Below are 65,063 nucleotides of genomic sequence, written 5' to 3'. Positions count from 1 at the left end.
AGGTATTGGCTGATTGATCCATCATCCGCGAGTCTTCCCTATTCTATATGAATATGCTGATCGAATAAGTTATAATCCGGACAATCAAAAAACCTAAACAGTTATGGAATATGTGACCGTATACAGAAAACATTTGAAAAAAAAAAAAAAAATAAAATTCTCCACGCTGTCCTCCCTAAAGTAGTTCTACCCAGTAAAAAAAAACCCAATCGTCGGTCTTTGACTATACAAATCGAGAGCTGACTACCACTTGTAACATTGGCAGGACTTTTCAACCATATTGACTTCTCTAGAGTGGTAAAAAAAAAAACACTATGATAACAACAATTAAACACCATGGAAAATGGTGCTGCTAAATGCTTTAAACTTTATACCTACATTTATAAAAAGGTTTATACTTACATCAAAATGATCTTCACAGCAATAATAGCTACCTTTTAGGGATATTTTGGTTCTTCTTACAATAGCAGACCATTTATTTCTCACTTTTCCTGATTGCACAGAGAAGAAGAGTTTCTCAGGATTTCTCTTTTTAGTGCTTGGACATTTGGGTACAATACAATATGCCAATGATGTGGTGGTCATTTTTAGAGTTATTTAATTAATTTCAATCTCTATCACTTTGGAAAATGTACTATTTAAAAAACTCTCTTTCAAAGCTACTGATAAGCCCTACGTTGAAGCAGGCATGGTTTACGACCTCGCATGAACTGACGTCATCACGAGAAAATGGCTGCCCGCGAAAATTTTGTGCGTTTCAAAATTCGGAAATTTCAAACGAAGATTTCTCCTCTTAGGAAGCCTCAAATGAATTTTTAAGCATTTCTATTGAAATCAGCGTGTTTCGAACTTCCTTTATCAGCGAAGAAAAAAAAATCTGGTTGTGCCCCATTAGCTATCCAGTAATTTAATTTTTAAGTTAAGTGTAAACTTTAGGAGTTTCCTACACTCAGGGGAAAGTCATTTTCAGTTTCTCTCACGATCACCGATTCTGTGAAAACTTCACAACTGGGGGAAAACTCCTTGGTAAGTATAGGAACATACATTTCTTGAAGGTTGTTTGCTCTGTGTGCGTTTCTTCACATGATTATCAGTATAATGAAATGCACAAGTAGGTATCTACTTGCTGTGATAACAAAAGAAAACTTCAGTACCTTATCAGATGTGGAAAAACACCCCATGAAAGTAATCCATTAATAAGACTGTAACAATAAGAAAGTGTGTTGTACCTATCCCATGAACCCCTGTAGATATGAGATATTTAATAATCTACAAAAGTATAAATAACTAGGTATTATTTTATAATTGAAGGCAATAAAAGTGGACAACAACTCTTCAAACAAAGCCCATCATTCATGTTGATGTATAGATGGGTAGGTGTATATTTTCTTTCTCAAAACTGAGTCATAATTTTTGGCAAGCTTCAAATTCAGGTAGGTGTACCCTTTTATGTTTTTGAAAAGATCAAAGTCCTGTTTGTCGAGTTAATTGTGATAACTTTGTTGTTGGGTAGGTACCCATTTAAAGTCTCCCAATTTTGGGTACTGTATTCAATACATAGTACCTTACTCAATGTAGTTTATTTTTAATTAACAAGCTTTTGTGTCCAATTTGTGAACTTGGATCAAAATTACTTACAACTAACAACCCCTATATTTATTTGCTCTTATGGATTGTTTCAGATTTTGTCAGTGTGTCAATGAAATTTATCTAAACTCTGTGTCAACTACTTAGGTACCTATTCTCTTAATCAAAATGATATTATGCTTATCAGATAATTGAGGTCAAATAATTTCTGAGGTAAGTATTGCGTTTATCAGTTATAGAAGTAATAATTATTCTTGTGTGAGATGTAGCTTGCTTGAAATGCCATTCAACATTCAACCTGTTCACTTGGCATTGGCTTGTGAGGTAGATTATGTATTTTTGCTTCTTTGCCTTAAAATATCATCAGAAAATAATTAAAATTAAATGAAATTTAAGTAATTGTGTGTTTTGAGTCTGTCATTGTACTGATAAAGAAGATTTCAGGAGTTAAAAGTACTGTACATTTGTGTTATTTTGTCCATTTAGTCTCAAAACATCACTGATTGTGATAAAGTAATCTCAAGTTATGTTTTGAGAGGGCTCCATTATATCACAATCATTTTATTGAATCTCATTTTACTAATTTATTGTGTTTTATTCCAGACAGTTGTGATGGAATAGGTGGTGGTGATACATTATATTTACAACAGTGCCATTCCATAGCTCCATGAAAATGACAGGAACATTTGACCCTCATGATAGGAACAGTTGGTACTTTGGTATGATGACTAGACAGGAAGCTCAGGCTATTCTACTTAGTGAAAAAGACAATGGTGCCTTCCTTGTACGAGACAGCAACACAATATTGGGAAACTATGTTCTCTGTGTAAAGGAAAATAATAAAGTAAGTCATTATATCATTAACAAGATCACAAATACTGAACAACAAACATGCTACAAGATAGGAGATAAAACTTTCTCAGATTTGCCCAGTCTTCTGGCATTCTACAAGGTTCACTATCTGGACACCTCACCTCTCATTAAACCTGCCACTAAAACCATAGAGAAAGTTATAGCCAAGTATGATTTTGATGGGAATGATCCTGATGACTTACCATTCAAGAAGAATGATATTCTCATTGTTGTGTCCAAAGATGAAGAACATTGGTGGACAGCTCAGAACATCTCAGGTGAAGTAGGATCTATTCCTGTCCCCTATGTACAGAAATACTCAGAAGGAATGAGTATACTTAGTCTGAGGAATTTACACCTTGATTCCTCGAGCCATCATGTACCTCAACAGCAAACCACACCTGTTCGGAAAACTCATCTTGAAGTCAAACTACCTGCCTTTGCCCGTGTCAAGCAAGTACGTGTACCCAATGCCTATGACAAGACAGCTTTAAAATTAGAAATAGGAGATATAATCAAAGTCACCAAAACTAATATTAATGGCCAGTGGGAGGGAGAATTGAATGGGAAGACTGGACACTTCCCATTCACCCATGTTGAGTTTATCCCTACCAATGAAACCAGTGTGGAAACAAATGGCAATGGAGACATTCATAACAGCACACCCAAGACAGAGACTCCTACATGAAATACTCTGGACTCTGTTCCTGACCAGGTTGTATAAATAATGAGAAAAATCCTATTAGTAGATCCCACATACCCATTCTTTTTAAAAGGGTGTTTTTAAAGTGTGAAAAATGGGAATAGATGGACTCTGTTCCTGACCAGGTTGTATAAATAATGAGAAAAATCCTATTAGTAGATCCCACATACCCATTCTTTTTAAAAGGGTGTTTCTAAAGTGTGAAAAATGGGAATAGTTAAAATACCTACTTTTGTCCCTTGACTTATGTACTTACCTACATATATGACATCAAGGCCAAGATATTATCTCACATCCATCTCAGTAATGCTGTAACTGCCTGAACATATCGATTTTCATTTCTAACAGTGTCAACTTAACAGTCCTGTTAAGCCTATATAATTCAAATGGAACCAAACAGGCTGTTAGCTTAACAGACCTTCTAGGGACTGAAAAAATATTGGTGATGTCCACTGCAGTTTTTCTTTATCCATACCTCATACCTAAATGTTCTGGATTTTACTGATAGGAAACTGTACAATTTTCATTTTGATTTCATTGTCCATGAAATATAATAATTGTACCTCAAACAGTTTTTACTTACTTACCTACGGATATGTAGGTAGACCCCCATTTTCAAACTTTTTTAATTCCTTAGGATGGCAGCATATACCTAACATTTTTAGTTTACGAGAACAGGTTCTTTTCAGGAGTAGGTCCCAGGTTTTGACTCGCTTAATGATTATGTGTATATTTATTGTCATATTCAAAATAAATTTAAGATGTATTGTTCGTTTTGTTGTAAGACTGAAATGTTATTTTTGTGCGCGGAAAAAAAGAAAGCAAAATGTTCTAATTTTTTTACTATATTTTACTGATGCATTAAATATTTTCTACTTTCTATTACATTTTTTCTATAGCTAATTATCTAATGGCTCATTTTATTTTACTCTGAACTTAAATCACTGATTTCTCCTGATTAAAGTATCTACATATTTATGTCATACGCTCATACCTAAGTATTTGGCCCTTTTACTTTTGATTTTTCATTTTTAAAATTATCTCTGGTCTTTTATGCTTTCATCATAGGAATAAATACTATGTTTGTATTTTGTCAATCTTGGGTGTGGTTGTTCACTTCGAGGTGTCAAGTTTTGTGTGAAACATCTGTAAATAATGGGGAATTTTCGTACCGCAATTTCGTAACCTCTATGATATTGGTGTACGAAATCTTCCTAATAACTATTTTTTGTGATCTAATCTTTTGTTGTGTAATGTCTAATAATTTTGTTCATATCCGATTATATTTATTCTAAGTATATATTTTTTGTCTTTCCTTATTATAATGTTTTGCATATTTATATTTATTTATTCGCATTTTCATCAGAATTGTTGATTTTTCCCCTAATCGATCTTCTTGTAAACTCGCCATCTCTAAATTCTGTACCCCTCTGTCTTTTATGCTAATGGTTGTCACATTGTAATCTGGGGTTTTGGGTAATGTGCTTGCACCTTTAGAAGGAGAGAGATGAAAGAGAAGAGAGTTTTGAGGATAGGTAACTCATAAACGCTACTGCTTGATTCCTCAATTTTATTATGCCTCTCTTCTAATCCAAATCATCTTTAGCCTTTAGACAAACTAAAATGGGAAAATGACAACAGTTTTGATTATATTGACAAATAACAAATAGTACTCTTTTTATTCGTTTTAATTTGTCTCTTTTTTTATAAATTCAGAAACACAATCCAGTTTTATTTCTTCTTAGTTTTCATCATAAAATATAAAATAAATTTATCACATTTTAAAATTAATTTATGAAAAAAAGGGAAAAAATAAATAAAAAAAATAAAGAAGAAAGGAAAATATGTACAAGGTTATTTTATTTACAGGGAGAGAAAAAAAATGTAATCAATTTTTTATTTCTTTCTCAAAACTGAGTCATAATTTTTGGCAAGCTTCAAATTCAGGTAGGTGTACCCTTTTATGTTTTTGAAAAGATCAAAGTCCTGTTTGTCGAGTTAATTGTGATAACTTTGTTGTTGGGTAGGTACCCATTTAAAGTCTCCCAATTTTGGGTACTGTATTCAATACATAGTACCTTACTCAATGTAGTTTATTTTTAATTAACAAGCTTTTGTGTCCAATTTGTGAACTTGGATCAAAATTACTTACAACTAACAACCCCTATATTTATTTGCTCTTATGGATTGTTTCAGATTTTGTCAGTGTGTCAATGAAATTTATCTAAACTCTGTGTCAACTACTTAGGTACCTATTCTCTTAATCAAAATGATATTATGCTTATCAGATAATTGAGGTCAAATAATTTCTGAGGTAAGTATTGCGTTTATCAGTTATAGAAGTAATAATTATTCTTGTGTGAGATGTAGCTTGCTTGAAATGCCATTCAACATTCAACCTGTTCACTTGGCATTGGCTTGTGAGGTAGATTATGTATTTTTGCTTCTTTGCCTTAAAATATCATCAGAAAATAATTAAAATTAAATGAAATTTAAGTAATTGTGTGTTTTGAGTCTGTCATTGTACTGATAAAGAAGATTTCAGGAGTTAAAAGTACTGTACATTTGTGTTATTTTGTCCATTTAGTCTCAAAACATCACTGATTGTGATAAAGTAATCTCAAGTTATGTTTTGAGAGGGCTCCATTATATCACAATCATTTTATTGAATCTCATTTTACTAATTTATTGTGTTTTATTCCAGACAGTTGTGATGGAATAGGTGGTGGTGATACATTATATTTACAACAGTGCCATTCCATAGCTCCATGAAAATGACAGGAACATTTGACCCTCATGATAGGAACAGTTGGTACTTTGGTATGATGACTAGACAGGAAGCTCAGGCTATTCTACTTAGTGAAAAAGACAATGGTGCCTTCCTTGTACGAGACAGCAACACAATATTGGGAAACTATGTTCTCTGTGTAAAGGAAAATAATAAAGTAAGTCATTATATCATTAACAAGATCACAAATACTGAACAACAAACATGCTACAAGATAGGAGATAAAACTTTCTCAGATTTGCCCAGTCTTCTGGCATTCTACAAGGTTCACTATCTGGACACCTCACCTCTCATTAAACCTGCCACTAAAACCATAGAGAAAGTTATAGCCAAGTATGATTTTGATGGGAATGATCCTGATGACTTACCATTCAAGAAGAATGATATTCTCATTGTTGTGTCCAAAGATGAAGAACATTGGTGGACAGCTCAGAACATCTCAGGTGAAGTAGGATCTATTCCTGTCCCCTATGTACAGAAATACTCAGAAGGAATGAGTATACTTAGTCTGAGGAATTTACACCTTGATTCCTCGAGCCATCATGTACCTCAACAGCAAACCACACCTGTTCGGAAAACTCATCTTGAAGTCAAACTACCTGCCTTTGCCCGTGTCAAGCAAGTACGTGTACCCAATGCCTATGACAAGACAGCTTTAAAATTAGAAATAGGAGATATAATCAAAGTCACCAAAACTAATATTAATGGCCAGTGGGAGGGAGAATTGAATGGGAAGACTGGACACTTCCCATTCACCCATGTTGAGTTTATCCCTACCAATGAAACCAGTGTGGAAACAAATGGCAATGGAGACATTCATAACAGCACACCCAAGACAGAGACTCCTACATGAAATACTCTGGACTCTGTGACACGTCCTGATGTGTTCTTGTTTTTATTGCAAAAGAAAAAGCCACCATTATTTTTATTTGAAGCACAATCCATGTTCGACGAAGCAATAACCATTAATGGACTTGCCGTGTCGGTAAAAAGTTTAATGGGAATTGCTGAATAGAATGTGCGAAAAAAAAGGGGGGAAAAAAAATCACGTAGCCAGAGAAAATGGCTTTGTACCTTTTATACCTACGTAAGGTAGGAACATTATGTTAGTCCATAATCCATATTATTAGGATTGTGAAGAGTTTAATTCCATGGCATAATATTCATCCCAACGCGGGATCTATTCCAAGAAGGATTGGTGTTGTACTTTACAAGCGACATTTTCAAGAGTTCAATTCAATCCTTGTTTAAACTGCGAAAATATTTTAAGGCGGTCTCTTCCTGATCCCTTATGTGCCGCGTCCATTTTAGTTTAGGACTATTGCACTGAACTGCGGAAGTAAAGGGACTTTTCAATTTTCATTCCTATACTAGCGGTATAAACAAGGTACCTATATTACCACCTATATTTATTTTCATTCTTATTAATTCCATTTGCAGCTTGTAAAGCCCTACTACTTGTAAGTTCCAGCCACGTGAATTCCAGTAAATCGAAGTACAGCTTCTAAATACAACACCATCCCTTCCCACTTCCCAGGGGTGGCCAGCTTCTGATATTCGCTCAAAGTCCGGTGTAGGGGGTTTAATATCCGGCATATCTAAACCTGTTAGTGACAGGGTAGTACGCAGCGTTTCCGGGCCTGGCATTCCCCTGTGTGAAGCTATTATACACGTACTTGCTCTTCTCTACGTCTCCCAGGGCTGGAATCGGCTTGGCACGCATCGAATAGTATTCCTCCACGTCTTCGTCTTTGGGCAGAGGTTTGTTGATGTCTTCGGGTACTGGACTGCCGTCTGGGAGAAGTCTGACTACCATGGGGCCACCCTGGATGTAGTTGCTGGGAGAGGCGAGTTCTTCGATGTTGGATGAGGCTGAGCCCAGGTGGTTTTCATTGGTGTAGGAGTCTGTGAAGGAAAAAGAAAGATAGGTATGGATTTATTATTTACCACGGAACGTAAGTACCTACCTACCTACCTACCTACCTAGAAAATAATAATTCTAAAATTAAATATTTTTAGAACAAAGCAAGACTACCTAACTGTTCATTAGGTATATTTAGGTACCTAGTTCGAAAATGTAATGATACGAGGTACGAACGAATTTCGTGAAGACGTGAAAGATATAAAGCGCCTGACAATTTATTCCACCAGAACAGGCTATGCAATTTCAACTCTCACTTGACCTTTCCCCTTCCATAACTCCGTGCAGCAACCAACCAGCCAATCATCTGATTTCTAAACTCAGCTGGACACGAATCAAAACAAAAACAAGAAATTCAAAACATTTTTTGAACACATTTAAACGAGTGCTGATCAATTTTCGTAATAATTTTATTAAAATTTCCTATTTAAATTAATTATTAAAGAATAAATCCTGTGAGTGTTTTCAAACAATCCACCTTGTGTTTTACTACTCGAAAAATACACCACCGACAGTGTTTTCCGTCTGAGAAATAAGTAACATCAAAATCGAGTTCAGTACCTACTTGAGGCGCCCCATACTATCACTTGCCGTCCAAAGGAATTTCGAGAATTTCTTGAGAGTTCCCAGAGTTTAGTCAACCAAAATGTCAAAGATGGTTTTGAAGAATGTAGAATTCAAAGAATCAGACCTCAAGCGTGATGACATATCACTGGAAGATTTACCGCTGACAATACCACCTCACCATCACAAACTTCAGTATCAATATTGGTTCTGGTATAGTCGAAGAACTCCAGGCAAAGTGACGTCAGTTCAATCTTATGATGACAATTTGAAACTTATACAGAAGTTTGGCTCTGTTGAACAGTTCTGGGAAATCTATACACATCTAGTACGGCCAAATGAATTTCAGAGCTTTATTGATTTACATTTGTTTAAAGTAGGTAAGTAAAACTGAAGACACATTAGAAATAACTTCATTGATTCTTGATACCTAGTATGTGATTTCTCCTGGATTATATTTCACAATCAGTTCTGTACAGAATGAAGGATTTAGCTACATACCTAAATCAAATAATTCCTTCAGAAAAGAGGCATGTATCAGACCATGGACATAGGATCAAACTAAACCATAGGGAATAAAAAAATCTAATTCTTTATTCTTTCTTTTATTTTCAGGTGTCAAACCAATGTGGGAAGATGAAGCCAATAGAAATGGAGGAAAATGGTTGATAAGGTTAAGGAAAGGTATTGCCTCCCGCTGTTGGGAGAACCTCATTCTAGCCATGCTTGGAGAGCAGTTCATGGTAGGAGATGAAATATGTGGAGCTGTCATTAGTGTAAGATTTCAAGAAGATCACATATCAGTATGGAATAAGACTTCCTCACTGTCATTAGTGTAAGATTTCAAGAAGATCACATATCAGTATGGAATAAGACTTCCTCGGACACTTACACTACAAATAGAATACGTGACACACTTAGAAGGGTACTGAATCTTCCACCCAACACAGTACTTGAGTATAAGACACACAATGAGAGTCTCAAAAATTCAAACACATTTAGAAATACTGACCTGTTCAAAACGTGAAAATTTTTATGCAACTATCAACCATTGTATACCCAATAAAAAGTAAAACTTACCATCATAGTTTGTATTTTTGTATACAAAATAATTTGTGTTTTCAATTATTCTTGACAAACACATTTAGAAATACTGACCTGTTCAAAACGTGAAAATTTGTATGCAACTATCAACCATTGTATACCCAATAAAAAGTAAAACTTATCATCATAGTTTGTATTTTTGTATACAAAATAATTTGTGTTTTCAATTATTCTTGACGAAAAAATATTGGTAGTTAAGGAATCAAAGTAAACTCACCATATGGGTCCAGATAATCTTGAGTCTCGGTTGATTTCTTGGTTGTGGGTTTTTCCATGGGAGTATCTTTCATCATGTGTTCCCAGACTGAAAGAAAATAGATGCCCATAAAATTAATTTGCCCAAATTAAGATCAGTGCAAACAGAATGAAAGAAGCCCTAAACAATTAACAAAGAAAAATATTTTGTCCAACCAAAAGAAAAAAAATTGATTACATTTTGTTTCTAATAAATTTCGGCAAGAAATTACCAACTTAATAAAATGATGAAAAATAATTTACATACAAATAAATAACCTGTAAGTAGAGATGTTTTTCCTTATCCTTAGTATCTAATAAGTATTGCTTACATATGTTGAATTTTTGGTGAATATGTTTTGCATTTTTCATTGTTCAAGCTATGTTCTTTATTTTGTAATTTTTAATAAGAAAAAGAATCGTCCTAAAGTAAACTTTAAAACCCCTTTGAGAAAAATTTCAATTTCATTGTTGCAAAAAAGGTTATTTTTAAGGTGATATTTATGCCTCTTATGAACTTTAATGATTTAATGTTAATTTTACAGTGAGATCGATCATCAACCTATTGTAATTTTTCTGTTCTAATCTGTTTATTTATGTAGAAAAAATGTATCTATTTTTAAACATTTGATCAAAATTAAAAAGGTAAAAATTGATTCTACCATATCACTTAATTGATAAAATGTTTTGTTTTATTATTACAGAAATAAGGAAAGTAAAAAAGTGAAGAGATCCATCGAGGCTTAAAAACGATTTCAATTTTCACAATCAAAATAAGGTCATACTTTTTACCTCATTCATCCACTCTTCATTTTCAAACTTTAAAACTACCTACTTTTCTGAAATTCTATTTTTCCATGGATAATTTGAGATTATACCATAGTCATACCTAATTTAAACTCTTAGAGCCTTAAAAAATAAATAGTTTCAAGACTTACTGCTAGAACTTAAAACTAAAACGTACAAACAAATATTATAAATATTAGAAAAAATTCAATCAAAAATGATTTACAAAAATACAATTTTTAAACAGAATGACGAAAAAAATTGTATCACAATTTGATTGATGCATAAAATTTTTGAGATAATCTTTTTTTATGGGGAAGAATATCAAAGTCACCTTTCGGTGATTTATCCTATCGAGCTTGTTCTCGATCAAAAAATCGGATACTAAAATATCCTAACTAATGGATTTTGTCATTGCAGCTACTTTATCTCATTAGTATCAGATCTAACCTTTTGTTCGTGCTACGTATAATTTAAAAGCTGGCAAACTACAGACAAATAAAATTCCTACTTTTTTATGTGGCCATGTTTTATTCATAAGTGAAGAAGATCCAAGAACAACGAGAGAATCGGTTTCACATAAAAATCAGAAAAAATGACTAAAAAAAAAAACTGTCTGGTGTTTATGCCTTAAAGTTCAAGGACACGTCCTGATGTGTTCTTGTTTTTATTGCAAAAGAAAAAGCCACCATTATTTTTATTTGAAGCACAATCCATGTTCGACGAAGCAGTAACCATTAATGGACTTGCCGTGTCAGTAAAAAGTTTAATGGGAATTGCTGAATAGAATGTGCGAAAAAAAAATCACGTAGTCAGAGAAAATGGCTTTGTAGCTTTTATACCTACGTAAGGTAGGAACATTATGTTAGTCCATAATCCATATTATTAGGATTGTGAAGAGTTTAATTCATCCCAACCCGGGATCTATTCCAAGAAGGGAGACCTCCTGGATTTTTTTTTTTTTTTTTTTTTAAGCATATCCCTCTTTAGTTAGTATCCAGGACTTTCCCGAGCAAGTATGTACATTTTAGATAATGTTAGCTAAAGTTCCATTTGGTACTTACTAATTTGAGAAGCTCCTCTCTGGTATGGGTCCATGACATCCAACTTTTGGTCGTCCATCTTGGCCAAGTTGGTCAGTCCATACACTAGCATAGTTTTAGTGCAGTCTGAAACGGTAATGAAAAAAATTATAAAATATGAAACACATAAAAAAAATAACATAAGATGGTAGGTCTTAAAAAAGAATATTAGTCAGCAATCCATTCGGATTGATTTTAAAAATATAGCCTAAAATGTGGCCTGGGCACAAGTTACCTTGGTAGCTATCTACCTGGTCCATGATTCTTTATAGGTGCATACCTACATTTTACATTATATTGAAATGTGGGTCTTTTCTGACGAAATTCCTGTGTGCGGAGGCCAGTATGTTTTTTCACTGCCAATGGCCAATTTATTACATATTACTTGTGTCCATGAATTTTCTAATAGGTAACTAATCAATGTTGATCCTTGATATTTTACCCCCATACCGAGACACTCTTGATTACCTATATGTCCTATATAATTTTTATGTTACTAGGTACTATCATATTTATAGGGTCTCTATCAGGCAGACTTCACGTCTTAACAATGTCCTTGTCCATTATCTCTTGTGATACCTTGACCTAACCCGATAATGTCCTGAGGACCAGGTACTCAGGTAGCATCTCTAGTGCCTAATTCTAAGTTCAGTACCTACCTACAGGCAGCATCTCTCACTAAACCTAGGTTGATTATCCCGCAGTTTTTACCAATTAATGTATTTTATTATTATTTCGATATTTCATCTTACTCCTAATTGACTTGGTGCGCTCCGGCCGCCCAGCCGGACAGCCGGAGAGCATTTAATTATTTTCATTCATTTGGGGATTGGAGGATATTTTTAATAAATCAAGTGGGTACCTAATACTAGGTACATTTATATTAAGGGCCTGTAATTGCCCGGTGCCCCGCAGGGGTGGTACCCATAGGCCAGTATTCGGGGGGTCATGCATTAAAAATTAAACTTTGTAAAGAAAAGACTAACTCATCAATGTTTTTCAGGAATTGGGTAGGTATAGGTATATACATACTACCTATTTACCCTTTGAATGGCTGGAAATCTATCCTCAGAACCTTCACCATAAGTTATAGGTATTCGGACCTTAGTCTTCCTTGTCAAGGGTTAAGGACGAGGTATTTAGATGATGGTGCATGAACATGTTGAATTATCGGTTTGAAAAAAAAAAATAATACTATTGTGACCTCTATTGAGAAGCTATTTGTTATTAAAGACGCTATTTTTCACATTTTTTATTAGCTCTAATATTAAATATGATACCTTGTAGGAACCTACTACCTATATAGGTCCTTAAGTGTTTATGATGCCTTGCCTATAAATTGTAGGTAGGTACTTCATCTATGAAATTAAGCTCTACGTATAGGTATTTTACCAGTGTGCTATTTTTACGAATTGGTAATAGGTGGCTAACAAGTACCCAAGTTATAATAAGGTATTATAAGTAGGTATACCTAATTATTATACCAATACCTGACCTACCAGAAGTGATGGGTTTATGTATGTTTGATTAGTTTGCTGAGTTGTAGATTAATGATAAATAATAATGAAATAGGACATACTCTTAGGTACCAATCTCAATAGGCAGATACCTACGTACCTTAGTGGTTTTTTACACAGATGGGTAAAATTGGGTGAGCCAGAAAACTTGCAAGGTTTCAAATATCCGTTCATGCTGCCTACTCCTGTACATACACCTACATAGGTGTTAATTAATACCTACCTACCCATTTTATGTGTAGGTAGCATCGATCATTGTGCCAAATACAACCTTTTAGCTTACACTTAGGTAGGTACCTATATGAGTCATTGACTACTAATTAGTTGATGGTTAGCCGTCACCATGAAATAGTTAAATACCTTCCTAATACATATACCTATTCGTAAGTACCATCAATATTATGAGTTTGCTCTCTGATCAGCTATATTAATGAGAGTTAGTATTGAGGCCATACGAAACACATACGCTGAGACATGGCACGAGGTACAGTTAACTTAACCTAAACTGAGAAATACTAGCTGTGTCCACACATAGTCGATCGATGGTCGTCCGACGAGGTGAATCTATGTTGTCGAGGGAGAGTACTTTCAGTCGACGTCGATCAACGAGGTCGAATCAAATGGTGTACATATCAGGCTGGCTACCCTAACCTATAATACATACATATTTGAATTTAACTCATGATTAATGACCTTAGCAGTTACAGTTCCCTCTGTCAAACTTATTAAGAAGAAGAAGAAGAAGAAGAAGAAGAAGAAGAAGAAGAAGAAGAAGAAGAAGAAGAAGAAAAAACTGGTGTGAACATCACACGACTTTCCTTATCCTATTGAATGATGCTTATTTGAGTGTTCTTTTACCGTAACTTTTACAATATCTCTAACTGTTTTGTCGCTATAGCTGAAAACCGACAAAAAACGGTCGAGGAGATTCCAGTTTTTTTTTTTTTTTTTTTTTTTTTTTTTTTTGCCGAATGCAACTAATTTATAGGTAGGTATCTGTTATACGTGCTTGCAAAAGCTAGACGACATAACAGTAGTAACTACTAGGTATGCCACATTTCTAAGTGCATAATGGATAATTTATGTAGACTCTTTATCTGCAGATACCGTTTTGCTGACAGTACCTATGTTGGCATTGGCACTTGTATCATTTTGCTCATTTTAGGCTAGGTACACTGTCCGATTCACATCCAAAATGGGATAGCATTGGCCGTAGTTATTAAACCAATATGGGACGAAGCGTTTGAGAGACATCCCAATATAAACAAACAAATTAACAAAATGCAAAATTGCCGAATTTAAACCTAAACTTCTCTTCCTGTCAACTTACTGCACTAAGCACTGTAAGCAGTACCTAAGGAGTCCTATTTAGCTTACGTAAGCCGAAACAGCGGACTGAAAGAAATTTCTCTTATTCAATTTAAACTTGTTTGATTGTTTTTCAACATCCCATCCGTAATATATTATGACAAAAAACATATTAATAAGATAGTCATACATTTCCATTGTTCATTTCCGTTATGTCTCCATGTAATAGGCCATAAAATAGGTACATACATTACGAAAGGAAATACCTACATAGGTCTATAATTCTGGTTGTTTATTTACAGTGATGTTTCTCGTATATGTAGGTACAACGAGATAATATGTACCTACCTACTGGTACCACATACTTATCTTGTAGGCACCTACCTACATAATGTCTTGCCTTAATGTCACAGCAAAATATGTAGGTACGAGATATTGTTAAATTACACCGAAAACCGCCAAAAAGCGGTAAAATGCCGCCAACCGTTGCACCGGTCTTAACCAAAAGTTTCGTATTGCATCCTTGTCACTTTTGACATCTACATACCAAATTTCAAGACTCTATCTCTTACCGTTCTCAAGATATTTTGTTTACAGACGGACACACGGACACACAGACACACACACGGACCAATGGCTGAAACTTTGGATTTAGGCTCTAGGGACCTCAAAAAGTGTTTTGGCACTAAAAACTGACCATCGAAATTTTGACCCGATTACATTACTTTCCTTCCTATAGGATAAGGAAAGTAAAAAGGAAAATAAAATACGAGTACCTATCTGCTATCTCTAATTTATCTAAAACTACCTAGTACCTTTTTTTACGAGGGGCTTATTATTGGAGCCCCGAGGTTCGGTTAGGCTGTGAAAGACCCTGTTAGTCGGTGATTTTGAAATGTGGTTTGTAGGTAATAACCAGTTGATTCTCATTTGTAATTTGTAGCCTGCTGGCTACCAGATTTCATCTTAAAAGCAGAGAAGATATAGGAAAAACCACTGTGATTCCGCAGTTAATTCGAAGGGGGTCCATTGTAAAAATCTGTTGATGGTTTTCTTTATAGGAAATTCTCGGTTTTATGACTTGTACCTAATGGTCTTCCTTTGTTACGTAACAGAAGGCTCATAGCACGTGTAAACTTGAATGGAAATTGTAGGAACTACCAACAGAACAGGGAGTTTCCGAGTTTCCCATCAGACTAGGAAGATTCTCACTAGAGTCATTAGTTAATTATCTCTAGTCTTTCCTCCTAACTGGCATAGACAAAGGAAAATATTTTTAAAAGGGAAATTTAGTAGGGTAAACTTACCTACTTTTGAGCATTTCCCTGGGTAAATACTTCATACCTATTTATCTTAAATCAGGGATATTTTGTTTAAAAGTGACTGACTTTTCGTTTCGTTGGCATTTTGACAGTATTAAGCAGAAAAGAGCCATCCGTAAGGCAATTCTCCTTATGGATGTATGTAGGTATACCTATCTCATCAGCATGAAGACGTATTTGTTGTTGACATACTAAACTATTAGGTGGTTATCATTGTGATGGACCTCATTGTTAAATTAATGTGATGGGTCATATTATAATACTTGTAGATTCCTTCCTGTCCTCTCTCGCACCTGTGATAGGTATTACCTATGACAAATTGATGATGCTACAATAAACCATGGATGTTCTTGATTAAATAAATATATACCTTGTCCTACCTCTTTCCTAGGTATCTATACTGAATTTCGTTAAAGTAGAACTATAGGATACAGTGTTAATGAATTATCTACCGTCTAAAGGCCCGGCCCGTTCCCACCTGTCGCTTGGAAAAAAATCGTGTCGTGCGTAAGTGGGAACACTCTCATTTCAATTTCAATTACATTACAGGACATTCGGAAAAAATCGGATGACACTCACGAAAAGTGGGTATGTACCTTAAAAGACTGACAGACTGAAAGAAAAGGTACCTAGGTAAGTACTTACCACTAACGTTTAGGGCTAACCGGACTAACACCATCAGTTCTCATACATCACACTGTTTTCATTACAGAAATTTCACACAGTTCCGTCCACACGTGCGATTTTCATAGCGTGTGTATCAAGCTTTAATCTCCTCATTCATGTCTGTCTCATCTTCAATGTTAATGCCAGCCTCAAAATCTCACCTAGGCCTAGGTAAGTATAGCTACCTACCTACAAGGTAGACAAGCTTATCAAAAGGTACCTAAACACTTTGAACTTTAAATCTGCCAACTCTCAAGACCAAGACATCTTCTTATTTCCCCTATTCAACTGTTCATTCATTCAAATTGGTTACATTTTTGTTTACATTTCTGGGTTGTTCCTAGGCCTAGGTAAGTATAGCTACCTACCTACAAGGTAGACAAGCTTATCAAAAGGTACCTAAACACTTTGAACTTTAAATCTGCCAGCTCTCAAGACCAAGACATCTTCTTAGTTCCCCTATTCAACTGTTCATTCATTCAAATTGGTTACATTTTTGTTTACATTTCTGGGTTGTTTAATACTTGTTTTAGTTCGTGCACACCTGGGTTTAGATTTACAATCATGTAAATAATTTTGGAAACGTAAATTGAGACCTAGAATGGATTGTAAACAAGGTGATAATTATCTGGAACCTATTTTGTTTACAAAAATTTTCCTCTAGTAATCCGACAGAGTTTTCGAGATATAATTTTTAAGAAAAACCTAAAATGGCAAATACCTACCTACCTTGGTGTTTTTTTTTTTTTTTAATCCAGAATATTCTTAATTCTGTTTTGAGTTTTGATATGTGTATGTCTAATACCTAATACCTATGCAGGTATGTTCATGATATGACAACTAGTCATATTATAAAGTTAGCCAATTTGGTGCTAGCTTAAAGGTGATCTCTGGGTTATTAGATTAAACATTTTATTAATTCAGTCACGTACTTATCTTGCATTTAACTCCTCAATTAATTAAAATTATAACTTCAACATTGAACCCAGTAACCTAGCCTAAGATACCAACCCTTAAGTTTTTGTGGTAACTAGTCGAATCTATTTCGCCATTTTGACTAAAGTTGTTCTTAAAAGGGTTGTAAGCACTGAGCTATGTAGGTTGTTGAATACTCGTATGAGTAAAGAAAAAGTGTTATTTTCCTTTTCGGGATTTCCAGCGCCCGCACTAAACCATAGGAAATTCAAGATTGTGCACCATCGGAATCTGTTCCGTTTACTAAATGATACCTAGATAGCTTTTGTATGTATACGTAAATATGTATGTTACCTACATGGGTACTTAGTAAGAAGTAGATAGTGGACATGGATAGAACCATGTACCTCGTATGAGTAAAGAAAAAGTGTTATTTTCCTTTTCGGGATTTCCCCTCATCTGAAGCTCGTTTCCCCTTTTTTGGGGTGATAGCGCTCGCACTAAACCATAGGAAATTCAAGATTGTGCACCATCGGAATCTGTTCCGTTTACTAAATGATGATACCTAGATAGCTTTTGTATGTATACGTAAATATGTACGTTACCTACATGGGTACTTAGTAAGAAGTAGATAGTGGACATGGATAGAACCATGTATCTCGTATGAGTAAAGAAAAAGTGTTATTTTCCTTTTCGGGATTTCCCCTCATCTGAAGCTCGTTTCCCCTTTTTTGGGGTGATAGCGCCCGCACTAAACCATAGGAAATTCAAGATTGTGCACCATCGGAATCTGTTCCGTTTATCAAAATTTTTTTTTTTTTTTTTTTTTTTTTTTTTTTTTTTTGTACTGTATAGGTATTTCTTTTCTAAAACAAAATGGTCTGTTTCCTGTACAACATTTTCACGTTAACCTTTCACGATGAAGAATTCCTTGTCTTAGAGCCACTCCAAAAAATACCTTTTCAATTTTACCTCATGATTACAGAGTTCAAACTCATCTGGTATTTCTGAGGGAAAGGGAACCCGAGACTTAATAAGTTTTTTTTACCCTCCAAGTCCCATCAAATTTTAACTTGGTAATTTAAAGAGGTATACATTTTAAAATAATCATTTTAAATTTTAAAATGCTTAATGTGTAGGTGCTGTTATGATGTAACTATTTTTGCTAGTTTGGCGAAGTTGTGTGGGAACAAAATTTAACTACCCATTTAATACCTTCCTTAATAACTTTTAATCTTTATTCTGATTGGATCAGAGGTGCGTATTAAGGATAATAGAGTTGTTACTTGGAAAGGAAAAAACTTACTGAACTTTGAAATAACTTTCTCCTAGAGAAATCACCTGTACTGGTACTAAATGCTTGTATCTTAAATATGCAGAATGATGAGTTAATAATAAATGGTGCTAGTTATTATTATTAGGTAGGTAGTGATTAACTCGTATTGGTAGATATCTGTTAGTAGGTAATTATTATAGTGAACACCCACACAACATTATTTTAAAAAGAATTTGATACCTACATATGTATGTACATAGGTAGGTACATTGGAATTTTTCTTGCTTCACCTTTCTGTTTTATTATTTATTTATTTATTTTTACTTTCTATTACTACAGTTTTAGCGAAGCTATACTAAACCATGTACATCCGTACCTAATAGGTAGGTAATTCCGATAAGAAGTTCAAAGTTCACCACAGCAATGTGACCTTAACACATCTTCAGCATACATTTTTTTTTGTCGTGCGCCAAATTTCTGCGCTCAAGTTCAGACGTAAACTTAACCTTTCTGAGAAGCAGGTGTCAAACTCAGCAAGACGTCCGTACATAAACCCCGCCAATCTAACCTTTTTACGACTGAACTGACGATGGGCTCTAGTGCCACTAATTGCTTTTCTCACAGGGCAGGGCCGTTCAGACGGAGGGGTTGAGACTGACTCATTTTGAGGGCCATTCAGACTGCCTCATTTTTAGAGCCCCCCTTGAGCCCGGAATCAGTCCTGTCTCCCCTCCAAAAAATCTGGTGTGAACATCACACGACTTTCCTTATCCTATTGAATGGTGCTTATTAGGGTGTTCTGTTGTAACATTTACAATATCTCTAACCCTTTAGTCGATATAGCTGAAAACCGCCAAAAAGCGGTCGGTATGTAGTTCACAAATGTGACAAGGATGCAACACAAAACGCTTGGTTGAGATGATTGCTGCGCTTGGCGGCATTTTGACCGCTACCAAATTTGAAGTCTTTAGCTTATACCGTTCCCGAGATATTGTTAAATTACACCGAAAACCGCCAAAAAGCAGTAAAATGCCGCCAGCTGTTGCACCGGTCTTAACCAAAAGTTTCGTGTCGCATCTTTGTCACATTTGACAGCTACATACAAATTTTCAAGTCTCTAGGTCTTACCGTTCTCGAGATAGGTATTTTGAATTTTTGATCACAGAGAGGGAGCAGAGAATGAGAGAACCTTCCAATCTGAAAGCAGAAGAGAGAGGTTTCGTGTCGCATCTTTGTCACATTTGACAGCTACATACAAATTTTCAAGTCTCTAGGTCTTACCGTTCTCGAGATAGGTATTTTGAATTTTTGATCACAGAGAGGGAGCAGAGAATGAGAGAACCTTCCAATCTGAAAGCAGAAGAGAGAGTGAGCTCTGACAAAAATCTAGGTCCGAAGAAAACTCCCCTTGACCCCCTACTACCAAAACTAGAGTAGGGGATCAGGGGAAATGTAGGGGGTTCAGGTTAGGTTTCTCCTACATCTTAAACATGGGTTTGGAGATTCTTCTGTGGTTATTAAGATAGAAATTACATTGATACCTTGTCTTTTACAGTTGTTTCGATTTGTTTGCGGATATTGTAAAAGTTAGGGTAAAGGAACACTCAAATAAGCATCATTCAATAGGATAAGGAAAGTCGTGTGATGTTCACACCAGATTTTTGGTTAATGCTGTCCATTTATTAAACAAACTCTTCAATTTGTTCTCACAACGTTTGATTACACCCCTAGTAATTAATTAACATCCATCAGACGGTATCCTAGTATTATCCACTTCTGTAGATTTATCAGTAAAACGTACCTCCTGCCTGTCTAATTGTCTATAACCTACCAGAGAACACTCTCTCTTACTACAAATAGCTTACACACACACTAATCTTGAAGCTTTCTCCTACTTGGAACCTGTAGGGCTGGGAATGTTAGTAAATTAGTAAAGTAGGTATGGTAATATTAGTCGTAGGATTGCCTTGGGTGCAAGTCTGTAGGATGAAGCCGAACAATAATCATGCATAACTTGGAGTGCACAGCATGTTTGCTATGAATAGATCTCAAATAACAGTGGAAAAAATTATGTTCTTAACAAAACACAATCAACTAGTTTGTGTTGTTTTGGCGACCTAAACTTTGGGCACTTCGTCAGTAAACTTTATTTTTTTCACTAGGTACTTTTTGAATTTTCTTTGCTTTAAAAGGTGAACAATATTATTCATTCATGCTAAAGTTTATCCATGCTGGAAATCCCCAGATTATTGCAAACTTTAAAAAAAATCTCACATTAGTGAAACAAGAATCACGCTTAGGTAGTACCTATTATCTGCTGAACAAATTTGAGCAAATCATGAAATGAGCAAATTATTCAGAATGGGTTTCCCACAACCATGATATTGTATGAATTTTTCAACTCTTGGTAGTTTCTTAGGTAGACTAGCTTTAATTAAAAATGAAAATTCTAATAGTAGCCTGAGAAGAGTCTCTAGGTAGATTGTTCAGCCTCATCATAAGGTAAGGACTAATCGCTAATCCTTACCATAGACCATGATCCTGGTAGATTGACACTGACCTAAGTCCATTTTCGTCCAATACCTACCTAGGTATCTACCTACCATTAAGTATTATTGATAGGTACCTCTTGTTAATACGAGTAGGTAGACGAATTAGATTTACAAAAATAACAGACTCTGGTCTTTTTCCAATTATAAATCCATTATGCTCAAGTCAAGATTGCCAAATTAGGTGAGCTTTGGATGAGATTATAATACCACAGTATCTACCTATTAGAATACCCAGAATTCTGAATACCTTCAATCACTTCAATGTTACGTAGGTATGTACTATGTACCTACCTCCCTAGTAGGTAGTTAGTATAGGGGAGCACCCAATATGAGGTAGTTAGGCTGCGGTAATCACCATATGATTGAAGTTCTAACGAGATAAGGTTAGAACAAAATCATTCTTAGGTAAAACTCTGAATAAGTATGATTAAAAGCTGGAAAATGTTTGGTGGAAAACCTATTTTGTTTTTATTACCTGCCAGCAATGTCCCTCATCTTAATGGATGTCACTCTCTTAATGCCCCTTATTGGAATCCACTCTTTCCTAACTATGGTGCATTTGGCACATCCACTGAAATGGTAATGGATCTGCCACTCTTTCTCCAATTCTCATTCTATCTCCATTGCATTTTCCCTTTGGTAAAAGTAGGGCCATCGGCTTTAATTAACGCCCTTTGTCACTGCGACCTGGTTAGATCTTTTCCCTTTGGAATTTCCCGTCATCTGAAGATTGCTCCCCCTCTTTTGGCGTGGTAGCGCCTGTACTAAACCATAGGAAATTCAAGATCCGTTTCCGAAAGGAGAATACAATTCTTCTTTAAGCTAAATTTTCTTTTTGACTAATTTGACGCATCTAGATTTTCCGCCACCCTGTACCTGTTGGATGTTCAGATGAACTTTTCAACTCTCTCCTCAGTCGGGGTGCCAAGTTAGTATGACGGCCAAGGTACCAAATTATCAGGACGGCCTTGCAAGGTCTCACCAAACCTTGACCCTCTCGAAGACGATGCCAGCTTCTCAACAATAAAGATTAGTGTGTCCCATAATTCAAAACTCTTGGACAACCCGGATCTCAAAGATTAAAGTCGATAAACTTGGAGCTTTGAAGAAGCATGGGTATAGGGTAGGTAGGTTGGTATGTTTATATTAGGTACATACCTAGATATGTATAGACTTAGGGAGACTCTGTAAATAGGTACCTACATATGTAAATACCATCAACTTCTAAGAGTAAGTCAAGGACGAAGATAGATAGGAAGTAAAATATGTGAGAGGACTGTAATATACCTAGATATGGATTTATAGATAATTTATTATTAATTGAATGATACCTACCTAGTAGATAGGTACATGAGATAATTTTCAAGAGGTAGGCACCAATAATAATAAGTACCTACCTATGAAAATCAAATGACACAAAAGTGAGGTACCTAATTAAAAATGTTATTTTAAAAGGTCCCTAACATTTTTTCTCTCTTCATATTAGGTATCCATAGTTATATAGATTATAGACAGAGCTTGAGTACACTCAACTTAACGCAGTAGTAGGTGTAATCTTCTCTTTCTCAGTTTGTTGTTCGTTTCGAAAGACAATTTATCTGCGAGTCCATCCAACAATCCAACATCCATGAGTCCAACCAACTCCACCTACGGATTCAGTGCATGTCAGTTGATTTTTCTAATTGCAGGCTGGGTGGGCGTAATACTGCCGCGACAGGAAAATTGTTGCAGGTTTCTGTCTAATGACATACCATAAAACTTTGATGGGAAGATTTTTCATGATGAAATACGACTTCCGCAAACGCGATTGATGATTATGATGGTTAGGTTGATGTGTCCAAGGCTAGAGGATCAAAAGTGAACTCAAAATGCGCGGGAGTGTTGTGGTGTGGTCGGATGACTGTTTCTTGTTCTCCCCACTGTGGGAGCTTTGAGTTTTTTTTTATAAAAAAATAGTTTGGAAATACCTAACGTTGCATCATATTTACTTGCAAATGTCAGGATTTATCCATCAAAATATTTTCCTAAAATGTTATCGTTTGGAAATGTTAAAAAAGTTAAAGTGAAGGCCTGATGAAACATTTTGAACGTGACATTCAACTCAGTAAATTGCAGCAAAAGATCTCAAATCGATCTCACCAGACAGCTTACAAAGGTTCTTATTGTCTCACTCGCAAGGTTAGAAACAATCTCTTCTCCAGGCAGAAGGTCTTGACATTTCAAAATGACGTTTATGGAGGTAGAGTGGACTTTTGTTCGAAGTAATCTTCAGTATGCATAAATTATAGCTTCAGAGGTCTGTAGTGTCTATGTTTGAAGACTCTGAAGTGGGCAGTTGCTAGTTGACTGCAATTCGAAAGAATAATTGTGTTTTTCCCCTTTATCTGTTCATAGGTATAGGTACCTACTGGGATGGACATATTGGACATGCTACGACACAGACCCATCAAGTCCAATGTGAAACACTAATCTTTCTTTATTCCCCATTATAAGTAGGTACCTATCTACAAACCTAAGAATAATTATGACTTTTTCGCTCATCTTTTCACATTGGAATGGACATTCTACGACACAGACCCTTAAAGTCCAAAGTGAAACACCAATCTTTCTAAGAACAAGCATTGGGCATTAGCTGATAATCCTCAGACGGTGGTCATGACCATAATCATAATATAAAACAGGTATTAATAAGAGTTAAAGATCTTTAATTAGTACTGTCTGATGCTGGATAATAGGAACATAATATTACATATTATAATATGATATTATAAGTTATAAGCTGAGGTAGGTATACGTAGTAATATGGTAACCCTAGACTCACTGGACAGATCAAGTTTGTGTACTTATAGGCACCTAAGTACTCGTATATGCACCTTACACAACTTTCTTTTACTGGTTATCAATGCTGCGGAGTTGTATAAGATCAATGACCCATGACCGCTTTGAAATTTCAAGAGAAATTCGAGACAGATTTGGAGAAAACAGTAGGTAAGGAGCTAGAGGAAGTATTTCACCATGTGAAGGAACGTCGATGATAGAGACATTTAATCATTATTTCATCATGAGAGATTGATAGATATTTAATTTTAGTCACTTTTAGCGCTAAAGAGGGAGAAAAAATATCGGGGCGAAGACAGAACTCGGGTCTTTAGATTGTCAGGCCTCGGTGGCGTAGTGGTCAGAACGCTCACCTGGTAATCGGGAGGTTATGGGTTCAATACTGCCCGAGATATGGAATTTCATCCTCAACATTGTTTGAAAATTTGACCAAAATAAATCCTTCTGCTGGGGTAAAGGAACTCTTTAGTCCTATTCGAGCAGCATAAGTAAGGAGCATTGTTATTATTAGTTAGTTAGATGCCACTTCTGTAGACTGGTTTACCATAGCAATAAGCCCTATACCTAGTTATTTATAGCTAAGAAGAAGATTGCTATCAATAGACAAGGTAGGTACATACATATTATACTCATTTGCGTGGATTGCAAATGACTGCATGGTAGACAGAATTATTTAGGTTTAATATCGTATTGATCAAATTGAATACTTGATTGGCATTAAAATCAATTCCGGTTAGTATTTTTTTTACTTTTTTCCTCCATATAATGAAATGAAAATAATGATGGCAGATTAAGTATAGGTATATAAATTGGTTCTTTCGTACCTGGAAATTTCCTGATTCAAAATATTGATTTCCGTTTGTAAACAAGTCAAATTTAATTGTGTACAACTACCTATCAATTTATCTACAGTCGTGCTCAGTTTATAGTATATAATAATATGTAGTTAGGTACCTACTTATACGAGTAGTTATGTAACGCGAAAAAACATTTTCGCACTTTTGGGCATTTATAGGGAAACTTCAGTAGGTATCTCATTATCTACATATTTATCTAGGTATGCCTTTACAATGTCCTTTAATAATAATACCTTGAATGTGTGTAAAATATGAAGAGTGCCAACAGAGGATAGCAATAGGACATTATTTTGTTGCATTATTGCACAAATGGGATCAAAAAATTGACTTTACAATGTTGACCCAGTAAAAAAGTGAAACTGGCATCTCCACCAATTTTGAATACTGCGCTACATTTCAATTTCAATATGACCCCTATCACTTACATGTTATTTATTATTCAAATTGAACAATATTATTTAGTCATCATCTTTTACTGAAAACACTAAACTGAACTGAAATTTGAACCAATTTCTTACCTTTTCTCCTCGGCTCAAGAATTCCCACATGGGTATAGCTGAGCAATCCACGTTGGGCAGAATGAGTGCCAAAATAGGCAGGAGAACAAATTGTAAACAGTTCATTTTGAAGTTGAGTTAGATTATAAAGTTAATAGAAAGTACAACTTTGGATAAAAACTTGAGATTAGAAAATTACGAAAAACGATATTGTTCAAAGACAATAGTTTAGAAATTAGGAGTTATTTTAGAAAATTAAAAAGTAATAGAAAAATAATATTTAGTAGAAAATAATAAAAAGTTAAAATTATTAAAAAAGTAACTTTTATATTTTTAGAGAGCGATTTCTTGAACGCGATGTGTACAGTGTGAGCACTTGATTCAATCTGATAGGTAGGTATATCGCCGGTGAGCTGATAATACTTGGAGTTTGTGACGTCATGAGCAAATTCTGAACTGGTTCTTGATTCCGAAGAAAAGTTGTTCATAAATAACAACAAAGTATTTCTGTAGGAATCGAGCGTGGCTATTTTTAATGCGTAAAATCGGGGTGCTTAGAACTTTTAGGCCGGGCACTCACGGTCCGACCGACAGACCTAGGTCTGTCAGACTGCCAGAACGTGTGTGGCGGAAAAAGCTTCCGGATTTCAAGTCTATCAGACAAGATGCTAGACGGTCTAAACTTCTAAAGACTAAAATCGGTAGCTTTTTCTGCCACACACATTCCGGCTGTCTGACAGAACTAGATCTTTATGACAGTCAGTTCGTGAGGGGCCAGCCTTAGATATATAATCTTTGGTATTTGGTGATGGTGGACAGAGGAAACAAAACCAAATGGCATATTCGGGGCGCCAGGATAAACGCCGACCCCGTCTGAGCACGGGAAAAGGCTAGGAAGAAGAATCATAAGCTGTCAATTTTTCTTGACTTGGCGGGCTCCACTTTGATGAACCGCTAAAAAAAATAGAGCTATGAACATTAACTTTACCAAGATCTATAAAGAATTTGGATTTTGGCAATGACCTACCTAACTACACATACGAGTATCTCGGTAGTTATATCCTTTATTGGTTGATGAAGTCATGGCTACCATTATAGGGCTAAGGAAGACACCTTGATGAATCATAGAGAGAAATTTTAATGAGTCATAATCCCATCTTACCCACTTAACACAAGTATTATGTACCACAGCATCAGTATCTACAATCAGCAATGACATAATATTGATGACGTTCATATGGATTTCATGCTGGGTTCAAGAAAGTGGTGATATTTTGTAGGTACATGGTATTTATCACAGGAACCTATACATAATGACTTCGGAATTTTCAGCAATATGTTTAGGTTCGCCTTTATGTAGGTACCACAGCATCAGTATCTACAATCAGCAATGACATAATATTGATGACGTTCATATGGATTTCATGCTGGGTTCAAGAAACTGGTGATATTTTGTAGGTACATGGTATTTACCACAGGAACCTATACATAATGACTTTGGAATTTTCAGCAATATGTTTAGGTTCGTCTTAAGTAGGCTATGCCAATCTGAAGTGAAAGTTTTCGTGAACAAACTTTTTTTTCTGTTGAAATGTTGATACTTTTCCCCCTTCTAGGAAGAAAGTGTTACTGATCTGAGACTTCCTTTCCACGTTTTCCACCACGTGCCACGTGGTACTATACACGACTACAGATAATACAGGTGGTAAGAGGCATTGAAAAAGCTGAGAACCCCTGATACAGATATTTAGGAGAAAATATTTGAAATAGCTCTCTGATAGAAAAAAAAAACATGCAGGAATGAGACCAAAAATTCTGAACCATTAAAAATAGGGGCGCCAGTATTTACGTCATACCTACCCACGCTAGGATACCATGTGGGCAGAAGATCTTGTTTTGTGATGCTCATCTCAAAATGTTTTGCTGGTATTTCAGTAGATATAATTACCTATCACTGAAGACTTTTTTTATATCCAAGTAATAAACTCAAGTAGGTACCTACCTACTTATCTAATTTACATTTTATCCAAATACAGTAAAAGTGCCCCCATGCTTTTTTCAAAGCTCTTGTTGAAATATCATTAATTTGAGCTTTTAAACTCACTTGGGAAGGCTTTCATTAACCCCTATTGATGTGTGTGCCCAATACCTACTCGTATTTTTCATACTTACAGGAGTTATAGGTATCTACACACCCATTCATTCAATTCAATAAATTACCAGCTGTAGGTACTTCACGTACAATATTAGAGGGAAAAGAAAGGAAGGGCCCATGTTCGAATACCCGATGTTATGGTCCTCGATATTTTGACTTGGTGGAGCGGCGGTTCAGAGCGGAGCGCTACCGTGCTACAGACCACGTCGTGTGGCGGTAAAAGCTCGAGACCTAGGTCTCGTGCTTTCTCCGCCACACGCCATGTGAAACTTTTAAGCTATAGACCTAGGTTGGTAATATCTATCAGTGTATCATTATACCTCGTTGTTTATTAACAAGTACTTATTAAGGTACTTGTTACCTGTATGTTTGTTTACAAACAAAAGTACCCGAGAATCGAGAGATGTAGTAATTAAGTATTCTTACATTATTTTCGTTCAAATTTACATCTGCATTTTTTGATCTCCAAATGTACATAATATACTTGTGTACATACATGTACTTGGTACTTGGTTCTTGTTCATGAAAGTTTCAAAATGTTAATTTCAGAGTTCAGAGAATCATTATTCTGAAACAATCAGATGGTTTGATCTCACGTGCTTAATATTTTGTTCTTGACGTTGTTGTTGTTGTTGTTGTTGTTGTTGTTGTTGTTGTTGTTGTTGTGTCTCAAGTTTAAATTCTTGTGTACATACATGTACTTGGTACTTGGTTCTTGTTCATGAAAGTTTCAAAATGTTAATTTCAGAGTTCAGAGAATCATTATTCTGTATTCTGAAACAATCAGATGGTTTGATCTCACGTGCTTAATATTTTGTTCTTGACGTTGTTGTTGTTGTTGTGTCTCAAGTTTAAATTTAAACACCGCAACCGCAAGACCGTCTTGAATCCTTTCATTTCGATATCAGCCCTTCACGGAGCTCAGTTGCATTGATGGGTCACAACTCAAAATTTTCTAAGGGACTTACCACTTCTGTATAAACATAAAGGCTATAACAACAAAATAGCAATCTAAAACAAAATTGTGGAAGATAAATAGTGTTAGAATTAGAACGCCTTACCCGAAAAAAGGCCGCAAGTCTGTCTTGAATCCTTTCATTTCGATATCAGCCCTTCACGGAGCTCAGTTGCATTGATGGGTCACAACTCAAAATTTTATAAGGGACTTACCACTTCTGTGTAAACATAAGGGCTATAACAACAAAATAGCAATCTAAAACAAAATTGTGGAAGATAAATAGTGTTGGAATTAGAACGCCTTACCCGAAAAAAGGAAGAAGAAAGAAGAAGAGATTATATATTTACTATTAAAAAAGTTATTGCTTATTGTGTAGGTATGGTGGATGTGCCAAATGTACCAATTTTTCAAATGTAACTTTTAGCATTTAAAATACAAATAAATAGGTAGGTACCTAAATGAATGAATGAAAACGTTGTAATATATGTAGAAGAGCTTTTGTTACTGATTTGTTGGAGTTGCCATGTTGCTTATTGTGTAGGTATGGTGGATGTGCCAAATGTACCAATTTTTCAAATGTAACTTTTAGCATTTAAAATACAAATAAATAGGTACCTAAATGAATGAATGAAAACGTTGTAATATGGAAGAGCTTTTGTTACTGATTTGTTGGAGGTGCCATGGGTGGTGAAACTTCTGAATTAGTTCCCCAACAAAGGGTTAACTCGATTTCAACAAAAGCAACGAAACCAATTTAAGCTCATTCTTCATTCATCAAAACAAAATCAGAAATTTGATCTATTACTCTCATTATAACCGTCTGGCAACAGTAACAAGCCTTCATATTTCTAAATCCAGAATGAAGTCCACGCAATTTATTGCTTCAACGGAGCTTTGTCAGAAATCATGGGAATTGGGGGTTGTATCAAACCATCAGTAAACTCTTTATACTATACATAGATATAGGATGGATACCTTCTAAATAGCATAGGTATGTGTATCAAGACCAACCAATCTGTATTCTATTGAAAGCATTCCTCCATCACAGGTCAAGGATAGAGCGAATTTGTTTCACATTACCAGCTAAGGATTAAATGAAAATTCCATACCTCGGCTGGGATCGAACCCACGCCCTCCTGATTACCAGGCGAGCGTCTTGACCACTACGCCACCGAGGCAGGTATATGTGTATCAAGACCAACCAATCTGTATTCTATTGGAAGCATTCCTCCATCACAGGTCAAGGATAGGGCGAATTTGTTTCACATTACCAGCTAAGGATTAAATGGTGTAGTGTACCTTCGTTTGTATGGAACAAGTTAGCAAATGTTTGTACACCATTGTATTAGCATTACCGAGTGAAAGGTGTTTCAAAGATACAGATTATGCTTTTTCGTGATGTGTCTTCATGATTTCAAGTAACATTGAACATGGGTTCAACTAGAAATGACTTTAGATCAGCAAACTTGTGGTCTTTTACCCCTAAAGGCTTAGGTACTGATATCTACATAATTATGACTGTAGAAGAAAAACTGTTGCAGTTACTAAACAGGGGACTTTCACATGGATCCATGGTGTTTTCTAGTTACCTTACCTGCCTTATGTTCCCAATACCTTGATTACGTAGTATAGTCAAATAGTCATTAGTCAAAGGTTTTCAATTTTTCACTGAAACTTCTTCCAATAGGCTAAAAGTAACTAGCCGGCAACTACCTATTGTAGTGATTTATGCTATGTACCTAAGTACTTGTCTACAAAGAAAACGAAACCAATAGCAAATACTTAAGAAATAACAACAAGTAATGTCTTGACAGATCTCAGTAGGTACCTACCAATGGGAATGCTCATCATTGGTTTGTAAGACATAATGAAATAACGTGCGACTACGGACTAGTGAGTCTAGTGACTATGGTGTACGGGCTACTCTTCTGTTTTGATTCAATCGAACCTTCTGAATGTTGTTGTTGTTGTTGTCGTCTAATGCTTGAGATTGACTATTATGTCATTTTTCTCCTTGCGTCCCAATATTTGGATACCTTCTGAATGTTAATTTTATTTAATTGCGCTCTTTTGTTTATCAATTAGACAAAAAACTGGTTTTCTCAATTTAGATGCCTAGGTAGGTACATGTAAGTTTAAACAACTAATGAAATAATCAATTTGTGTCCAGGAGGGCAGATGATTTTTTTTTCTTTTTTTTTATGTGATCACTATGACATTTGAAATTTAAAATCAAAGCGTAGTTATTGTTGACGTTATGATTTTAACGCGAAGCATATAGGTTCCTAATCAAATTAATGGACTACTGAAGTGTTAGTAGATACCTACCTACTACTACTACACACAAAGTTTTAATGAAAATATTCGATATTTATTTTGACTATTCACATCTAAGGCCAGCCACTCACTATATCAGGCATCAGGTAGACCTGAAGGGCGGACCTGACCAGGTGTTGCCCAATTTAGGGGTACTTCCTCTAATTTAATTAATACCTATCAATTAGGTATCACTTTAATCTAACAAGAAGGAAAAAAGTGCATCTTCCAGATGTTGATTTTTTTTCCTCATTTGAAATAAAATTAGTTAGTTGAGAGTCAGCTCTTAATTATTTATTTAGCTCCTCCAAGTCCAAAACACATTATTGTTGCCACATCACGTTGTTAGCTTTATTGATCCTGAGTATAGGTAACCCAAAAGGATTATTTCGAGAGTTCCAATTTCCAAGGCCGACAAATGTCCACTCTTACTGAAGTTTCACACGAACTCTTACCCTAGCAAGTGTGGACTTAATAGAATTTACAGTAATAGACTAATGGGCGTAGACCTGTTATTGCTGGAGCAGTCAGTGTGGATGTGGATGTTGACATGCACTTGCTATGTCATGTATCACAATTACAGGATGACATGAATGAGAGCATGTTGTACATCCCGTGGCCTTGTGTCCACCACGCTACATACAGGGTGTCCTTTAGTGACCAGTCAACCAACCTCAGTGGTGTAGTGGTTAGCGCAGTGAACTTCGGATCTGGAGGTTGGTGGTTCAAGTCCAAGTCAAGTCATAAAATTTAGCGTAGTGTATTAAGCAGGGAATTACATTTTTGACAAGCATTTATGCTCAACACAATTAAAATTCCTTTCCTATAGTGACCAGTGAAGGAAGTGTGAGAAGTCAATAAAATCAAAAAAGACCCCCAAGTCCATTTTTGGTGGAATTCACCTCATAATCAGGTTTCGAAAAGGAGAGAAAACTCATTCCATGCATGTAATAATAATTAGAAATCGTATACGTACCTACACATAATAGAGGTATATGTAAGTACTTTTCTGGTTGTTGAAGAGTACTCTTGACAGTCTTGAAGTCTGGCTGGGAGACTTTAAACAGAGAGAAATTTCCCTGGCTAAAGAAATAGCAAAGGTTGAGTGCGAAGGGCGTTCACTCGTAAAAAAATTGTAGGTACCCAAAAACAAATGTCAGCCCAAAGCAATCACCCTAGCTATTGCTGATTGAGTGGCTGACGATAAACGCTGACCCCGTCTGAGCACGGGAAAAGGCTAGGAAGAAGAATCATAAATTTTCTTGACTTGGCGGGCTCCACTATGATGAACCGCTAAAAAAATAGAGCTATGAACATTAACTTTGCCAAGATCTATAAAGAATTTGGATTTTGGCAATGACCTACCTAACTACACATACGAGTATCTCGGTAGTTATATCCTTTATTGGTTGATGAAGTCATGGCTACCATTATAGGGCTCAGGAAGACACCTTGATGAATCATAGAGAGAAATTATGAGTCATAATCCCATCTTACCCACTTAACACAAGTATTATGTAGAGTGGTATTTTTAGGAAAACCCTCGAACGTAGCGAGCTATTTTTAGAATTTGCTACAGAGATCTGTGAGCTTTTAAAGATTTTTTTTTTTTGCAGATTTTTTTTCGGGGGATTAGTGCTATTCCTGAGCAAAACACCACTTTGTTTAATGAAGTTGTACTGGTTATTGCTATTGCGATACCTTTGTCGACGAATTGGCCACCTCATAATCAGGTTTCGAAAAGGAGAGAAAACTCATTCCATGCATGTAATAATAATTAGAAATCGTATACGTAGATCTGAATTGGCCACCTCATAATCAGGTTTCGAAAAGGAGAGAAAACTCATTCCATGCATGTAATAATAATTAGAAATCGTATACGTACACATAATAGAGGTATAAGTACTTTTCTGGTTGTTGAAGAGTACTCTTGACAGTCTTGAAGTCTGGCTGGGAGACTTTAAACAGAGAGAAATTTCCCTGGCTAAAGAAATAGCAAAGGTTGAGTGCGAAGGGCGTTCACTCGTAAAAAAATTGTAGGTACCCAAAAACAAATGTCAGCCCAAAGCAATCACCCTAGCTATTGCTGATTGAGTGGCTGACGATAAACGCTGACCCCGTCTGAGCACGGGAAAAGGCTAGGAAGAAGAATCATAAATTTTCTTGACTTGGCGGGCTCCACTATGATGAACCGCTAAAAAAATAGAGCTATGAACATTAACTTTGCCAAGATCTATAAAGAATTTGGATTTTGGCAATGACCTACCTAACTACACATACGAGTATCTCGGTAGTTATATCCTTTATTGGTTGATGAAGTCATGGCTACCATTATAGGGCTCAGGAAGACACCTTGATGAATCATAGAGAGAAATTATGAGTCATAATCCCATCTTACCCACTTAACACAAGTATTATGTAGGTACCACAGCATCAGTATCTACAATCAGCAATGACATAATATTGATGACGTTCATATGGATTTCATGCTGGGTTCAAGAAACTGGTGATATTTTGTAGGTACATGGTATTTACCACAGGAACCTATACATAATGACTTTGGAATTTTCAGCAATATGTTTAGGTTCGTCTTAAGTAGGCTATGCCAATCTGAAGTGAAAGTTTTCGTGAACAAACTTTTTTTTCTGTTGAAATGTTGATACTTTTCCCCCTTCTAGGAAGAAAGTGTTACTGATCTGAGACTTCCTTTCCACGTTTTCCACCACGTGCCACGTGGTACTATACACGACTACAGATAATACAGGTGGTAAGAGGCATTGAAAAAGCTGAGAACCCCTGATACAGATATTTAGGAGAAAATATTTGAAATAGCTCTCTGATAGAAAAAAAAAACATGCAGGAATGAGACCAAAAATTCTGAACCATTAAAAATAGGTACCTAATTTTGACACGAAAATAAATGAAAGAGCAGAATCAAATCTTCAATCTGATCTCAGACGTAACACGAATGACGCCAATGCTGGCTTCTTAAACATTTTAATTCCGATGAATTCCACGAAGGAGAGAGAAAAAATTGAAAGAATTTATGCAAATCGTTCATAAATTGTATTTTAAAAATATTAATCTTCCTACGGAAGAACCTGAAGAATGAGAAGTTGAGTGGTATTTTTAGGAAAACCCTCGAACGTAGCGAGCTATTTTTAGAATTTGCTACAGAGATCTGTGAGCTTTTAAAGATTTTTTTTTTTTGCAGATTTTTTTTCGTTTGTGTCGTATCTTGGGATTAGTCAAGGCAGAATGAACTGGGTTCATGTTTATAACTTCTGAAAGTTATTTAAATCTCTGGTTATGAGGATTTCGCGTGCTTGTAATCAGGCGCCAGACCATTTGGTCTGCACAGCATGGTTCCTCTGATTATAATGATAAGGATGATACTAGTTCTGATGATATTGATTCTCTTGATAGTAATGATGTTTTTTTAGTTTCTTATCAATTATTTTGATTAATTATAGTCTTAAAACCCCACCATTCAACATTTTTTATTGTTATTATTAATATATGACTGCGTAGTGCGTACCACCTAAAATGTATCCGCGTACCACCAGTGGTACGCGTACCACCGGTTGAGAACCTCTGGACTAGTGAGTCTAGTGACTATGGTGTACCAGCTACTCTTCTGTTTTGATTCAAAACCTTCTGAATGTTAATTTTATTTAATTGCGCTCTTTTGTTTATCAATTAGACAAAAAACTGGTTTTCTCAATATAGATGCCTATAGGTGGGTACATGTAAGTTACAACTAATGAAATAATCAATTTGTGTCCAGGAAGGCAGATGATTTTTTTTTTTCTTTTTTTTTTATGTTATCACTATGACATTTGAAATTTAAAACCAAAGCGTAGTTATTGTTGACGTTATGATTTTAACACGAAGCGTATAGATTCCTAATCATAATCAAATTAATGGACTACTGAAGTGTTAGTAGATACCTACCTACTACACACAAAGTTTTAATGAAAATATTCGATATTTATTTTGACTATTCACATCTAAGGCCTGCCACTCACTATATCAGGCATCAGGTAGACCTGAAGGGCGGACCTGACCAGGTGTTGCCATAGGCGGTTCTTGCCTAAATTTTTGGGGGGGCTTGATTTTGAAGGTACACCTTCAAAATTTTGATTTAGCTTTATGTAAAAAAAATCTGGTGTGAACATCACACGACTTTCCTTATCCTATTGAATGATGCTTATTTGAGTATTATTTTACCCTAACTTTTACCATATCTCTAACCGTTTAGTCGGTATAGCTGAAAACCGCCAAAAAACGGTCGAAATCCGTCCAAAAGCGGTCAAAATACCGCAAATGTTCTAGTAGGCAATATAATTTTGAATGAGACTGTTCCTACTACACACGACTCGACTTTTTTCCGAACAGCTAGTCGGGACGGGCCTTTACGTCCCATGTGCTGCCGTGTGCCTCCTCTATCCTAATTAAAACTGCCAGGAGTCTGTCGGGCTGCATTCTTGCATAAATTTCAGATTAAAATCCGAGAGAGGAACTGGTTCCTAGGTCCACGCCATCGCCAAGGTCATTGCTCAACCTTCATGACCTCTGACCTTTTTAAGTATGTTGGTTGACACTTAGTTGGTATTATAATAGAATAATAGATGAACGTGTACGTCATAGGTATTGTCCTCACAAAAACTGTTGGCCCAGAGATAACTACCTACCTACATATATACGTACCTAATTATGTATGATCGTCTAGATTGGAATGGCATTCCACAAAGGTACCATGACCATCTCAAATCACAAATGGAGATTGGGTTATTTTGAGTATTTTGCCCAACTTAAGCGTCTTGAAACAGATTTTTAAAGAAATGTTTTTATTCTCCAACGATTTTAGGAACATCGAAGTTCAAAGACTGTAAAGTATTTGTGTTTCTTTTTCGATTTATCTAGGGATCCTGGGATAGTGAAAACAGAATTGTCTATGATAAAATATAAATAATATTAATCGAATCATTATTTAATTTACACATTTACAATAATATAAACACATTTAGGTAAATGAGTATACAACGGTGGTTTTTTTTACAAATTCAAACTTTACACTTTACTCAGTAAAAGATAAAGAAGAGTAACAAGATGAAAACCTTTAAATTTGACAAGCAATTCTTTTCATAGGAATTCACATATTAAAAGGACTAGTGGAATTATTTGCAATTCAATCAGACTTCAAAAATGACTAGAAAGCTATAGAAACTCTGAGGGGGCGTCCATTTAACAACACTGATCCATTAAGTCTCCCCATTTGACTAGAAATAAAGGGAATTTAGGTAAAAAGTCAGCACAGTGAATGTAAGATTTTTGAAATCCTAGATTCGTATATTCTTGGCAACTGCCCCATCCCTTGGGGCAGTTTCCCCTACACTAAAGCCCCAGAGTGGGCTTTTTGTGTATGGAGTTTTTAAGCTGATACCCCACAAGATTCCCGATTATAATCCACATGACTGTTGAAGTAGGGGTACTGGCCAAAGATGGTCTTTGTTGAGCTACTGTTCCGAATTACTGAAGTACGAATTCTGCATGAGGTACAATTTGTCGATCGGATTGATTTGGCCTAGTGAGCTGAGCATCGTGTCATGATTACTAGGAGGTCCCAGGTCGAGAGATAGACTGTCCGATCCACCCTCATCCAGGTTGGTGCTTTCGTCCAGGGAAATGTCCGAACTGCAGAAACTGTCATTAGAGTGCATGGCGTAGCTGTCTGTGAATCAGAGAAATAAGGTGATATAGGATTAGTAAAGGTAAAAGACTTTCTTGAGCATGGACCGTGGGCCAAAAGACATGGACCAACCCCATGGCAGCAGCCACCTTCCTGGACCTGGAAGATGAGTGACTGAACGACTGAACGTTGTCATTGACGTTAACAACGACAACAACATTTCTTGGGTGGTAGTTATTTGGAATTCAATAACATAGGTAGCCCAAACGGGAACAGGGAAATTTTGATGAGATTGAACTTTTTCCTAAAATCGCCTGAACTCTACAGTATCCAATGTTGAAGTATGGTTCAACGAGCAAATTACAGCCACAGGATTGCTTCCTAGAGTAACGAGTTCGATTCCCGAAAAATGGGGAAAAATTGCTAGCATAACACAGGGCTCAGGGCTCACAACTACGTATACATAGTACCTACAATACCTGCGTATACATAGTACCATAATCTTTAGAACACTAACCGGTTCAAAATCCTATCACCCAATAGGAATTCGTTTGCGGGTTGTCACTCGATGGCTGATGAATCAGCGTATGATGCGACCTCTTGCACTGCTGACAACGAGACTTGGACCGACACAAAGTTCAACTAGGTGACTTTACCTGACCAGAACCTGGGGCCAGGCCTCTGTATCCAGCATTTTATTGAGGGGTGGGGGATGGGCTAACGTCCAAAGAGTGATATAACAAAAGCGGGAAAAGGGAAAACGATATACCTATCTATGTAAAATCGATTTCCCATGGATATTACATTACGTCCCAGACTGATTTTGGCCCCCAAGACAGTAAGGGTATCAAAATTCAGAAGCTACTCGTACATGTACCAATATGGGCGTTAATCCTTGATTTAAATTACATACGGTTTTTCCTGAAACCCAAGGCTTGGCTCCAGCCTAATCTTTTCTGAATAACAAGATACCCTTCTTGTTCATTAGAAGGTTTTAGACAAAGTTCATCCGACACTCGAGATCTGAAATCTCATGACAGATGGTCCTAAGTTGTGGTACAATTTCAAGTTCAAGGCAAACTGTGGTTCCTGCAGCTTAAGTACTTGTACACATTAATCTTCCCGCATGTTATACTCTGGTTGTTTCGTTGTTTATGCTCCGAAATCTCAAATTAAACTCCTATCAACATAAATAATAAAAATGATATGAAATGCTAATTCAGATACTGATGCCCACAGAAACGAGAGGCTTTTTGGTACAGGTAGGTACCTACAGTGAAAATAATTCATAATCTAAATGCCAAATTATCTGGAGCTTACCTTCCAAATACTACCTGTTCTTTTACAGTCTCCTTTGACAACTTGTTCCTCTTCCATTGAAATCTCTCTGTTTCTGTTCATTGAAGTCACACACCTATGTAAATAATGAAAAAAATCAACTTCGTTAATACCTATACTCTTGTTGCTAATATTGTCTTTTAAAATTGTCTTTTCCTATCCCGTTCCTGAAATAGCATCCAGCACGCCATGTTCCAGACGGTCACCCGTCCAGACAGAAACCTCGCGCGACCTTGCTCAACTTCAATGATCAGTGAATTTGGACTTTGATGCCGTTCGTCGTGTGATATAGTACGTATTAATAGCCATTTTGATGACGAATCATTTGACATTCTTCATTTGAATAATGATTAAATGATTTAAATTAGAAGCTTCATCATATTTTACGTAGCAATTTATTTGTACACAATTGTGGACATTGATAGATAGATGGTTTTCCAGAGCTTCTTCTTCTGAGAAATTTCTTGTATTGGTTTCACTTTTTATGTTAGCTACTGCGCAAATATCTGCTTCCTCAAACAAAAGTTGGTGTAGATAGGATTTACCAGCGATTCTCTTATTCTTTGAGAAGTTTTCTTTCTTTTTTTCAGCGTTGTTGTTCTTTTGACAGGTTTGAACAATGCATAGGAACATACTCGTAAACTTGGAGATAAGTAAAAGTTTTTGAATACCTACCTATAAAACATACATAAATAATTGGTTCTTAGTTGAAAATATTGAAAATCCTTTTTCAAGTCATCTAAATAATATGATGTAGATACCGTACCCGTACACCTTATACTAGGTACTTACCTACTACATAGTGCAGGATCCAGGCAGTTTTAATCTTTCTTCTTTCATATTGAGGACTAGAAATGTACGAGTATTCAAGCTTTGCTAAATTTTTCGGTGCAAGTTGTACAAATCTACCTACTTATTGACATTCGTCGGTCTTTTTATATACCAATTTCCTAAGATACTAAGAATCCTAAGATGACTCATTATAGAGATGTTTTTAAAATGTCCAATAAATTGAGCTTGTGCCCTATTACATTGAAAATGAGTAGGTATTTGTTATTTCGCATTTATTCGGTACCTACTTAATCGCGACCAGCGACTTTAGAAAGGCTCCTCATCTGATACTGAAAAGGACCATCAATCTTTTTTGGTGGTCGGGATCAAAGTGAAAAAACATCTCATGATCTTGAACTTTCAAATTTTGGCTCCCTCAAGGATACAGACAGTAAAGAAAGTGGGATACTGGAGCTGGAATCCAAAAGCTGTGAAGAGCACATGCACACTCCATACCTGCTAATATTTGGCGCCAGAAATAAAATAAATTCTGGGTCCGTGCCAAATGCTAAGTTCAAATAAGAAGAATATAGGGTCAAGGGTCTGTACACGATTTTGTGTCATATACTAACTGCTGAAAGTCCTTTGTCCAGGAGAACTGAAATGAAAGTTTTGGTACCTGCATTCGTATAGGTAGGTAGGTATTTCATGTAGGTACTTTTTTATTATCATTGATCATAAATTATTTATTTATTTTGAAATAGGGACCCACTTATAGATTGAAAATCTCCAACCCTTTTAGAAAGCCAGTGCTTACAGTTACCAAAAGGATACTGACAGCATTGCCTCTCTTTGGAGGGCAACAGATCATGTGCTGTGGTCATTAGAATAGATAATTGCATACAGTTCATACCTACTTCATAATTATTAGAATGAGTCCATAGGGTTGGGGCACCATAAGATTTTTCATAGTAGGTAGGTATTAATCGTGGACATACCTAAGTTGCATTAATATTCTGAGCACGTTCCTGACATGAATCAACTTGACAAATTGTGACAGTACGAAATGTACATGTAATATTGTAATACATGTATACCTTTAATCTTGAGCTTACCAACAGTTCACATAATTATACGTAGGTACCTATTACTTATTCTTCAGATAAAATGACTACTTTTATAACTTTGTAATCCTTGTATTACAAATTAGGGTTAGAAATATAGGTATTTCACATTAACCCGCGTCGTGGCGGAAAAGAGTACATATTACAGAAGAGATAGGTACTCGTACCCACCAAGTAGACAAATACGAAACTCCGAGTAGGTATATATCATGAAGAACTTGTGTCTGGTTAGTATAGGATTAAGAGAAAAATTTCGGATTAACAAAAGATAGAAAATTTGTGAGATCTATTGCTATTACTCTTAAATACCTACTTATAACTATTTCTTTTGTTAACTTTAAGTCTGCCTCAGCTGGAGTGACCACCCATCAATTGAAGGCTCTTAAGGTGCCAAATATCTTCAGGCAAAATTTAACTTCAGTTGACAATAAAATTATAAAATATTGTCTACTTAAAGTACTTATTCTTAAGCTGAACAACAGATGCATACCTGTACAAATACCAATGAAGGTTTAGGTTGAAACTTTCAACTAATAAATATTTGAACTTCAAGAATGCAGTCTTAAAAGAACAATATACCTTTGCTAACACATGTGGCCTTGACAAATACGACTCAAATGCTTCGGGCAATGTGAAGAAGATCCCAGGAAAACTAGCCATAACTTTAGAATTAAAATCCGCCCCGGGCGGGAATCGAACCCGCGGCCTAGCGCTTACAAGGCAGGCAGACGCACTACCAACTAAGCTAAGTAGGCTGGCTCTTGGTTCTTGGTTAAGCTTTGTTTGTATCTACTTGTGTATGAGTACCTAAAAATATAGATAGTATGTAGGATTTCGAAATGTAATGTGACTGGCTGCATAAGGAACAACTTTTCGAAGGATTACCATCAGCGCGTCCCGACAAAACGTGATCACTGGATATAGAAAGCGCGGGAATATCACCTGAAGCGGTGAGGGTGTCGCCAAAGTGAGGCGAATCAACAGTTGACATGTAAGTCTTCGTTTGGCCGAATTGAAAGGTCTTCTGGTTCGTAGCGGGGGCACGAGAAGGATGAACCGAGGGAGACGCTTTCACGGTAGAAGACATGACAAGATCACTGATTGAACACCTACTCGTAAGTATCCATTTCTATATATAACTTAAGTAAAAAGTATTTACAAAGGATGTCAAAATTAAATAAATTAATTAATAATGAGTCTCCTTTGACAATAGTCCTTGTTCCTCGTCCATTGAACTCTCTCTGTTTCTGTTCATTGAAGTCACACACCTATGTAAATAATGAAAAAAATCAACTTCGTTAATACCTATATACTCTTGTTGCTAATATTGTCTTTTCCTATCCCGTTCCTGAAATAGCATGCAGCACGCCATGTTCCAGACGGTCACCCGTCCAGACAGAAACCACGCGCGACCTTGCTCAACTTCAATGATCAGTGAATTTGGACTTTGATGCCGTTCGTCGCGTCATATAGTACGTACCTATTAATAGCCATTTCGATGACGAATCATTTGACATTCTTCATTTGAATAATGATTAATTGATTTAGATTAGAAGCTTCATCATACTTTACGTAGCAATTTATTTTAATTTCTTGTTTACATTTTCATCTACCTTGAAATGTCTCTTCGTGAAATCTGAGCAACCTTGAGCAGGATTAGCCAAAAGGTCTTATCACTGATTGATGACACAGTCCGAGAATAGATCATCTTGCCATTTATCGAATTAAATATGATATAAGAATTAGAGGTAGGCGAAGATGACAAAAGATCTCCAATAATACGCCTGACCTAAGATACTAAGAATCCTAAGATGACTCATTATAGAGATGTTTTTAAAATGTCCAATAAATTGAGCTTGTGCCCTATTACATTGAAAATGAGTAGGTATTTGTTATTTCGCATTTATTCGGTACCTACTTAATCGCGACCAGCGACTTTAGAAAGGCTCCTCATCTGATATATACTGAAAAGAAGCATCAATCTTTTTTGGTGGTCCGGATCAAAGTCAAAAAACATCTCATGATCTTGAACTTTCAAATTTTGGCTCCCTCAAATGAAAATGAGTAGGTATTTGTTATTTCGCATTTATTCGGTACCTACTTAATCGCGACCAGCGACTTTAGAAAGGCTCCTCATCTGATACTGAAAAGGACCATCAATCTTTTTTGGTGGTCGGGATCAAAGTGAAAAAACATCTCATGATCTTGAACTTTCAAATTTTGGCTCCCTCAAGGATACAGACAGTAAAGAAAGTGGGATACTGGAGCTGGAATCCAAAAGCTGTGAAGAGCACATGCACACTCCATACCTGCTAATATTTGGCGCCAGAAATAAAATAAATTCTGGGTCCGTGCCAAATGCTAAGTTCAAATAAGAAGGTCAAGGGGTCTGTACACGATTTTGTGTCTTATACTAACTGCTAAAAGTCCTTTGTCCAAGAGAACTGAAATGAAAGTTTTGGTACCTGCATTCGTATAGGTAGGTATTTCATGTAGGTACTTTTTTTATTATCATTGATCATAAATTTTATTATTTATTTATTTTGAAATAGGGACCCACTCATAGATTGAAAATCTCCAACCCTTTTAGAAAGCACTGTACCAAAAGGATACTGACAGCATTGCCTCTCTTCGGAGGGCAAGAGATCATTTGCTGTGGTCATTAGATAATTGCATACAGTTATCAGTTATTAGGTATCATAATTATGAAGTATGCTTCATAATTATTAGAATGAGTCCATAGGGTTAGGGCACCATAAGATTTTTCATAGTAGGTATTAGTCGTGGACATACTACCAAGGATTCAATTTTTAGTTGCACATATGTGCATACTTTTACATATTTTTAGCAAATCCTTACATGCTGCGTGCAAGTTATGCACATTTCCAAAATAACCAAGCCACGGTTCCATGATTTTTTCACGATTTTTTTTTCTCAGTGTAGTTTATAAAATTTCATGCCTCGGCTGGGATTGAACTCACACCTTCCTACTTGCCAAGCAAGTATTTTGACCACTACACCGTGTAGACATACCTTCACAATAGCCTTAAGGCCCGTTCCCATTTGTCCTGAGTTTCATGCGATTTTTTCAGAATGTCCTGTAGAGAATGTAATTTAAATGAGATTGGTCCCACTACACACGGCACGATTTTTCCGACCGACACAAATGTTCTAGTAGGCAATATAATTTTGAATGAGACTGTTCCTACTACACACGACTCGACTTTTTTCCGAACAGCTAGTCGGGACGGGCCTTTACGTCCCATGTGCTGCCGTGTGCCTCCTCTATCTGTTATTTGTAGCTATAACGGCTCAGACTCATAGATCCGTGATTTATTATCCATCGCGTAAAATAAGGAACAAATAGGACTCCCTGCGTGGTGCCAATCGACAGAATAAGTTATAAATAATGGTCATTCCAAACTGAACAGAGATCACAATATTGTTGTAAAAGGTGCGAAATGTCCCCAGTGGGTCTTGGGGTACGCTTCAGGATAATTTGTCCCCACTTGGAAACTACAGGCCCCACATGGGGTCTTTTTGTAAGCCCAACGTAAAGCAGCGTCCACACTATGGTGGACAATGTGCAAGACACGTCTTGTATAAATTACCAAGGATGATAGGATTAGGTAGATATTTGAAATTAAATCTCGTTTCAATGTCAGATCATAGACAGTGCATTCTTGGTTCTTGGTTAAGCTTTGTTCGTATCTACTTGTGTGTGAGTACCTAAAAATATAGATAGTATGTAGGTAATACGTGTAAAACTTCATGTTTTGGAGAAAAGATAGGATTAGGTAGATATTTGAAATTAAATCTCGTTTCAATGTCAGATCATAGACAGTGCATTCTTGGTTCTTGGTTAAGCTTTGTTTGTATCTACTTGTGTGTGAGTACCACCTAAAAATATAGATAGTATGTAGGTAATACGTGTAAAACTTCATGTTTTGGAGAAAAAACAACGACAACAACGATTGTGGTATCTGGCTCTCGGGTAAGAGACAAACAACTTCCAAACTTGCTTTGATCTGACATAAAACATACAAATCGCTTGTCATTCGCACGAATGTATCTACAAAGTTCAACCTGATACGGTACATGAACAACTTCTATAAATAATCATGGCTCCAGTAAGCCGGAATCAGTTCTATAAATAAACCAGACTAAAGTAAGCATTTCCGAAGCTATGTACCAGTAATAATAATCATGGCTCCAGTAAGCCGGAATCAGTTCTATAAATAAACCAGACTAAAGTAAGCATTTCCGAAGCTATGTACCAGTAATTACCTACATAGGTATACTTTTGATAAGATGTTCGTAATGTAGTGTATTGGTAACTTGCATACACCATCTTGAAAGTTCTAAAAATAGACTGAAATGTCTCCAATATAGGAGCGGGACTGGCAAACTTATCTCCAAACAGGTTTCGAAGCTTTGCAGTGAACTTTCCGGTGGCTTCTCAGGCTCGGAATTATGCTTTGTGTAACAAACACATGACTGGCAAACTTATCTCCAAACAGGTTTCGAAGCTTTGCAGTGAACTTTCCGGTGGCTTCTCAGGCTCGGAATCATGCTTTGTGTAGACTGGCAAACTTATCTCCAAACAGGTTTCGAAGCTTTGCAGTGAACTTTCCGGTGGCTTCTCAGGCTCGGAATCATGCTTTGTGTAAAACATATACAAACATACGTACAATCTTTTTGCAGAAGGAAGGAAAACTCTGAATCAGAACGTCAGAAGTAGCTTACACAAATCAAACATCATCTAAAGAAGATTAACAAACAAACAAAAAATAAATTTGGTTTAAAGTTCAGGGATGATTTGGCAAGGTCTTATTATTTGGTATCACCACCCACATAATTATCTACCAGAACTTTATCCATTTGTATTGTCAGTGGCGAAGCGTCCATGTAGGGTGTGTATGGCGGCCATACACTCAAAATTTACTCAAATACCCTTAAATATTGACTTTAAATATTTATGAAGAAGCATGTGCATGACTTATGTAGTAATGTGCATGGTGATGGAAATTAGTGCCCTACACGCCTTACATTTGACTTTAGACCACGCTACGCCACTGGTATTGTAGGTACCAACAATACAATCCTATCTACTGCTTATTTGAGTTCCTATTAGGTATTATTCATTTTGTATGATTAGTTGTTATTTATTGGGTTATTTTACAGTCATGGCTATGTTTCAGCAAAAAGTTTGGTGGAAACTTCACACGATCTCTCTCCCAATAACATGTTCGAGATGAGCTAGCGAGCAGGAAAAATATAGGGGTTTTATTTGGACGGTGACGTTTTTACAACAATTTTTAAGTTACTTTACCTGTTGTGTTTTTGCTGCTAAAATGATTTCCATGTAAATTTTTTAAAGGTTGTGCGAAACAGTCACCTATAAAATGGCAAACAGTCTGTATTTTTTACTACGATTGTAAAAGGCGGATCTATTGATATGCATGTTTGTAGACTTTGTAATTTTATTGATGTTACCACTGGACCAAAATACAAGCTTAGTCACTTTGACTCAGCATTTGAACAGAGACAGTAAATTAGCCAGAGAGAAAGAGAGAGAGGGAGGGAGGGAAAGAAAATCCACACCAAACTTGATCATCAGCATCTTTGCTTGTCGATCGGATTGATTTGGCCTAGTGAGCTGAGCATCGTGTCATGATTACTAGGAGGTCCCAGGTCGAGAGATAGACTGTCCGATCCACCCTCATCCAGGTTGGTGCTTTCGTCCAGGGAAATGTCCGAACTGCAGAAACTGTCATTAGAGTGCATGGCGTAGCTGTCTGTGAATCAGAGAAATAAGGTGATATAGGATTAGTAAAGGTAAAAGACTTTCTTGAGCATGGACCGTGGGCCAAAAGACATGGACCAACCCCATGGCAGCAGCCACCTTCCTGGACCTGGAAGATGAGTGACTGAACGACTGAACGTTGTCATTGACGTTAACAACGACAACAACATTTCTTGGATGGTAGTTATTTGGAATTCGATAACATAGGTAGCCCAAACGGAAACAGGGAAATTTTGATGAGATTGAACTTTTTCCTAAAATCGCCTGAACTCTACAGTATCCAATGTTGAAGTATGGTTCAACGAGCAAATTACAGCCACAGGATTGCTTCCTAGAGTAACGAGTTCGATTGAACGTTGTCATTGACGTTAACAACGACAACAACATTTCTTGGGTGGTAGTTATTTGGAATTCAATAACATAGGTAGCCCAAACGGAAACAGGGAAATTTTGATGAGATTGAACTTTTTCCTAAAATCGCTGAACTCTACAGTATCCAATGTTGAAGTATGGTTCAACGAGCAAATTACAGCCACAGGATTGCTTCCTAAACTAACGAGTTCGATTCCCGAAAAATTGGGAAAAATTGCTAGCATAACACAGGGCTCAGGGCTCACAACTACGTATACATAGTACCATAATCTTTAGAACACTAACCGGTTCAAAATCGAGTTCGATTCCCGAAAAATGGGGAAAAATTGCTAGCATAACACAGGGCTCAGGGCTCACAACTACGTATACATAGTACCTACAATAACAATACCTGCGTATACATAGTACCATAATCTTTAGAACACTAACCGGTTCAAAATCCTATCACCTAATAAACGTTCTGACTTACCGTCAGGAGAATAAGGATGGTTGGGGTTGAGAGGTTTGGTGGAGGAGGCAAAGATGCTATCACTGGAATCTTGCAGAGACATGCCTAGACTTAGGTAGTGTCCTGAAACGAAGAAAAACAAAGCACCATATGTTAGTAATTTAGGAAATTAGAAATGAATGAACTCTTAGAGAAGCCAACAAAAAACCTCATATCATAACTAACGCTGTGAAACAGTATGCTACCAGTAGGTGTTGTAGTTTGTGTTAAAGCATGACCATTGCGTAGATCCGTAGAATGTCTTTTGAGGTGTATGGGTGAGAGAAAACACCAATACCATCCCATTGGGTGTCCAGAAAGTAACCTGTCGAAATGATAACCATTGAAAGATTGAAGCATAATGTATGTAGGTACCTATCTGTAAGTACACTGAACTCTTCTCAAGTCTCTTCTGCCAATTATATCGACAATGACAGTGAACTAAACAAAAGCTATGTGACACTGACATAAAAGCTGTCAACGAATCCGTAATCCAGTGACATAAAGATCCGTAATATTCCCAGAATCAAACCCATAACCACAACAAACAAGACTGAAAAGGACAGTCAAGTTCAGGTCGATTATGTTCGGAACAATATTGCAGAAATAATATTTCTTGTTAAGCAATAGAAACTTAGAAACCCTAAAGTATCTATCTACCTAGTATCTATAAGTGTAGAAGTTCTAACTTCAAACAGGCATTAGGCAGGTTTACAGTCTCATGATGACTTCATGTTTTATGAGCTTCAAATTCAAAAACCTGCATTGAAAACCCCATTTTGAGCAAAAAAAGTACGTTTTAACCATTCGAGAGCTGATGCATTATGGATTTCAACATGAGCTTTCAAGGCTCCTCTTTTTCCAGGGCAATCTATCAAGACTTTAGCCTCAAATTTCAACAATAAAGTGACTAAAGACAATAAAAATACTGCTCAGTTATGTTTACTTGTTTACTGATAGTCTGATTAGTGAATAAATAGGAGTGAGCAATAGGCTACTACAAAATCGGCTGGAATTGAACCTACACCCTCCTGATTACAGGCAGGTTTACAGTCTCATGATGACTTCATGTTTTATGAGCTTCAAATTCAAAAACCTGCATTGAAAACCCCATTTTGAGCAAAAAAGTACGTTTTAACCATTCGAGAGCTGATGCATTATGGATTTCAACATGAGCTTTCAAGGCTTCTCTTTTTCCAGGGCAATCTATCAAGACTTTAGCCTCAAATTTCAACAATAAAGTGACTAAAGACAGTTCCAGGGCAATCTATCAAGACTTTAGCCTCAAATTTCAACAATAAAGTGACTAAAGACAGTAAAAATACTGCTCAGTTATGTTTACTGATTGTCTGATTAGTGAATAAATAGGAGTGAAGAGCCCCTTTACCCGAGCAATAGGCTACTACAAAATCGGCTGGAATTGAACCTACACCCTCCTGATTAGCAGACGACCACTACAGTGTTATTTGTAGCTATAACGGCTCAGACTCATAGATCCGTGATTTATTATCCATCGCGTAAAATAAGGAACAAATAGGACTCCCTGCGGGGTACCAATCGACAGAATAAGTTATAAATAATGGTCATTCCAAACTGAACAGAGATCACAATATTGTTGCAAAAGGTGCGAAATGTCCCCAGTGGGTCTTGGGGTACGCTTCAGGATAATTTGTCTCCACTTGGAAATTACAGGCCGCACATGGGGTCTTTTTGTAACGCCAACGTAAAGCAGCGTCCACACTATGGTGGACAATGTGCAAGACACGTCTTGTATAAATTACCAAGGAAATTAGTTAAATCATTACTTTCCTACCCCATAGGGGCTGAACTTTGTCAGTTTTTAGTCCAGTTTCTTTGGTCAGTTTTTAGTGTCAAAAGATTTTTTGAAGTCCCTGGTCACAATAGGCAGACCCCCGACCTCCTAAAGCCCTGTTCACATTAGCGCTACTGTGGGTTGCACCATGTACACCTACCTTGCGGCAAGGCATAGAACTGATCTCAAACGAGGATTTGAACTGTCGCCGTTGGTTGGGTGTTAATATATTCTTAGCCCTCTTAGAATTCATCGTACTCACCTTCCGGCAAGGTTTCGGACTGACTTCGAAGGAGGACTTAAATTGTCGCCGCTGGGCGGACGTGAGGATGGTGCGCGGGCGTTTCGGACCCCGGCGACCGTCCCGGGGCCGACAATTTTCGTCGAGCATCATGTCGTCTGAAACAGAGACCAGAAAGGGTTAATATATTATGAAGGAGAAAGCGGGATGTTTAGATGAAACTCCAAGTCGGGATAATACCTAGGACTTGTAAGTATCCGTTGTTAAACATAACTTAAGTGAGATCCAATCAGAAAGAAATCCCTGAAGCCTAAAAGGAAACAGTAGGTAGAGGTCTTTCAATTCTTATGAGTCCCTTCAAATAGCTCTGAGTATGCAATGTGGTCGACATTATAGTAAATCTGTCACATCCACCAATAACCAATACCTTTCTTATTTATATAACTAGATACCTTCTGCCTAGTTAGTTGTTGACACTCTTGTCACATCAATATGAAGTGCCTATTAGAATTAGTTTGAACTCAAAAACAATTCTTTAAGAGCATTACAAAAGTTAGTAAGTTAGTGTTTGACTTACCCGAAGGACTAGACTGCTGCATAAGGTACATTTCTTTCTCAAAGTCTTGCCGACAAAACAGTTGGCCGCTCCGCAGTATAAACTGCTCGCCCTTCTGCAGGGGCTGACAGCAAATGACACACACAAAACAAGGCAAATGATATACATGGCTCTGAGCTCGCATGACCATTTCATGCGGTAGAAGTCGATCACCGCAGCGGGCACACTTTACGCCGTATAACCTGAAACCACGCGGATGACAAGAGACGTGTGAGTTGTGAGAAGTTGACTTTGAATGATCAAGGGCCGTTCAAGAGAGGATATTTCATACGTTTCGCACTTTGCTAGAGCTAATGACATAAAATTACAGAGGAAAAATTTTCAAAAGTGCGAAATTTCAGTGACGTTGAACTCCTTGAAGAAAAAGTTGAAAGTTTCCTCCTGAAACAGATCATGACAGACTACAATTTTATTTGTCAAATTCCCTCGTAATTAAGATAACAACGTACATAGGTACCTAATAGGTACTACCTATTGAATATTTTCAACTTGTAAGCACTTTGCTGCAAATACCCCGACAATTTTGAGAACCAATTAACATTTTGATACCTACTAGAAATGCTACAGTTCTGCAAGAAATACGTAGGTCCGTATGGAACCGAACTCATGCTTCATCCCTAAAAGTTGCTATTTCTTGATATATTACAACTTCAGCTTAATAGTAATAGGAACATCCAGTATAAATAAAAAAAACATCGCTTTCATCGATTCACCCTGTAGAACGCGGATATTAAATTTCATATCATCTCGCGTCTCGTTGAGTTTTTTCTTTAATATTAAAATAGGAGGGAGGACGAAGGGGGAGGGAGAGGGAGGAGGGGGAGAATGAGGGAAAGGAGAGGGGGAATGGGGTTGGCTAAAGGGGGAGGGAGGACAAGGGAAGAGGAGACAGAAGAATATATAGGGATGGGGGAAGGAAGAATGGAGTAGAGAGAGAACGAGGGAAAGTAGAACAGGGAAATAGGAGGGAGAAGGATGGGGAAGGGAAGGATGAGGAGAGGGGGGGATACAAAGGCGGAAGAGAAGGAAGAAGGAGATCTAGAGATGGGGGGGAAATCATAAAAAAATATATAATACGAAAGAATTTTTCCCATTCTCTGTTTTCATTCCTGTAACTGGGTGATGGTGGAGGGAAATACAAAGTCGTTCCATACAGAAGTGTTCACTTGGAAGGAAGGGAAAAAATGAAGCAAAAGAATCTTATATTCTTTACCATACATTCTAATGGGTATTATTGCTTTTTTTTACAAAGAATATTTTCTCTTCTTGTTGAAATACCTACCTTGTTATTGCACTTGAAAAGTATGAAAGTAGTTAGGTAGGCAATAAAATGAAAATCCCTATCTACGAGGCATTTGTTTATTTTTAGAGAACTTGCTAGCATCTGTCAATTCGGTGAATTTGGGTCACTAGGTAACTTATTAAAATACCTATTGATATTTTTGAGAAAAGATGTTTTTGTCAAGTTTATTGTTACAAATGATGAACCAACCAACGGCGACAGTTCAAATCCTCGTTTGAGATCAGTTCTATGCCTTGCCGCAAGGTAGGTGTACATGGTGCAACCCACAGTAGTGCTGATGTGAACAGGGCTTTAGGACGTCGGGGGACTGCCTATTGTGACCAGGGACTTCAAAAAGTCTTTGACACTAAAAACTGACCAAAGAAACTGGACTAAAAACTGACAAAGTTCAGCCCCTATGGGGTAGGAAAGTAATGATTTAACTAATCACATGTACAAAGACCGCTTGAAGAAAGGTTAAAAGGCTCATAGAACTTGTTTTTGATTGACCTTTTATCTATAAATATGTTTTTTGGGCTCATGTTTGTTTAAAAGTTGGCAAAGGCAGATTTGTTTGTAAAGCCCTGTTCACAACAGCGATTTCAATCATATGAGGGACTTACTGTAAATTAAAAACTTGAATTTAGTTCCAAAGTTTTATTGTGAGGGGAAATGATCAAAACTTTGACCAAAAGATTTAGAACGACAGAATATCCCTTGTTTGATTGGAATAAATTTTCTCTTACTAATAAAAAGGTCTTTTTCAGCACGTTATTAAGTAAGATTTAGAACGACAGAATATCCCTTGTTTGATTGGAATAAATTTTCTCTTACTAATAAAAAGGTCTTTTTCAGCACGTTATTAAGTACCTATAGCGCATTAGCTTGAACCACCCAGTATATACGTGAAACTCCCGTTCATTAGTAACCTGGAAAACAGACTTCTACCCACCCTTAACAAATACAAATGTAAACCTGCGTTCTCTAGCAAAACCCTAACATCCTTATTTGCTAGAAAAGACACCATACCGCACAAAGACCAAAGCGGAGTATACCGCTTAACATGCGAATGTGGTAGCACATATGTGGGTATGACGCAAAGAAGTCTAAAAACTAGACTCAACGAACACAAAGCTGCAGCGCGCAACAACAAACCAGAAAAGTCCAACTTCGCCAAACACGTGCTAGAAACAGGGCATAACATGAACGCAGCGAAACAGGAAATACTCTGGTGCGGAAAGAACTTTAGAGAAATCCTGTATCACGAACAAATCGAAATACACAAGGCCGTGCATAGTGGGCAATGTGTTAATGAAATAGTGGAAACGGTCCCTAACCTCGTCTACAAGAGGGATCAGCTGATCAGTCATCAGGTGACAGTGTCTACACCCCCACCACGGTCACTATCAGCAACAACAACAACAACAACACCTACACTCAGTTTCCCTTGAAAATGTCTATAAAATAGACGAAACTCCGAGTCGGGATATAAAAACCTACTCGTAAGCATCCATTTCTATATATAACTTAAGTAAAAAGTAACAATAGAGTAAGCTAAATATGTTTAAGATGATAATAAAAGTAGTCAACATAGTAAATAAAATCACGATAAATGATTAAAGTTACAAAAACTAAGGGAAAGCGAAAAATAAAGTCGACATCGTAAAATAAGCATACAACGAAGTATCAATCAAATTCATAACATCTAAATAATATGATGTAGATACCGTACCCGTACACCTTATACTAGGTACTTACCTACTACATAGTGCAGGATCCAGGCAGTTTTAATCTTTCTTCTTTCATATTGAGGACTAGAAATGTACGAGTATTCAAGCTTTGCTAAATTTTTCGGTGCAAGTTGTACAAATCTACCTACTTATTGACATTCGTCGGTCTTTTTATATACCAATTTTTTTTTTTTTACTTTTCGTCAAGCTTTGATCTTAGAAATGTTTGTTATTGACCATAAAAAATATCTTGTTAGGTATCTAAAGTTACTCTTTATTTTTGGTATTGTTGGTTATTTTATTACTTTTTCTCCTGCCTTTAATACCTAAGACGTAATAGGCACCACGTGCCTATAAATAGGTAGATATAAATACCTATGTATAAGTACCTGCATATATTGGTAACTTTTTTAAGACCAATGGAAATGGAGCTTTAGGTTTAGAAGAAGATTTAACAAGATTGAAGCCACTGGGAAAGTTATTTTGTCAATAAAAATATGATTGCTTTCATCATAAGAATTAGGTTTAAACAGGTAGCAAGCAACTACTACTTTGCTCATAAAAATCAGTTCAAATATGTGTGTCTCTTCTTTTCAAGCCTCTGAAGGAAACATCCCAGGCAATTTCATATCAGTCACAGAAATCTGAGCAAAAATGTACAAAGTAACCACATGAACAAGGTCCAAGAAATTGGCAGCCGTAGAAATAAATTACTTTGCCACTCCGGCTTTGGTTACTTTTCTTCGTCTTGACTTTGGATCCATTGATGATGATTTTGATGAATGAATTAAATACCTGAACCCAAGATATGCAATTTCGAATATATCCACACGTATTTTCCTTGTAGTTAGTTGAACATCTGGATACTTATTTCCAGTAAATCATGTTGACATTTTTCTACAGATATGAATGCATATTTTTTGCCTGTTTAATTTGAGATTAGATATACCTACATTCAAGCTTATCCCATATAGAGACGAAGAAACTTAGCTCTAAGATAAACCGTAGGTAATGTCGCGGGTGAGCTCAATAACTGACGAAAACCTAACAGCCATTCAGTTGCAAGTTCTATCCGCGGGGCACATACATACATACACTTGAAGTACTAATAACATAAGAAAAGAAAACCATGTAGAGACGAAGAAACTTAGCTCTAAGATAAACCGTAGGTAATGTCGCGGGTGAGCTCAATAAATGACGAAAACCTAACAGCCCAAACAGAGAGGAGCGGGATGTCTCGCAAGATAAATAAATAAGAGGTGAGAAAAGTAAACAGGTTTCATAAATGAAACAGAGAAAAGTACATAAAACAGCAGAGGGAAAACCTTATATGGACATACCCTAAGTTGCATTAATATTCTGAGCACGTTCCTGACATGAATCAACTTGACAAATTGTGACAGTACGAAATGTACATGTATACCTTTAATCTTGAGCTTACCAACAGTTCACATAATTATACGTAGGTACCTACTTATTCTTCAGATAAAATGACTACTTTTATAACTTTGTAATCCTTGTATTACAAATTAGGGTTAGAAATAGGAATGTACATGTATACCTTTAATCTTGAGCTTACCAACAGTTCACATAATTATACGTAGGTACCTACTTATTCTTCAGATAAAATGACTGGGTACTTTTATAACTTTGTAATCCTTGTATTACAAATTAGGGTTAGAAATAGGTAGTTATTTCACATTAATCCGCGTCGTGGCGGAAAAGAGTACATATTACAGAAGAGATAGCTACTCGTACCCACCAAGTAGACAAATACAAAACTCCGAGTAGGTATATAGGTATCATGAAGAACTTGTGTCTGGTTAGTATAGGATTAAGAGAAAAATTTCGGATTAACAAAAGATAGAAAATTCGTGAGATCTATTGCTATTACTCTTATATACCTACTTATAACTATTTCTTTTGTTAACTTTAAGTCTGCCTCAGCTGGAGTGACCACCCATCAATTGAAGAGTCGTAAGGCACCAAATATCTTCAGGCGGAATACATATTCCATTGAGTTAAATATGGTTTAACTTCAGTTGACAATAGAATTATAAAATATTGTCTACTTAAAGTACTTATTCTTAAGCTGAACAGCAGATGCATACCTGTACAAATAGGTTGAAACTTTCAACTAATAAATATTTTAACTTCAAGAATGCAGTCTTAAAAGAACAATAAAACTTTGCTAACACGTGTGGCCTTGACAAATACGACTCAAATGCTTCGGGCAATGTGAAGAAGATCCCAGGAAAACTAGCCATAAATTTAGAACGTGAAAAGTTCACAGACCAAAAAATAATTAGGTACCTACTTTGAACTTTAAATTATCTAAACTTGGTTTCGTGTCCATAATAATTATTGTAAAGTGACTCTTCCTTTTGTTTTTTGAAATGAAAAATCACCTCTGTCGTCTTTGTTTTTACTTTTTTTTTCTAATTAAAATTTCTGCCTGTATTTCCTTGTCAATAAATACATTATCTTCCCAATGGCGATGGCGTAGTTGAATGCAATTATAAGTATCAAGTTACCAAGTCCGGAGCTTTTCAAATGTCGTGAAATGTAAATGAGGCTCTTCTTGAATTTCTTGTCCACACCTAATTTTTAATTCAAAAATTTTACTAGTGAGTTATTATGATCATGTTGGGTGCCATTTTTCTTTTTGTCGTCCCACATGAAACAACTTTTGCCAAGGTCGGTGGTTTTTTGCGCACTTTTTACTGTCGACTTTCAGGAGTTTACTTAATTTTTTGAATACTAAGTGAGTTATTAGGGTAAGTTGTAGATAAGATGTCTGTACAAATAATATTAGGTACTTCATTTATCTAATCTTCGGTCATTTGTATTAATAGAGGAGGTAAAATGTATATCTTGGTGAAACCATAACTTTTTTGCTAAAAGCTTCTGTATTTAAGGAAAAATATCGAGTAAGTAGTTCATCTTAAGGAAATAAAATCATTTCCATTAACTAGAACCTACCTACCTATTCGTATGTTATGTAAATCAAATGCTATTTTGTGCTGGGTAGGTACCTAGGTACCTGATTCTTCAAACGAACATCGTCTTCCATTTAGAATATCTTGTGGTCTTTGTCAATAAAATTATAGACTGTCTGGTCTATTTTGTAATTTGTTCTAGGAAAAGCAGCAATGAAGTGACGAGACATAATGAAATATAGTATCAAATCATACTGATGTAAAGAAGAGATCTAATAATAAATTATAAAGAAGTGCTAGAAATTCCAACCTAGTACCCATAAGTTTTTTCCAATTAGCTACTTTGTAATGATATAACTATTATTATGATACCTAATGACTTTGATTGTATCACAAAAGGTTGTCTAACGTTTTTTATGCCATCTCAATAGTCTTGGTCATACAAAGTATTTCTGATGTGTTAATAGTCCATCCTTAATATTATATTTTAGTCAATGCAAGCTTGTCTTAGATACCTACTAAGTTTGTCTTAGGTATAAATCATAGCCTTGAAGAATATTCCCCGGAGGGACGGGCCCCGCTTGTTTTGTGTTATTATGTCACAACTTTGGTGCATGTTGTACATCCCGTGGCCTTGTGTCCACCACGCTACATACAGGGTGTCCTTTAGTGACCAGTGAACCAACCTCAGTGGTGTAGTGGTCGGATCTGGAGGTTGGTGGTTCAAGTCCAAGTCAAATCATAAAATTTAGCGTAGTGTATTAAGCAGGGAATTACATTTTTGACAAGCATTTATGCTCAACACAATTAAAATTCCTTTCCTATAGTGACCAGTGAAGGAAGTGTGAGAGGTCAATAAAATCAAAAAAGACCCCCAAGTCCAAGGGATTGAATTATTGAGCTCGATCCATAACAATATTACCAATGCAATGATGAATGATGGCGGTTTTACACAACTTCTCAGAACAAAGTTGCACTTTCTATTATGCACTTCAATTTTTTACTTAGGTTTAAAAACGGGCAGAAGGCAATCGAATTTCCCATCTGTGATTCTCAAGGGATCAATCCAGCATTCCAGTCAATGAACCGTCCAGTTTAAATTCTCAGGTGACACCATACGTTTTATGGTACATCCCGTATATTTTACGTGGTAATGAATGTGAAAATAGTACGATAGGTAAGTTCATAACTTGACATTTCACACTGCAATTACAGAACAAACTGCCTCTAATGCATTCTGTAAACTACATCGCCATGCGTCACGGTTTACTAGTAATGCTATCTACCAAACGCTTTACTAGAATCCACAGCTATCAAACGTATACTTTACTAGCAATGCTAGAATCCATAGCTATCAAATGTATACAACCACCTATTAAATTTGATCTATCACAGAGCATGATCTTAAAAAGGAATCGTGCTTTCTTCTAGGAAAAGCAGCAATGAAGTGACGAGACATAATGAAATATAGTATCAAATCATACTGATGTAAAGAAGAGATCTAATAATTATAAAGAAGTGCTAGAAATTCCAACCTAGTACCCATAAGTTTTTTCCAATTAGCTAGGTACTTTGTAATAATGTAACTATTATTATGATACCTAATGACTTTGATTGTATCACAAAAGGTTGTCTAACGTTTTTTATGCCATCTCAATAGTCTTGGTCATACAAAGTAATATTCTGATGTGTTAATAGTCCATACCAGGCTAATATGATTTGAAATATTGCTCTTAAATATTATATTTTAGTCAATGCAACCTTGTCTTAGATACTAAGTTTGTCTTAGGTATAAATCACAGCCTTGAAGAATATTCCCCGGAGGGACGGGCCCCGCTTGTTTTGTGTTATTATATCACAACTTTGGTGCTCACTGCAACATTGTAGGATTTTCCCAATATCTCAATAATCCTAACATCCAATGTTTACCTACCATGCTGGTACCGGTCGCTATGGGCATTTATATGTCATGGCTACTCATTTTCCTCACGAGGCTGAGTGAGCCCCGCAAGAGCCAGTCACGGAATCAATCATTTGCATGAGACAAATTTCTTGACCCCGCCGGGAGTCGAACCCGGGTCTCCCGCGTGCAAGGCGAGCGCAGTGACCACTATGCCATGGGAGAGACCGCCTTAAAGAATATAATAATCATAATCTCTAAAGTTTTATTTCGTCTATAAAAAGATGTGGTCATAAACTCTATATCTAGCTACCTAACGAAAAATGGTAAGAAAGCAAACTAGAACAACAAAATCAAACAAAACAACCAAGATCTTATCGACGAAAAACGTCACCGAAAAATGACGATTGACCTCAAGAACCAGAATTTACGTGGCGTGTGACGCAAATCCAAGACATTTCAAACAAACTAACCTAAAAATAAATAAAAGAAGAAGATCCACCATCCAATCTCACATGAACGCATCTCATCAAAAACTGGTTGACATTAATAACGAAGTGGGAAAGCAAAGAAGCTATAAATAAATAAAAAAAAAAAAAAAAAAAAAAAAAAATGCTAGGAAAACAAACTAGAACAACAAAATCAAACAAAACAACCAAGATCTTATCGACGAAAAACATCACCGAAAAATGACGATTGACCTCAAGAACCAAAATTTACGTGGCGTGTGACGCAAATCCAAGACATTTCAAACATTGAAAACAGAACCAAACAAACTAACCTAAAAAGAAGATCCACCATCCAATCTCACATGAACGCATCTCATCAAAAACTGGTTGACATTAATAACGAAGTGGAAAAACAAAGAAGCTTTAAATAAATTATTTGGAATGTGGAAGTAAATATTTAAAAGTTCGATTTTTTTCTCTTCCACAAGAGAGGTATTTCTTTTTGCCATATCTGACGAAGGTGTTTTTTTTTTAGCCATCATTAAATAAATTATTTGGAATGTGGAAGTAAATATTTAAAAGTTCGATTTTTTTCTCTTCCACAAGAGAGGTATTTCTTTTTGCCATATTTGACGAAGGTGTTTTTTTTAGCCATCACTTTTGCATTGTTTGTTTGGCTATTGTTGTATTCCAATCTCACATGAACGCATCTCATCAAAAACTGGTTGACATTAATAACGAAGTGGAAAAACAAAGAAGCTATAAATAAATTATTTGGAATGTGGAAGTAAATATTTAAAAGTTCATTTTTTTTTTCTCTTCCACAAGAGAGGTATTTCTTTTTGCCATATCTGACGAAGGTGTTTTTTTAGCCATCGCTTTTGCATTGTTTGTTTGGCTATTGTTGTGATTCGCCAATTTCGCTGATTTCATACACAATTGTGGACATTGATAGATAGATGGTTTTCCAGAGCTTCTTCTTCTGAGAAATTTCTTGTATTGGTTTCACTTTTTATGTTACCTACTGCGCAAATATCTGCTTCCTCTTACAAAAGTTGGTGTAGATATGATTTACCAGCGATTCTTTTATTCTTTGAGAAGTTTTCTTTCTTTTTTTCAGCGTTGTTGTACTTTTGACAGGTTTGAACAATGCATAGGAACATACTCGTAAACTTGGAGATAAGTAAAAGTTTTTGAATGCCTATAAAACATACATAAATAATTGGTTGTTAGTTGAAAATATTGAAAATCCTTTTTCAAGTCATCTAAATATTATGATGTAGATACCGTACCCGTACACCTACTACTTACATAGTGCAGGGTCCAGGCAGTTTTAATCTTTCTTCTTTCATATTGAGGACTCGAAATGTACGAGTATTCAAGCTTTGCTAAATTTTTCGGTGCAAGTTGTACAAATCTACCTACTTAGGTATTGACATTCGTCGGGCTTTTTATATACCATCCTCTTACAAAAGTTGGTGTAGATATGATTTACCAGCGATTCTTTTATTCTTTGAGAAGTTTTCTTTCTTTTTTTCAGCGTTGTTGTTCTTTTGACAGGTTTGAACAATGCATATGAACATACTCGTAAACTTGGAGATAAGTAAAAGTTTTTGAATGCCTATAAAACATACATAAATAATTGGTTGTTAGTTGAAAATATTGAAAATCCTTTTTCAAGTCATCTAAATATTATGATGTAGATACCGTACCCGTACACCTACTACATAGTGCAGGGTTCAGGCAGTTTTAATCTTTCTTCTTTCATATTGAGGACTCGAAATGTACGTATTCAAGCTTTGCTAAATTTTTCGGTGCAAGTTGTACAAATCTACCTACTTAGGTATTGACATTCGTCGGTCTTTTTATATAGGTACCACTTTTTTTTAATTTTTGACAAGCTTTGATCTTAGAAATGTTTGTTATTGACCATAAAAAATATCTTGTTAGGTATCTAAAGTTACTCTTTATTTTTGGTATTGTTGGTTATTTTATTACTTTTTCTCCTGCCTTTAATACCTAAGACGTAATAGGGCACCACGTGCCTATAAATAGGTAGATATAAATACCTATGTATAGGTACCTGCATATATTGGTACTTTTATTACTTTTTCTCCTGCCTTTAATACCTAAGACGTAATAGGCACCACGTGCCTATAAATAGGTAGATATAAATACCTATGTATAAGTTTTATTACTTTTTCTCCTGCCTTTAATACCTAAGACGTAATAGGCACCACGTGCCTATAAATAGGTAGATATAAATACCTATGTATAGGTAAATACCTGCATATATTGGTAACTTTTTTAAGACCAATGGAAATGGAGCTTTAGGTTTAGAAGAAGATTTAACAAGATTGAAGCCACTGGGAAAGTTATTTTGTCAATAAAAATATGATTGCTTTCATCATAAGAATTAGGTTTAAACAGGTAGCAAGCAACTACTACTTTGCTCGTAAAAAGGAGTTCAAGAATGTGTGTCTCTTCTTTTCAAATAAAACATCAGAGTCAATCATAAGAATTAGGTTTAAACAGGTAGCAAGCAACTACTACTTTGCTCGTAAAAAGGAGTTCAAGAATGTGTGTCTCTTCTTTTCAAGTCTATAAAGAAAACATCAGAGTCGATTTCGTATCTATCACAGAAATCTGGGCAAAAATGTACTGCAAAGTAACCACATGAACAAGGTCCAAGAAATTGGCAGCCGTAGAAATAAATTACTTTGCCACTCCCACTTTGGTTACTTTTCTTCGTCTTGACTTTGGCTCCATTGATGATGATTTTGATGAATGAATTAAATAGGTACCTAAACCCAAGATATGCAATTTCGAATATATCCACACGTATTTTCCTTGTAGTTAGTTGAACATCTTGATACTTATTTCCAGTAAATCATGTTGACATTTTTCTACAGATATGAATGCATATTTTTGCCTGTTTAATTTGAGATTAGATATACCTACATTCAAACTTATCCCAGATTTTGCAGATTTGATATTTGAATTTGATAGGATTAGGTAGATATTTGAAATTAAATCTCGTTTTAATGTCAGATCATAGACAGTGCATTCTTGCTCCTCTATCCTAATTAAAACTGCCAGGAGTCTGTCGGGCTGCATTCTTGCATAAATTTCAGATTAAAATCCGAGAGAGGAACTGGTTCCTAGGTCCACGCCATCGCCAAGGTCATTGCTCAACCTTCATGACCTCTGACCTTTTTAAGTATGTTGCTCCTCTATCCTAATTAAAACTGCCAGGAGTCTGTCGGGCTGCATTCTTGCATAAATTTCAGATTAAAATCCGAGAGAGGAACTGGTTTCTAGGTCCACGCCATCGCCAAGGTCATTGCTCAACCTTCATGACCTCTGACATTTTTAAGTATGTTGACACTTAGTTGGTATTATAATAGAATAATAGATGAACGTGTACGTCATAGGTATTGTCCTCACAAAAACTGTTGGCCCAGAGATAACTACCTACCTACATATATACGTACCTAATTATGTATGATCGTCTAGATTGGAATGGCATTCCACAAAGGTACCATGACCATCTCAAATCACAAATGGAGATTGGGTTATTTTGAGTATTTTGCCCAACTTAAGCGTCTTGAAACAGATTTTTAAAGAAATGTTTTTATTCTCCAACGATTTTAGGAACATCGAAGTTCAAAGACTGTAAAGTATTTGTGTTTCTTTTTCGATTTATCTAGGGATCCTGGGATAGTGAAAACAGAATTGTCTATGATAAAATATAAATAATATTAATCGAATCATTATTTAATTTACACATTTACAATAATATAAACACATTTAGGTAAATGAGTATACAACGGTGGTTTTTTTTACAAATTCAAACTTTACACTTTACTCAGTAAAAGATAAAGAAGAGTAACAAGATGAAAACCTTTAAATTTGACAAGCAATTCTTTTCATAGGAATTCACATATTAAAAGGACTAGTGGAATTATTTGCAATTCAATCAGACTTCAAAAATGACTAGAAAGCTATAGAAACTCTGAGGGGGCGTCCATTTAACAACACTGATCCATTAAGTCTCCCCATTTGACTAGAAATAAAGGGAATTTAGGTAAAAAGTCAGCACAGTGAATGTAAGATTTTTGAAAATCGTCTAGATTGGAATGGCATTCCACAAAGGTACCATGACCATCTCAAATCACAAATGGAGATTGGGTTATTTTGAGTATTTTGCCCAACTTAAGCGTCTTGAAACAGATTTTTAAAGAAATGTTTTTATTCTCCAACGATTTTAGGAACATCGAAGTTCAAAGACTGTAAAGTATTTGTGTTTCTTTTTCGATTTATCTAGGGATCCTGGGATAGTGAAAACAGAATTGTCTATGATAAAATATAAATAATATTAATCGAATCATTATTTAATTTACACATTTACAATAATATAAACACATTTAGGTAAATGAGTATACAACGGTGGTTTTTTTTACAAATTCAAACTTTACACTTTACTCAGTAAAAGATAAAGAAGAGTAACAAGATGAAAACCTTTAAATTTGACAAGCAATTCTTTTCATAGGAATTCACATATTAAAAGGACTAGTGGAATTATTTGCAATTCAATCAGACTTCAAAAATGACTAGAAAGCTATAGAAACTCTGAGGGGGCGTCCATTTAACAACACTGATCCATTAAGTCTCCCCATTTGACTAGAAATAAAGGGAATTTAGGTAAAAAGTCAGCACAGTGAATGTAAGATTTTTGAAATCCTAGATTCGTATATTCTTGGCAACTGCCCCATCCCTTGGGGCAGTTTCCCCTACACTAAAGCCCCAGAGTGGGCTTTTTGTGTATGGAGTTTTTAAGCTGATACCCCACAAGATTCCCGATTATAATCCACATGACTGTTGAAGTAGGGGTACTGGCCAAAGATGGTCAGTGTCTTTTATGTTTCAATGTGCTGATAATATTTTGTGATAAAAGAGGTGAAATCAAATACCTAATCTACTTCTACTGAAACAGAATTTGCTCAAGGAACCTCTAAAATTGTGAACCTCTAAAGTTGTATCATCCGCTAAAATGAAGATTTTAATAATCCAACATAAGATTTGTTAAAGAGGTGAAATCAAATACCTAATCTACTTCTACTGAAACAGAATTTGCTCAAGGAACCTCTAAAATTGTGAACCTCTAAAGTTGTAACATCCGCTAAAATGAAGATTTTAATAATACAACATAAGATTTGTAAACATGATAGTCATTTGAAATAATATTGTTTTCTTTTGGAATTCATTCTGTCCAATGCTTGGTAGACTTTGGAGTTAAAATGGTTCAAAAAATGGATTCGATTCAACTGAGTAATCCTGGTAAGTTGATTACTTTCATTGTAATATTTACAAGACACAATAATTTAAGATTTAATTAGGTATTGTTAATTTAATAATTATTGAAAATAGGATGAGCTTAGAATTAGGGAATCACTGAGTTATGAATAAAATTGGTGGAGATGACAAATGAACTAATCTAGAATGAACTAATCGTTTTTATGGACATTAGTGGAGACGCCAAATCACTTTAATATTTTGTACTCTCGTACTTATGTACTTGATTGTAGATGTAATTTCTTTATTGGCAATTGCCAGCATAATTTGCTTGGAAAGTAGAGCACCTGCCTCGTAAGCTCTAGGTCGCGGGTTCTATTCCCGCCCGGGGCGAACTTAATCCTAAACCGATTAGGTTTGTCTCGGAACAGATCTCTTTCACGTATCCTGTCCTGTTTCTCTATTCGACTTCGGGACCTGAAAAAAATTTAGAGTTAAAATCAAAACCCTTTCGGTCAACGGGTCAACTAACGTTAGCTTTTTCAGATTAAATACACTTTGGGTGGATATTTTTGTCAGTCCCTAGAAGGCCTGTTAAGCTGATGAGTTCCATTTGATTGCTATAGGATTAACAGAGCTGATAAGCTAACGGGGCTGTTAGGGGCTAAAGAGAAGATTGGTGAAACCCACAATTAAGCTTATTAGAGTCTGGTCTAGAATCTACATGTTCTTGTTAAACTTGCGCATTAGCGCTTTTCTATCTCAGCCAATTTGATGATCCAAAGATGATAGACACCTATAACTTAAAATGGAAATAACTAACAGGTTGAGCTATACCCAAGAGAGTTTATTAGGCTCAGTTTGAAGCTGTGTACCCATCTAGATTACTAGACGGAATGTGGTTAGGCTGATCCAATGCATTAGCTGGGCCACTATGCCACAATATTGGTTTCAAAATTTTCAGACAATTAGATTGCTCAATCTAAAAGTTAAACTTAAAACAAGTTTCAACTCTTGTTGCCCCGGCCATAAGACTACCCAAGTAACCAAAGGAATGAAATGACCTATCATGTTAACTTTAATTAATTTGTTCCCAAAACCATCCCGTCCTCCACCCCTCTACATGATCCCTGGGTCGGTTCTCTGTCTGCTCCTCATTACAGGTACGGGAAGCTCTAGCTAAAGACACCGGTCTCAGTGTCCGAGTGGTCCAGGTTTGGTTCCAAAATCAGCGTGCCAAAATGAAAAAGATCCAGCGTAAAGCCAAACAGCAGGAGGGTGATAAGAGTTTGGACAAGGAGGATTCCGAACCTCATATCAAGCAGGAACCACACAGCGAAGGTGAGTCCGAGTGGGTGTCACTGGACTGGAGGTCCTCGGTTCAATCCCCCGTGGGAGACAAAAAAAAATCCAGCTCAGTGCTTAAAATTGGGTATGAGCTGGGCTTCGTTAGGATAATCGTGTAGCTTTGTGGGGGATTGTCATGGGCGCTGTGTGGACAATCGAGGAGCAGTCTATTTTTCCCCAAATAAACTCTTTTCAGTTATGATATGAGGTTTTTTGTTGGCTTCTCTATTAGTTCATTCAAGAAGAAGAAGAAGAAGAAGAAGAAGAAGAAGAAGAAGAAGAAGAAGAAGAAGAAGAAGAAGAAGAAGAAGAAGTTTAACAAGAACATGTAGATTCTAGACTAGGCTCTAAAGCTTAATTGTGGGTTTCACCTTTCACCAATCTTCTCTTTAGCCCCTAAAAGCCCCGTTAGCTTATCAGCCCTGTTAAGCCTATATAGAAATCAAATGGAACTCAACAGCTTAACAGGCCTTCTAGGGACTGACAAAAATATCCACCCAAAGTGTATTTAATCTGAAAAAGCTAACGTGAGTTGACCGAAAGGGTTTTGATTTTAACTCTAACTTTTTTTCTGGTCCCGAAGTCGAATAGAGAAACAGGACAGGATAGGTGAAAGAGATCTGTTCCGAGACAAACCTAATCGGTTTAGGATTAAGTTCGCTCCGGTCGGGAATAGAACCCGCGACCTAGAGCTTACGAGGCAGGTGCTCTACTTTCCAAGCAAACTGTGCTGGCAATTGCCAATAAAGAAATTACATCTACAATCAAGTACGTAAGTACGAGAGTACAAAATATTAAAGTGATTTGGCGTCTCCACTAATGTCCATAAAAACCATTAGTTCATTCTAGATTAGTTCATTTGTCATCTCCACTAATTTTATTCATAACTCAGTGATTCCCTAATTCTAAGCTCATCCTATTTTCAATATTAAATTAACAATACCTAATTAAATCTTAAATTATTAGGTCTTGTAAATATTGCAACGAAAGTAATCAACTTACCAGGATTACTCAGTTGAATCGAATCCATTTTTTGAACCATTTTAACTCCAAAGTCTACCAA

At 36.2% G+C, this 65,063-nt stretch overlaps 6 protein-coding genes across 13 annotated transcripts in view; 4 read left to right on the top strand and 2 right to left on the bottom strand.

Annotated features, from left to right (window-relative positions):
- The window catches only part of LOC103516718 (rhythmically expressed gene 5 protein), a 16,779-nt gene extending 5,058 nt beyond the window's left edge, over nucleotides 1-11,721 (bottom strand). The window contains exons 1-3 of one of the 2 annotated variants that reach the window (XM_026829033.1): nucleotides 11,604-11,721; nucleotides 9,737-9,823; nucleotides 7,529-7,835 (exon numbers count right to left, since the gene is read on the bottom strand). In XM_026829033.1, the coding sequence (XP_026684834.1) occupies nucleotides 7,529-7,835; nucleotides 9,737-9,823; nucleotides 11,604-11,694 (485 nt within the window). In that variant the 5' untranslated portion in view covers nucleotides 11,695-11,721. The remainder of the gene's footprint in view (nucleotides 1-7,528; nucleotides 7,836-9,736; nucleotides 9,824-11,603) is intronic. The other variant, XM_008481704.3, reaches the window with a different exon arrangement.
- On the top strand, nucleotides 843-4,778 carry LOC103516715 (adapter molecule Crk-like). 4 transcript variants are annotated; one of them, XM_017447172.2, is made up of 4 exons: nucleotides 843-1,026; nucleotides 1,683-1,800; nucleotides 2,191-3,154; nucleotides 3,268-4,778. In XM_017447172.2, exon 3 carries the CDS (start codon nucleotides 2,255-2,257, stop codon nucleotides 3,125-3,127), a length of 873 nt encoding a protein of 290 aa, XP_017302661.1. In that variant the 5' UTR covers nucleotides 843-1,026; nucleotides 1,683-1,800; nucleotides 2,191-2,254; the 3' UTR covers nucleotides 3,128-3,154; nucleotides 3,268-4,778. The 4 variants fall into 4 exon arrangements, 3 of the variants coding, with proteins under 3 accessions (XP_017302661.1, XP_026684830.1, XP_026684829.1); XR_003393556.1 differs by having other exon boundaries at nucleotides 846-1,026; nucleotides 2,191-3,188; nucleotides 3,302-4,778; XM_026829029.1 differs by lacking the exons at nucleotides 843-1,026; nucleotides 3,268-4,778 and adding an exon at nucleotides 1,158-1,373 and having other exon boundaries at nucleotides 2,191-3,196.
- On the top strand, nucleotides 5,050-6,794 carry LOC103516716 (adapter molecule Crk-like). Its single transcript, XM_026829030.1, has 3 exons — nucleotides 5,050-5,089; nucleotides 5,339-5,456; nucleotides 5,847-6,794. Exon 3 carries the CDS (start codon nucleotides 5,911-5,913, stop codon nucleotides 6,781-6,783), a length of 873 nt encoding a protein of 290 aa, XP_026684831.1. The 5' UTR covers nucleotides 5,050-5,089; nucleotides 5,339-5,456; nucleotides 5,847-5,910; the 3' UTR covers nucleotides 6,784-6,794.
- LOC103516717 (eukaryotic translation initiation factor 4E type 2) lies at nucleotides 8,203-9,682 on the top strand. Of its 4 annotated transcripts, XM_026829031.1 has the most exons (4): nucleotides 8,203-8,795; nucleotides 9,031-9,212; nucleotides 9,272-9,411; nucleotides 9,558-9,682. In XM_026829031.1, the coding sequence occupies exons 1-4, from the start codon at nucleotides 8,498-8,500 to the stop codon at nucleotides 9,586-9,588; spliced, it is 651 nt and encodes a 216-aa protein (XP_026684832.1). In that variant the 5' UTR covers nucleotides 8,203-8,497; the 3' UTR covers nucleotides 9,589-9,682. The 4 variants fall into 4 exon arrangements, with proteins under 4 accessions (XP_026684832.1, XP_008479924.1, XP_026684833.1 ...); XM_008481702.3 differs by lacking the exon at nucleotides 9,558-9,682 and having other exon boundaries at nucleotides 9,031-9,196; nucleotides 9,256-9,519; XM_026829032.1 differs by lacking the exon at nucleotides 9,558-9,682 and having other exon boundaries at nucleotides 9,031-9,239; nucleotides 9,299-9,519.
- Nucleotides 11,722-36,287: 24,566 nt separating the features above from the next.
- On the bottom strand, nucleotides 36,288-49,236 carry LOC103516719 (LIM homeobox transcription factor 1-alpha). The gene is given in 4 exon segments (XM_026829027.1): nucleotides 36,288-36,532; nucleotides 46,371-46,472; nucleotides 48,289-48,600; nucleotides 49,020-49,236. Coding segments are annotated over 4 exon segments (798 nt in total). The 5' UTR covers nucleotides 49,189-49,236; the 3' UTR covers nucleotides 36,288-36,317.
- A 1,318-nt stretch (nucleotides 49,237-50,554) lies between these two features.
- LOC113470523 (LIM homeobox transcription factor 1-alpha-like) lies at nucleotides 50,555-63,994 on the top strand (the record flags this gene model as incomplete). Its single annotated transcript, XM_026829026.1, has 2 exons — nucleotides 50,555-50,604; nucleotides 63,817-63,994. Coding segments are annotated over exons 1-2 (193 nt in total), but the record flags the coding sequence as incomplete, so codon positions are not given.
- Nucleotides 63,995-65,063: the final 1,069 nt, after the last annotated feature.

Source organism: Diaphorina citri, unplaced genomic scaffold, assembly GCF_000475195.1.
Source record: "Diaphorina citri unplaced genomic scaffold, Diaci psyllid genome assembly version 1.1 scaffold1649, whole genome shotgun sequence".
Taxonomy (NCBI): Eukaryota; Metazoa; Arthropoda; class Insecta; order Hemiptera; family Psyllidae; genus Diaphorina; species Diaphorina citri.
This window is presented reverse-complemented; position numbering and strand designations above follow the sequence as displayed.

Coding starts and splice junctions, on each gene's coding strand:
- LOC103516715 (XM_017447172.2), top strand. CDS start 2,255: ATGAAAATGACAGGAACATTTGACCCTCATGATAGGAACAGTTGGTAC.
- LOC103516716 (XM_026829030.1), top strand. CDS start 5,911: ATGAAAATGACAGGAACATTTGACCCTCATGATAGGAACAGTTGGTAC.
- LOC103516717 (XM_026829031.1), top strand. CDS start 8,498: ATGTCAAAGATGGTTTTGAAGAATGTAGAATTCAAAGAATCAGACCTC. Junction 9,213..9,271: donor TAAGATTTCAAGAAGATCAC/ATATCAGTATGG, acceptor CAAGAAGATCAC/ATATCAGTATGGAATAAGAC. Junction 9,412..9,557: donor AGTCTCAAAAATTCAAACAC/ATTTAGAAATAC, acceptor CTTGACAAACAC/ATTTAGAAATACTGACCTGT.